Genomic DNA, 55,159 nt, shown 5'->3' with positions numbered 1-55,159 from the left:
CGCCTTCTTCACTGTTTTGTTTGTGTGTACTGACCATGTAAGATCCTCAGCCAGATGTACTCCAAGGAACCGGAAGCTGCTCACTCTCTCCACAGCAGCGCCGTTGATGGTGATGGGGGTGTGTACTTCTCTGCACCTCCGGAAGTCCACTATCAACTCCTTTGTCTTTGCGACGTTGAGGGTGAGATGGTTGTCTTGACACCAGTGGGTCAGGGCGCTGACCTCCTCCCTGTAAGCCGTCTCATCACCGTTGGTGATAAGACCCACCACTGTAGTGTCGTCCGCAAACTTCACAATGATGTTGGAGTTGTTGTGCAGTCGTAGGTGTAGAGTGAGTATAGGAGAGGGCTCAGTACACACCCCTGTGGAGCACCAGTGTTCAGTGTGATGGGGGATGAGGTGATGCTGCCCAGTCTGACCACTTGGCGTCTGTCAGACAGGAAGCTAAGGATCCAGCTGCAGAGGGAGCTGCTCAGTCCTAGATCCTGCAGTTTCCTATCCAGCTTCGAGGGAACGATGGTATAGAATGCTGAGCTGTAATCTACAAACAGCATTCTCACATACGTGTCTCTCTTCTCCAGGTGTGACAGGGCAGTATGTAGTGTCAGGGCTATGGCATCATCAGTGGACCTGTTGTGGCGGTATGCGAACTGTAGAGGGTCCAGTGAGTCGGGTAGTGCAGAGCGGATGAAGTCCCTGACCAGCTTCTCGAAGCATTTGCTCACGATGGGGGTCAGGGCTACAGGTCGCCAGTTGTTCAATGAGGAGATGGTGGAGGATTTGGGTACAGGGACGATGGTGGCCATTTTGAAGCAGGCTGGGACTACAGACAGAGAGAGGGAAAGGTTGAAGATGTGTGTGAACACTCCAGCCAGCTGAGCCGCGCATGACCTGAGGACGCGGCCGGGAATCCCGTCCGGACCAGTAGCTTTGCACGCGTTCACCTTCCTGAAGCACTTCCGCACATCCTCCTCAGACACAGTGTGCGCACCGCGGATGACGTCAGTGCGCACACTGTCCGGTCTCATGGTGTTCGCTGCGTCGAATCTAGCGTAGAATACGTTTAGATCCTCACACAGAGAGGCCGTAGTCTGATATAACAGCATCAATAACAGTATAACAGTGTTTTTTAGGTATTTACAATTGGCATTTACTGTGCCCACATCAGTGGTGCCATTGGGGAAAACAAAACAATCAGTTACATTTAGCTGTGAACAAAAGTTCATTTTTTGGTGGATCAAAGCATGTTTGGGGCCTAGTAAAATCACTTGATGAAGCACAATGATCCCAAAATTCTATTTTTAGAGTTTTGGATGATGTGTCAGAATTGGATAGAAATCACAAAGGAGATTACAGCTATAGTTAGTATATTTACTGGGGAAATGCGGATTTGATGATCAGTTTTCAGAGGTGTTTGTCAACGTCTGAGAGAGTGCCTGGTGTTTTTTCATCTCCTCCTTTTCCTTGATCCACTTGGTTTCCTGGTAACTCTTACTCAGCTGCCACTCATCAATGACATTCAACGTGCTTGCATTTAAGCCACGACTTGGTCATCTCTTCTTTGCCAGTCTATCAGGCACCTATGATGAAAACATGGCCTCAGTTTGTTGTGATTCAGTTGTTCCTGATTGTGTACTTAACTCATCTTAATGATGGTCAATTGAAGCTTTCTGAACCATTGAAGCTTTTCAACATAGTCATCTTTGGTGGCATCTGGTGGCCAAAAATATGAAGAGGAGCATGAATCTTGCATGTGAGTTGTCTGAACTGCAAGCTACGGGGATGGAAGCTGACAAGACAGCTGCAGTTAATAAAGTACAGCACAAACCAGGACGTGACACCACAGCTAGAAACAAAGGGACACCCTCATGACAGCCGAATAACCGCCGTCGAAACTGTGGAGGCAGGTATCCTCATGAGCAAGGCTGCCCAGCTAAAGGCAAAATCTGTAATGCTTGTGGCAAATTCAATCATTTTGCAAAGCAATGTTGCTCAAAGAGACACACTGTGGAAAGAAGTATAAGAAAAACTAACAGATAGCGCTGCACATGTGGAGACAGGGCACACGTCCAGCAGTGATGACGCTTATGTATATTTGGTGAACACAGCTCAACATCCTAAACTCCCACATATTGAAGTCAGAGTAATGGGCACCCAGATACCGGTGCTAATCGATTCTGGGGCCACTGCTAACTGCTTAACTGAAGCTACCTACAACAAACTGACACCACGTCCTACGTTAACATCTACAGACATCAAGATTTACCCACACCACTCATCTACGTCTCTCCCTGTGTGTGGTGCATTCAGGTGCAGTGTGGAAAAACAAGACAAAACAGTTAGGTGTTCCTTCTTTGTCATTAGAGGAGACAGTTTCAATATTTTAAGTTTTGAAACCTCAAAAGCCTTAGGACTCCTTCATATTGTCACTGCGGTCTCTTCTCAGTCTCAACGTTCTGTTGCAGACAAGCTAGTAGAACAACACCGAGAACTTTTCCAGGGAATTGGGAAAGATTTTCAAGTGAAACTGCACATAAACACAGATGTAAAATCAACCTGTCAACCACACAGACATGTTCCCTTTCATTTACGTCAGAAAGTGGAGGACGAACTTCAGAAATTAGAAGCTGATGACATTATTGAAAAGGTTACGGGACCAACACCGTGGGTTTCACTCATTGTAACACTGCCAAAACCAAAGAACCCAGAAGAAGTACGGATATGTGTGGACATGAGACAAGCAAACACTGCAATCGAACGAGAACATTTCACGCCCACGATAGATGATGTAATCCATGAGCTGAATGGATCTACAGTGTTCTCAAAACTTGATCTCAGGGCAGGATACCACCAACTTGAACTACACCCTGACAGCCGCTACATTACGACGTTCACTACTCATCTGGGACTTCGGAGATATAAAAGACTGAGCTTTGGAGTCTCTTCTGCAGCTGAAGTGTTCCAAAATGTTATTCATCAGACACTGCAAGGACTGAAGTCAAAAATCTCAGTGATGACATTATAGTCTTTGGCAGGGACCAGGCTGACCATGACAACAATCTTACAGCTCTCTTCAAACGACTATCAGAGTCAGGTCTTACTCTGAATTGAGAGAAGTGTGAATTTAATAAAACAAAACTTGAGTTTTTTGGTTTCATCTTCTCTGCAGGTGGCGTTTCAGCAGATCCTAAAAAGGTTGCAGCAGTTCAACACGCTCCCAACCCAAAAACACCTGCTGATATCAAAAGTCTCCCTGGCATGGCCAATTATTGCTCGAGGTTCATCAAGGACTTCTCATCAATCTCTGAGCCGCTGCGCAGGCTCACACACAAGGACACCCCTTGGACATGGCGTCAGGACCAGGAAACTGCGTTGCAGGCACTCAAGGTCAGTCTCACAAGCGACACAACGATGTCCTACTTCTATCCCAGCAGACAGACTGAACTGATTGTTGATGCTAGTCCAGCTGGACTGGGCGCCATTCTGAAACGGGGATGAAGCACATTATTGCATATGCAAGCAGAGCACTGAGTGATGTGGAAACGAGATACTCGCAAACTGAGAAAGAAGCACTCGCCATTCACACTGGTGACCGATCACAAGGCACTCGAAATCATCTGGAATAACCAAGGTCAAAACAACCTGCCAGAATAGAAAGATGGGGACTGAGACTTCAACCATATAGCTGAGTGGAGGGAGTATGATGTGCAATGGATTTCGTTAAATCAGCTGAAACTACTGTTTCCATAATGTGTCAAAAATCATGTATCACCCCATGTGTTTACCTATGTTCTGCGATCACTGCACATCTTACTTGATATTAACTGGGGGCTTGGTTGTGTGATGCCAAATCATCCACAAATACCCTCAGATTAGAATTAGCCAGCGATGCCTCCTGTGGGTCAGGTCTGGATGAACAGATTTCAGAAATGGCTGCAATAAAATCCTGTCGTTTACCATCTGCTGCTGTGGGAGTAGTGATGCTGGTACGTCTTTTAACTGTGACATTTGACATCATTTCAGCTGTGACAACTTCTGGTCTCTGTTGTAATGCACTCATCTCCACAATAATTTGTTCGTAGATTCATTCATCTACCTGTGGATTTTCCTGAATTAAAATGAAAGCAGAGAAGAAATCGCTTGATAAATCCCATCCTCATTGCCAAAATTGTTGTGGAAAAATAATATGAGCACCAAAGCCCAACAGATTTTCTGAGATTCATGAAAGAAGTTAAAACCTTTGCAAAGGGATCAACACAGCACGAACAGGGTTTGTACCAACATTAATAAAAGGCAGCTCCTTTATAGCCCTCGTGTGGATACGGTCTTTCTCTGTTCAGCAGTTAGCAAGAAATTCAGACTATCATGTAGGCACCAGCTCAATAATGTATTGTGTCATGACCTTGAGCAAAGCTTACGGTCAGTTGTTTTCTCATCTTCATACACTGTCTTTGTACAAAAAAGTTACAATTACATATTGATGGTGCACAGAGGTTACATGAGGTGAAGCACTAATTTTCCATCACAGAGGTAACACTAAAAGCCTGTTGTTGGCCCGGCTGAATGTCCTGTGCTGCCACCTGCTGGTGATATGCTGTCAAAGTGCTTAACTTAAGTGATGACGTTCACACAGCAGTCACTGTAACTACCTGACTAACAGTAATAACCTTATAGAAATAAGATGATGTAAACTACACACACACACACACACACACACACAAGAGAAGTGTAAAAATGAATAGGAACATGAAGACGCCTGAAAAATGTCAAGGACTCAGACACTAACTTAGAAACTAATTTTAATAAGAAAAGGCTTAAAAAGGATAGAATACGTAAAATAATCAGTTTCAGTTCAATTCATTTTTTTAATGGATGGAAAATTATTAATATTGATGTAATGTTGATAGAATATGAAGCTCAGTGATATGTTTTGTTTATGTTTGACCTATTCATGTATTATAAGTTGTAAAATATAACTTTGTTATATGGTCTACTGCTGGAGTGATTCGGTTTCAGTTTTACCCATGGTTTCAATTTAATGACTTTTTCTGCTCTATTACTAGAATCAGAGGACTTACTGAAAAGCTGTTATACTCTAAAAGACAACAATGGGACAGAGGTGTCTTTTTTCTTCAACAGTGGGCCTTTTATTACTCACAAAAAAAAATGTTTTAATAATAATGTATTTATGCCATCTGAGTCAGCCAGCAGCAGCACAGAGACAAAAAGGATAAACAGGTCTGATGTCACACATATTTCCTGCCTGTTCTTCCTGTTTTCATTCGGTTTCAATAACACCTCCAAGATTAACAAGATTTCTAAAAATGCATTACACAGGCTGCATCACATGTTTTCAATATGTGGAAAAACTAATGATTAGATATCTTACTGAAACAGTGTGATGATTAACTGTTAGCAGCAAGGCTCCAATCGTTGTAGGCATTGTTTTTAATCAACATACAGGTATGGAAGTTGACAAGACGGCTACAGTTAATAAAGTTAACTGCAAGTTAACAAAATACTCCAGCAACATAACATGGCAGCTCTGTGGAGCACTAGTGGCATCTACCATCAGCACTTTAAATTAGCAATTGGCAGTCCTTCATACCCATCTGCTGATAAACACGCCCTCCTCATAAAATGCCAGGGGTGTTTCCACACTTTCCAAAAAAGACCATTAATCGTATAAACATGTATATATTATATTTATAATTAAAACTATCATCCAAAACTGTCCATAACCCTAAATATAAACCATATAACTCTACAATGAGACTTAGAAAACCCCAAGCATCTCTCCATCTCAACTTCCTCCTTTGTCTCTCCTGGAACCTTTAAATAGTTCAGAGACCCAGGGACAAAAACTACAGTTCAATAAAGCATTTGCATTTTAACCAATGCCCCCTGGTGGCCACATTTATTAATGAACCAGCAACACTATTCCTTAAATTCAATATAACGCAGGTGAAGCAAAATTGAACATGATGCACACAGACTAAGTGACTATCAAAATAAAACTGGAAGCCACACACTGAGACGCAGACTGACAAAATACAGGAAAGAGGAGGAAGGAGACAGACATGACTAGGAAGACACAGAACAAGGGTGAGAGAGCCAGGGACCCAGAGAGCCGGGGACACAGAGAGCCGGGGACACAGAGAGCCAGGGACCCAGAGAGCCGGGGACACAGAGAGCCGGGGACACAGAGAGCCGGGGACACAGAGAGCCAGGGACCCAGAGAGCCGGTACGCAGAGAGCCGGGGACACAGAGAGCCGGGGACACAGAGAGCCGGGGACACAGAGAGCCGGGGACACAGAGAGCCGGGGATGCAGAGAGCCGGTACGCAGAGAGCCGGGGACGCAGAGAGCCGGGGACTGGGGAATTTGAAAGGTAAATAAACATGCAGACAAGACTGACTAGGGAACGCAGGAAGAGATGCAGGGAGAAGAAGATAAGAAAGCGAACTGACTAAACTAAAACAGTAGACTTTAAACTAACATTTGATACAAAAATGTGTATATATAAATTTATATCAGTTTATGGAGAACATGATTCAAGAAATCATGCACCAATGCCCATGAGTACCATTCACAGAGAGTTGGGGAATGGCTGCAATCACAGCATTGTAAGATGGTGACAGATGTACCCTTAGGCCCCCTCCTCGATTCAGAGATGATATTTCCCTTTTCACGTAAATGACCTCCTTGACTCTGCGATCAAACCAGCGTTCCTCCCTGTCTTATCCTTGAAAGAGTGTCCACTGGCCTATAGGTGTGAATAGACTTCAGTCCTGGCCTGACGAGGTAGCTCTTCTGTGTTGTGCCATCCACTTCGCCAGAGGTTGTTTGGTTTCCCCGATGTATAATAGATCATATATATAATATATCATAGAAATCCTCCTGGCACTCAACAGCACTATGGCACTATGTTATAAAATATGCAAAAACTGGTCCACCTCTAGGATCCAGTCCCCTAGATTTCATCTGAGACAGCTGCACTCACCTCCTTTAAACATGCATTATAAACAGCAAAGTGTTTTCTTTACCTCTATCACTGATACAATATCTGTTGTGCTAAAACAACCCAGCATGTGTGGAGGGGAGTAGGTGGAGCTGGATAACATGCAGTGACTGTTTTCAAATATGAACTCTGCAGGCATGGACATGCACGCTCCGGTCCGTTGATTCTTCATGTTTCCAGTGATTGGCCAAATGGAAAAAGAAAAAAATCCACCTCAGCGTAAACTGTACATTCAAGTCATTTATTTCAGTGCAACTGTAAAACTGCAAACACACACAGCATGTAATTAAATAAATAACATGTGCTGCACAGAGGTGTGCAGGACTGTATTTAGCAGCCAGCCGTCATCTCTGGTCAGACTGGATCGGCTGTTTGGAAGGCGTCATTGTTGACTTCAGTGCGGAGTAGATGACCCCTGGCTCTGGTGAAGGATCTGAACAAAAACACACAGATTAAAGAAACTTTTAAATTTCAGGTGATAAAAACTTCTGGGACACATCAAAAAAATAACTGCACACGCAACATTTTCCACAAAGAAAACATCCACTGAAGTGTAACAGAGCCGGGACACTTTTAGTCTTGTACTCACATAAATCCTCACAAAGATCAAGACAATATATTCATTTTTTCACTGACTTTGGATTTGATAAAGTAGATCAAATTAACCCTTTAAAGAGACTCAGATTCGTTAGCTTTGACTCAAATGAACTTTTTCATAGGCCCAGGCTGCTGGGGGTTTCCCATGATGAACTGAGAGTGACTTATTCACTCACTATGTGTGTATAAACCTCTCTGCACTTAATTATCAGTTATTATTAATCTCTGACTTTCTTCCACAGCGTGTCTTTTTTCCTGTCTCCCTCCCCTCTCCTCCAGGCAGTCACCAGAGGGTTGATCTGATATCCTCGTGTTGGTGTTGTTCCCAGACCATCATGAAAATGTTGTTCCAGGATCAACATTGCAAGTGACCAATCAGAATGTTATGACGTCATACTTTTGCGACTTCGGGAAAAACCGGCGTAAAACAAAAAACTGTACTTAAGCTGCGTGAAACCGCCTCTGTCCGCCGATCAACAGACCCTGACCCTAACCGTAACCCTTTAATAAACAGTAAGTAGAATTGATATTGTCCTTGCAACATTGGAATTTCATAAATGCACGAATGGCTTGGCGCGCAAAAGAATAACGTCACAACAATGTGATTGGTCACTTCCAATGTTGAACCTGGAACAACATTTTCATGATGGTCTGGGAACAACACCAACACGAGGATATCAGATCATCTGTCACCAGAGATGGTCGCCCCTGCCAAAGCCTGCTTCTCGTGGAGGTTACTTCCTGTTAAAAGGGAGTTTTTCCTCCCCACTGTCTAAAAATGCTTTTTTTTATAGAGGTTGTCTGGTTGTTGCTGTTTTCTCTGTGTTATCCTTGGGGGGTTTATATTGCAATATAAAACATCCTGAGGTGACTGTTGTTGTGATTCAGCACTATATAGGTAAAACTTAATTGAAATTACATTATAGAGCTCACAGTTGAATCTGACAGGACAGTAAACTGGTTTAAATAATGGAAGAATCTCATCACTTTGTACATTTCACGCTCTACTTTTAGAGCAGAATGTCAATAATAAACTGCTGCTTATTTCTAAGATTCATTTTCAGTCTAAGAATATAAAACTATTACAGTTACTATTACACTCTGTGTCATAAATGCAGTTATAACATCTGTACCAAATCAAGCCCTTGAAAATTCAGCGGAGCACTTTAGGGACGTGTTGGATTCACATCATCAATGTACAGCAGCTGTGTGATGCTATCATCTCTATATGGATGAGAACCTCAGAGGAATGTTGTTGAGCACCATGCTGAGTCTGTGAAGGATTAAGACAGTTCTGACGGCAATAGTGGTAGCAAGGTGTACCTAATAAAGTGGCCAGTATGTGCACAGCATAAAAATAAACGAGTCACAAAATGATATGAGCCAGTAGGTGGCAGCAGAGGAACTCAAATTTGCTCAACAAAAGCCTGTTTTTTCATCTGACCTTTGACCTTTTTCCTGACACTAATAATGAGTCTGGCCCAAGCTGGGCCCCCTTCAGCAGGCTCATGTCAGAGATTTCTGGCTCCTCAGTCTTGTTCCCTTTAGGACATTTGTTCTTGCAGGATTCTTCTCCTTTAATAAAGTCAGGCCTGGATCAGGTGACCCTGAACCCTGCCTCAGTTACGTTGGAATCAGTCTAGGCTGCTGGGGGGCTTCCCATGGTGCACTGGGGATTTCTTCTTAATCACACCTCTCTGTATTTAATCATTAGTCATTATTAATATTATTAATCTCTGGCTCTCTTCCACGATGTGTCTTTGTCCACTCTCCCTCCCCTCACAGCCAACCACTCGCAGCAGATGGCCGCCCCTCCCTGAGCCTGCTTCTGTCTGACATTACTTCCTGTTTACAAGAAGTTTATTTTTGTATTATAGTGGGATTCTGGTGATTCTGATTCAGGATTGTGTCACTTCACTGTTGACACAATCCTGTTTTTTTTTTACTATTTATTTTTGAAATGTTATTGACATATTCTTATTATCATTACAGGACAGTCTGGGTGATGTGATACCAATACATGCATTTCCTTTATTGATATGTCAGCTTGTTCATTATTAATTTACTGTGTGTAACTTTGATTTTCCTTTTTTAAATATTTATATCTTTATGAGTCGACTGTTTCTTTGAGGCAGAAAAAACATTTAACAACTTATCAAATTTGAAGTCCTTTCACTTTGATTTATTTTCCTAAGAACATGAACACTAATCATTCAGGAACTGGAGATGTGTCAGCAGCAGCTGGTGACTTTTTTCTGTTCCCCAAAAAACCCTTCAGTGATAATCTTTCACCGATCATCCGCCTGTTTGTAAATACTTGGTATCCATAGAATTTCTAAACGTCCTGTTTCACCAATCCTACCTTTATCTGAATGAAACTTATTTAATGCTGTTTTATGAAGAGACATAAGCATACCATGCACCACCCACTTGTCCCTGTTGTGTCCATGTGGGGCTCGTGCTTTAAATGCAGTAAGTGTGCGCACTTCTTATTAGAGAAATGATTTTATGCGACTAAACATGCTGCAACTGCTCCTGCTGCCTCTCTTACTGGGACATTTCACATCAGCAGTAAATTATCTGCAGTCTGTTAATGTTTATCTCTGATAGTGGAATCAGAGGAAAGCAGCTCGCTTAGCTCTGTCCAAAGTACCAAATCTACCTGCTCACACTGGCCACACTTGTTGAAAACTTGTATGAATATTTGTTTAATCTGTACAAAAACCTAAGTGCAAAAAACATTTTTGGTTTGGTTATAAAATATTCCCTCCACACACTTCCCTAACACTCGATCCAACTTAAGCTCACACAGGATAGAGCTCTACAAACTAAACAGGTCCCCAGTCCAGTGTAAAAAACTGCACACAGCCAACCAGGAGATTCAAACCCAGAGCCTGTGAGGTGTCATTAAAGGCATAATGTCTTCAGATCTACAGTACAAAGCAGGGTTAAGGGCTGAAGAGCAGGTTATGGTCAACCTAAGAGATCCGCAGGTTAAAACTGCCACCAGATCTCTGCAGGATCCCGCTGAGCTCAGAGCACAGATAACACGATGATCTAAAATCTCTGTCTTTCCCAGATGAGCATCAAGAAGTTTGTTATAAGCATCTTTATATTTTCCCTTTTCATCCTGTTGGCTGAAGGTTAAAACCATTTTATTGTTCCATAAACCTTACAACAGTGATATGATCCTACCTGCTGAGCTCATAAATAAGCCTCTGATTTATGTTTTATAAAATCAAAATGTGCTTTTTTGTGTTGTGTCCCAGCAGATGAAAGTATAAATTAATAGATTCATAGTTTATAATAATTCTATGAGAAATATTTAAATTTTCCAGTATCTTAAAAACGATTCATGATCCTGAGAGATGTGTGCTCGTACACTGTCCTCCTTTTTTCTACCTTTCTTTCTTGGCTTTAAACAAACATTAGATCTACTTTCAGTAAGTGAATAAATGATTGTGTTTTTTTAATGGTTCGTTAGGCTGTGGTTATGTTTGCTCCTCCTGAGCACTCAGAGGTGTAAGACACTCACACGTTCATATAGTATGTCATACTTACTGTGGGTCACACTCTGCTGCTTCGTCTGCAGCAGCTCTGCTACTTTCAGTATTTGTGTTAAACCTCAACATTTTCCTCATGTTACAGTTTGAGTCTCTCCTGTCTGCTTTGTGGAGCTCTACAGTGCAGATGCTGTCACTGCGTCATCATCTTTTCACAGTGTTTATCACAGTGCCAGCAGCAGGATGAATCTGACCCCATTTTTCTTCTTCTATTGCTTTTAGGCTTTGATTAGGTTTTACAGTGTGGAGGGATCAAAGTGATCCGACTTCCTCCTCCTCTGTACAAACAGCATCTGTGCACTTAAACCAGATCCTGCAGAAGATCAGCGAGTATGAAAGAGGAGCAGCTGTACCTCTGTGCCTGCTGTTTTTCCTGATGGCGATTTCTCCATAACTGACTTCGCTTGTTATGTGCATCGAAGAGTAACCTGCAGCTGGATCGCACACTGAAAAAACAAGATAGAAGTCACGTGAGGGAAAATGTGGACTTTTCATGAGTAGGGCTGCACATAAAGTCACAGCACATCCTCTCTTCAACCTGGAGTGACTTTTTTTAGCACCTCTGCTGAGTTTAGTGCTCGAAACAGGAAGCTTAATGAGTGCAGAGCTACTCACATCTGCCAAGCCCGTTTAACACTTTGCAAACTTAACGTAACCCAAATAAAACACTTTGCTAACCTGTGAAAGCTGTTTCAAAGAAAAATTGACTTTTACGGTGAGTGTAGCTGCCTCCACCGATATTCACCTCATATTGGACAGATGTGAGTTTTTGCCATGACTTCTTGGCCTCGTTTGGCCCAATTAACACTGGTCAGTCCTACAACGGAGTGAAAGTATATGCAGGGAAACTCTGAGGAAGAATGACCCAGTTTAAAAATCTGAATGAAAATACTGCTGCTTTATTATCAGTGCACAAAGTCTGAAAGCTCAAAGCCCCATGAGTCAAAAGGTTTGAACCACTTAAAGACACCTTCACCACATCAGAAGGAGTTCCTGACTTTATAGTAAAAGTGAGAACACAAAAAGAACCAAAAGTTTGTGCTCACTCCGAGAGTCCGGTGGACACACTTCTGTTTTTTTCTTGCACACAAACAAGAGGGTGAATGTGAAGGCGTCTGAATCCTGTTGTCTGCATTGAACGTGCACAACTGTGTTTGTGACCCACACCCATTTTCACACCTTGGCTCATGTGATTAGGTAGAGGATCATCAGGGGGTCCTTTTGTCCCAAAATTCCTGCAGGCTTAACACTGGAAGTCCCAGGCTTCTACCTTTCTACCTTTAAATCTGGGACTCTCCACCATTTGACTCTTAGAACTGAAGAAGCTTCTTGGATGAGAGGTGAAACGTCTTCAAGCAGCTTAAAGAAGTCCAGACACTTTTCTTTCCAAGCTCCTTAGACAACAGTGTTGTTACCATCATTAGATGGGACCAGCTTCCAAAATATCAAATTATCCAAGGTTACACTTTCAGTTCCCACCAAAGGATGCAGAAGTGGATCAGAAAGAACGTGAGCATCACCACGTGCTTATCCAGACTTTCTTCTTGTTTCTGTAGCACAGAGACGCCACAGATCTGCTTCACTCAACAGCTGTTTGTGTTACAGCTCTGTGTGAGGAGGAAAATCATCATGGACGCATTATCTGTTTTTGAAACTGGCAGCTGCACTCAAGATATAACTTGGAAGGAAAGCTCATCTTGAAGTGGATCAGTTGTGTTTTTCTTTATTTCCTGACATAGATCTTGTTCCAGCCATGGATAATCACGTTAAACATTTCTAATAATGTGGTCAGGAGGGAGAGAGAATGAACTGAGGGCCTGCACCAAGACTCCATATCAAATAAAGAAGGATTATTTTGAGATGTGAATCATGCTAAGCTACTCAAGCAGAGTCAAAAGATAAAAAATATGGACCTGGAAATGTTAAGAGTCTAAGATTCCATGTTTGGAAAGTTGGAAAGTCTCCAAGCACCTGGAAAAGTGAGGCTGATGTTCAGTGGACTGAAGATTTGAAAAGAGTTGATTTTTTTTTGTCAGCTGATTCTTGTTTAGTTTAGTTTAGTTAAAGTTCGTACCATGTTGGAGCAACTGTGGCCACATAATTCCCTCTCGGATTACTAAAGAATTCTGATTCCGATTATTAACAACCATCATAACGTAGTCGTGCACTTCAGTTTAGTGCTTAGCTTAGTTGCTGATCCAGAACACCAACATATGGAGCAGATTTCATCACAGATGCATCCGACACATGTTCAAAAACAATCAACCCCAGAAAACCTCCTGTGGAAACATCAGAACACCTTCAAAGATTTTTGAGTTTGTCGTGCCGGGAATTTTTCATACCTTTGGTCCCGTTTGCTCCGTTTTGCTCGTCTGCTGCTGCTCGTTTCACCGATGAGTAGGTGGCAGCCGTTGAGAGATCTTTTTCTGTAAAGTCAATTTGAAACGTTGGCATTTGTGTCATTTGTGTCAATTAAAATGTCAAGTGGAGGAAAGATTGTGTTTGATAAAAAGCTGGATAACTCTGACATACATTTATTCAAATAACATTTGAATAAAAAAAGTGTTTCCCCATTTTTTAAATCAGAAAAACAGGAAACTGAAGTGCAGCAGAGCTTCTTTGCTGTTGTCGCTCTTCTAGTACGCTGACGTGCAGAAACATGGATATCTGGCCGCAAACTAACGCAGGCCCAGGGCTAACAGTACTGAAATGTTGAACTGATGGAAGAAAAAAAAAATCAAGGCACCTGCAGTTACTTTCTAAAGGAAGCACCAGGCTTTCGTCTGAAACCCCAAACATGAACCTTGTGGAACTTTTTAGGAAACATCACACGTTTTAAAGCTTATCTTGCAGGAAACTCGGCGTACCTCTCGTCCTGTTTGAGGCTGTTCTTCTCACCGACGAGTAGGTTGCAGTTGCAGCTGCTGGGGGATCTTTCTCTGCATAAATCAAGTCAGATTTTCCTCTGAGAACAGATAACTGTCACTGCTGCTGCTTCAGCATTTGAAATAATGATATTATTAAATCAGCAATCAGTGGGAAGGGAAAACTGCAGTCGGGATGAATCTGATATAAAACTGTATTTCTTTCTTTCTCTGAGTCTTCCAGTGAAACAACATTTTAAAAAATGGGGGGTTTAACACAAGATAAGATACCTTTACCTAATCTGACACAGGGAGGAGTCGCCTGTTTCAACAGCACAAGAGTCAGAAGGACCCTCAGCCTCTTAGTAGGTGGGCCAAAAATAAATAAATATGGGGCAACTTGTCCGTTTCTTGTAATTGTGTTTACCAGACTTTCAGAAAACTTGACCTCTGACCTTGATTTTAAAATCAAGGTTCCTGAGATTTGAATTGATCCCAGATTTTTTAGACGTATCTATGGTATCAACTTAATATTAATCACTTTGTCAGAATCAGAATCTGACTATCCCAGCACTCTTTTAATCCCAGAGGAAATTATGTGGCTATGCTTGCTCCAAGGCAGTAAAGAACAGTAGCTAACCAAACTAAATTAAAGAAAACAACATATTACAAAGTTACAAAATATAACAAAGTAGCTCTAATTATGAATATACTGGTAAATAACACATGATTGAGTGTAATGTAATAATATATTTTTGCGTTCTTGTGTTCACACAGTTGGATGTCCACACTGCCTGCTGGTCTGACGGTGTGACAAAAGTAAAGATATATTTAAAGTAATGTATAACATATACACTTAAAGCCATGTCACAAAGATTTGTTATATGTCCAGTGCAGTGGAAATGATAGCATATATACACATGATAAAATAGTAGCATGAGGACCTGCAGTTCACCCTAAAAGTATCACCGGTGTCTGAACAAGCACATGTTGGAGATTCTCTTCAAAAAACCCCAAAACACGAAACTTGAGTAACGTTTTGAAGAAACGTTGGATCATCAAAGAATCTAGATATTATCTAACAGGAAATGTTTCCTACCACTCGTCCTGTTTGACTCATACTGCTGGTTCGATACGGTTCTTCTCACTGGTGAGTAGGTAGCAGTGGCTGCTGCAGGATCTCTTTCTGCAAAAAATGAGATGAAAAAGATTTTCCACTGATAACTGTACTGTAACTGCCGATGTTTCGATGTTTGGAGCACTAATATTCATAATCATCTAATGATGATTAAAATGCAAAGTGGAGGAAAGACTAAAGTCAGCATTACGGTGGGTGATCTTTGTGAGACCTGCGGTAAAACATGTAAAAGAAAAAAAGGTTTTATTTTCTCTTCTTTTAGTCAGAAAACAGGAAACTGGACGGCGGTGAAGCTTCTGTTCACTTCGATAGACTCTGACCACAAAATCTCAAGTGCAGCATTACGGTTCACCCAGAGCAAAACAAAAACATTTAGTGTAAACTATATTAAAAGCATGTTATTGAACATGAAATGCAGAAGCAGAAAATGTTGCACAACTGCAGTGTGTAGTTTCACTATAAATATGGTAATTTAACTGTTTAAAAACAAGTGCTCACAAAGTGCAAAAACAACATCCTGTGCATCATGTGACTGTTATTAAAGGAACAGTTCACCCCATGGTCACACCTACATGTGTGATTATGTTTATCCACTTCAGTTACTTTAGTGTGAATTTCCCACTGGGTGAGATATCAGCGTCAGTGTAACAGGACTGACTTTCACCCACTTTATACCACTCAGAGAAAAACACTGTAGATTGTGTTATTTTGTCACTTTAAGCTGATTTATATAGAAACATTGAATGTGAACAGAATGTGTGTCTCACCTTCAGGTTTCCTCCAGACACATCTTCTCACCAGTACAACCAGTACAACCAGCAGGAGCAGCCCAAATATGGAGGAAACTGACAGCACCGCGAAGAAGGAAACAGTAGAAAGAGAGGAGAGGTGGAGGGAGGCAGTCGAGGCTGATGGAGGAGGAGAGGTAGAAGAACCTGAAACTAAAGAGAAACACAAGTCTTTGTGGTCACTTTGAGTCTCTTTGGGTCTGAAATCTGTAAAAGAAACAGAAGCTTCACCTGTGACAGTGATCCAGCTGGATGGAGACTCTCCATGACCGCTGATGTCACACTTGTAGAGGCCTTCATCAGACCTGGAAACATGCTGGATGGTCATGTGACCTGTAGGCTCCTCCCTGATGAGGGAGCCATCTTTATAGAAAGCAGCTGTGAGGTTGGAGGGAGTGGTCTTTGTTTCACAGAGCAGAGTGACGTCATCTCCCTCCATCACAGGGAGGACAGGACTCTGCAGGATCACTGATCCACCTCAACACAGAGACAAACTACAGCATTTCATCCATTTACACACAGCTTCATCAACACTAACTCCACACACTCAGCTTACCAGTGACTGTCAGGTTAACCATGTTACTGATGGGACCCTCTCTGGACTCACACCAGTAAACTCCACTGTCTGATTTGTGGAAGCCAGTGATGTTACAGGAAGAACCAGCTGGTTGTCCCCACTCCTCACACTCAGCTCTGGTGTCTTTGCTCGTGTTTCTCCTCAGAGTCCATCCAGCAGAGCTGTCGTCCTCCTCACAGCTCAGAGACACAAAGTCTCCTTCAAAGAACTGAGAGCTGCTGGGACTCACAGTCAGACGAGCTGTGAGAGATTATAGATTTTTCAAATGAACAGAAAAACATCCCGATGTCTGTTGTGGTGCAGGGTCAAAGACAGATAGAACATCTGAATCCAGTTTAAGCAACATATGCTTGAGTCTAAAAGTTAATCTGAAGCTAAAACAGTGCACATTATTTTATTAAACTGTAGTGACTTATGTACTGGAACATTTCTTTATTTGAGTAATGGTATCAGTTTCAAAATCCAATTCTTAGCAAGCACGAAGAGTGTATTTCCCCAAATTTTCCTCTGTTTTTAATTGCACACATTTTCCTGACCGCTGCAGACTTTTTAATGTAAAAATTACTCAGAAAAGGAAAAATACTGATGTCAAATCTATTTTCTGTGAAGAAAAACTTGTTTTTTTACATTTAACATCTCTAGGATTCCAAATTATGAGTTCACTCACCTCCATAGGTAATGCAGCTCAGCACCGAGAAGAGAAGTAAGCCGCAATCTGAAATTTGGAAGAAAAAAAAAATTCAAATCACTCAACTTAAACTGGTGACTACCAGCTAAAATTAATCTGGACATGAAACCTGGACTGAAAATTGAATAAGTGACAATTAAATGAGTTGATATATTTAAAGGCTTGGCAGGTGCCACTCTTTGCAACATAGATACACACAGAGATAAAAACGGGGGGAGTCTTTGCTTAAAAATGCAGCTTACCAAGACCTGTGACCACAGAGCACATGTATGACTGGTAATCATCAGTAAGATTGGTAAAAAAGGACAACAATAAGATAACAGCATGATTTGCAGGAGACGGTGAAGTAGACGTTTAAACCCTGCTGTGGTTTGTCTGCAGCAAAAACCTGAAAATCTGAACTCTAAAGAGTTTAAAGAAGTAAAAGCTTGAATCTGGTGAAACCTTCAGTTAAAGAGAAGATGCAGCTGTTCCAGCTCAGTAAAGTGCACGGATTAACCACTGATATAATTAAAGTGGAATCCAGTTGTTAATCCGTTCCTCCCTGTAGCTGCAAACATCTCTGTGTCCCAGATCCACTGCACTCCAACAAGATCAACATTTACACATTTTACATTCAGTACATGAGGTACTTACAGAGCAGCCACAGAAGCGATGCGTGTCCCATTCTTCTGCACAGTGTTGTGTGATTAAGGTGTTTTTTTGTTTCATCACAGCAGTTAAACACACCTCCTTCCTCTTGACTTCAGCGGCTCTGTGGTTTCTATTCTGCAGTTCCAGGAAAAAGGCGTTCAGTGTTTTTTAGTTCTTAGTTTTATAGCTTTGGTACGAACACAAGGCCTCGGTAGATCACAGAGAGACACTGAGTGGGATTAACACCACACAAACCCTGCAGAGTAGAGAAAAACAGATCTGCGTTACTCAGGGATCTACATAGTAAAGCCTGCATGCATGTTTTTAAAATGAGGGAATGTTATCATTAACCAGGTTGGGATGAGAACTGCTTTACTGCACATATTGCATGGGATGAATAGCAGATATCAAGTAAATAGTAAAAAAACGTTTTTAAATCACACAAGATGCTTTCAAGTGTCAGAGAAATGACAAAAAAATATGAAATTCACCTGAAGTGACGTGAATGCAACATTAGAGTCGAAAGTATAAAGCAGGGCGGGTTTTGAACCGGTGGCTCATATGAAGACAAAAAAAAAAAGAACTGGGGCAAAGCGGAGGGGCGTTTAACATGAGAAGGGAGGGAGTGCAGCGGGGCAGAAAGGGTTAAATGTGGCTATGAGCTGGAGAGCACATCAGAGGAGGTGTGAGGGATGCAAAGAGGGGAAACTGTGTGTGGTGAAGTTTTAAATTAACACAGAGAAACAAGTGTGTGCAACAGCTGAATTTACTGGATTTTAGCAGCAGCAGCTGAGGGGAGAAGGAGGTGAACTATAAACTGTATGTATCTGTGGTCAGATGGTTAGTGGGACGGCTTCCTCTCATCCCTTGCAGTTAATTTTCAAATTAGAGCCTTTTACTAACACTCCGGCCAAGTAGGCGGCGGTGCGTGAAAAAGTTAGATGCCAGCTGCTGAGAAAAAAAGGAAGAAAAGGATCAACGTTGCTCTCCACTTGTCCGCATGTTGCATCTACGTCTCAGAGAGACCACTGTGGTTTGCCAATCACCGTTAATGCCCATAGAAGGAGGTGAAGAGGAGGAGGAAGAGGAGGGGCCGCGACAGTGTCAGTGTTCTGAGCTGGAGTTTTCCACGGCTGGGTGTACCCGTTTTTGGATGTATCAGTTGTTCCCCACGGGAGATGGATGTAATCAAAGGAATTTTGGATCGCCGTTTGGATTTACTGAGCACGGAGTTTCTGGATTATCTGTTCAGACAGCACCGACAGACATGGGCCGAAATACCCGGATATCTCGCTTGAAGGATCGGAATAAATTCCAGGTGCGCCGAGGGTAACAAGGGAGACCCGACAATGCCCCTAAAAACCCGTAAAAAGTGGAATTTCACAACTGTTGGTTCCTATGCGACAATGAAGCGGTGAGTAATTTAAAAGAAGAGGGGGGGGGGGGGTAATGGCATGTGTGACATGCTTATATACACGTCATTCCTGCAGGGGCAGTATCGACATTTCCGACGTATTTGGCAGCAAATATAGAAAATCGGAAGTTTCTAATATTTCTGTCAAAACCGGGGTTTCCTGGAAATAAAACAAACAAACAAACAAACAAAAAGCTGCTGCGTAAACGCATTCATTCATTTAGATAGACCGGCTGGTGTACGGAAGTGGATTTGGGGGGGTCATTCTTTTTGTTTCCCCAGAATTCTGAGGTTAATGCCAGAATTCTTTAAAAGAAACAGACGCCCCCGTTTTTTTTTTTTTTTTATTTGATTTGCTTCTTTTTATTGTCCCCAATCGTCTTCGGTAGCCTACTGGTGCCATAAGCCAAGGGCGTAGATTTGGTTTTGGCATTGGTGAGGACGGATGATTTAACCACCGAACCCTGCCCCGTTTCTTTTTTTCTCCTTTGTGCGTTTGATAACAGAGAAATATACTTGCCTACATATGCTATTCTACATGCTTTTAAACCATTTAAAATAACAATTCATAGTTTTAAATGTGATTATATAATGTTAAATTAATATTAAAACAAGTATTTTAGACTTTAGTTTAGGGGAGAGCGGGGTAAGTTGTCACACGGGTAAGTTGTCACACTGTTCATAACTCCAACACTAGAGGCTCTATCTCAAAAATGAAATAGCCACTTTGTGTGACTTCTTCTTCTATAGTCAACCTCCTGTTCACATGTGGTCAAGACTGCTCTAATCTGAGGTGAGCACATCTTTTTTATTTTTTTGACCTAAAAGGAAAAATAAATCACTTTAAATTTTCGTCAGTACAACTTTGTTAGGTATAGATGTTACAAATTATTATTTTACACAAAATAGAGGAGACATTAACGTGTCTTTTGATACTTCAGCTGATGTGCTATGTTGAGCTAACCCTGACATTTAGCCAAAATTAGCATAAATGTCAGTTTGGGGCAAGTTGTCTCATTAACTTTGGGGCAAGTCGTCACATGTGACAACTTGCCCCAGTACAAATAAATGCTCCAAAAAATTGATATTGTAATTCATTTGTATTTGTAATAAGGTTTTTGAAGAAAGGAAGGAGAGGCAGGAATTAAGGAAGGAAGGAAGAAAGTAAGATGGTTCGAAATTATCAACGAAAGACAGAGCGTGGCAGAACACCACCTGACATTATGTTAAAGGCAGTCAGGCAGGTAAAGATGCAGAACAAATCAATCAGAAGTACAGCAAAGGATTTTGACATAAATTACCGTACTCTAACTCGGTATTGTCAAAAGATTACCAGAGAAGAAATTGAAAGTCAGACAGCCATGCCAACAACAATGGTTGGTTATACAACGCCAAGGAAGATTTTTTCCCCTGATTTGGAAAAGCAGCTTGTTGAATATATTACTAGGTCAGCTGACATTTATTTTGGTCTGTCACCAAGTGAGGTCAGAAAGCTTGCCTACCAGTTTGCTGTGGCACACGAACTGAAGTTTGTGCCTTTGTGGGCAGAAAAAGAAAAGGCCAGCAAAGAGTGGTTTACAGGCTTTTTAAAGCAGCATACAACATTGTCACTGAGAAAGCCAGAAGCAACTAGCCTTGCCAGGGCAAGTAGCTTCAACAGAGAGAATGTCAATGCTTTCTTTGACAACTTAGAGAAAGTGTTATGCAAATATGAGTTTGGACCAGGAGACATTTGGAATGTTGATGAAACTGGGGTCACCACTGTACATAAACCAGACAAAGTGTTGGCCAGACGTGGATTCAAACAAGTAGGGTCATTGACCTCTGCTGAAAGGGGAACCCTTGTCACACTGGCCTGTGCTGTCTCAGCCATAGGGAATAGTTTACCTCCATACTTTATTTTCCCACGTGTCCACTTCCATGACCATTTCCTGATCAACGGGCCACCCGGCAGCAAAGGAGGGGCAAATTCCTCTGGATGGATGAAAGACACACACTTTGTTGACTTCCTGCAACATTTCAATGAACATACAAAGTGTTCAAAGGAGAAGCCCTGTTTACTCCTTTTGGACAACCACGAGTCTCATCTGTCCATTGATGGACTCAATTATGCCAAAGAAAATGGCATAATCATGCTGTCATTCCCACCGCACTGCTCACATCGGCTCCAACCATTAGACAGGTCTGTCTGCGGGCCACTAAAGAGGCACATCAACAGCACGTGTGATGCCTGGATGAGGAACAACCCTGGGAAGACAATGTCCATTTATGACATTCCTGGGATTGTGGCAATTGCATATCCTCTGGCTGCAACCCCATTGAACATTCAGGCTGGTTTTAGGGTGGCTGGGATTCAACCTTACAACAGAAATGTATTTCTGGAAGCCGAGTTTGCACCATCCTACATCACAGATCGCCCTATTCCGGACCCTGCCCTGCCAGGCTCCAGCACCAACTCTGCACTGCCAGGCCCCAGCGCCAACTCTGCACTGCCAGGCCCCAGCACCAACTCTGCACTGCTAGGCCCCAGCACCAACTCTGAACTGCCAAGCTCCAGCACCATCTCTATCACGAGCTCACCCTTACCCAGCACTGCAATTACTGACAGCGGACTACCAACTCCAGAGGACATCCGGCCATATCCAAAAGCTGGCCGCCGAAAACCATCCAGCAAAGGAAGAAAACAACGCAAATCAGCAATTCTAACCGACACGCCAGTGAAGCGGCAACTAGAAAAAGAAAAGAATAAGGCTGAATCTAGCAAAAAGCTGTTTCAAAAGAGAGGGACGCGAGGGGGGAAAACATCTGGACCTATGAAGAACAACGCAGCTAAAAGAAGAAAAATAATTCAAGAGTCATCATCAGATGATGAAGAGTGCTTCTGCCTTGTCTGTGTGGAGCCATTTTCAAACAGTTGTCCAAAAGAGACCTGGGTAAAATGCGTAAAATGCAACTAATGGGCCCATGATGCTTGCACCTCAGGCCAGGCAATTTATGTGTGCCAGAATTGTGACTCTGAAGTTGAGTCTGATTAATCAGAAATAGGGCATCTGTTTTGTTCAGAGGATAAACATGTTAAGTAAAGCAAGTTATTTGCAGCATTCCATTCAGTTATGATGGATTTATGTGCAAGCCAGAGAACATTTGAGTTTAAAGTTCAAACTAAAGTTTTCTTTCTACTTAATGTTTTGATTAAAATGTGTATTGGATTGAAATAATTGTTTTTTTCCAAATTCTCTTGGCATAATTGTTCAAATTTCCAGTTTTGGTTTGAATTTAACAATTAAAATCAATAATCACAATTAAGTATTTGTGTTCTTATTTTAAGATAATCTAGTGTGACAACTTACCTGCCGATGGGGCAAATTGTCACAAGTACACATTCTCCATTCAACAGTCTACAACTCCGTAATGAGATAAGATATGAAAATGTAATCAATACATCATATGTGCCCGAGACTTCCGTCTTTCATTTGGTGAAACATTTATTACGTTGTGATGTATGGTGCTCAGTAAGAGTTAGTCAGTGTGAAAAGTGTGACAACTTACCCCGCTCTCCCCTACTTCAGCCATATCAAATACAGTCATGAACCAACAAGTCATCATCCAGTTTCACCTGTGATCTTGTGTCACCATTACTCTCTGAGCTTTGTGTTGGTTCTTCTGTCACCTGACAAATAGGACAAACATGACAATAAGAATAAAATGTGGAGCTGCTTCAGTGTTTCTGTCAGTTTGTGGAGATCTTGACTCATCAGTAATGTTTGTGAGTGCATTTTTAAAACAATTTGTGCAAACTGCACTACGAGGTGGATATTTGCAAAATCATGACTACCTCATGATATTTTGACTCAAAAATGAACCCTATGAATATGTCAGTACCATTAGGATTAAATTATTGTGTCACCAACATTTTAACGTTAGACATATAATTTTAACAGCCTCTGTAAACTAATATCCTGGCTTACTCAAGGCTGCCATTACTGTGTAATGTAATGTGTAATGTATTTGCTTATATTGGTTTAAAAAATCCTTCTATGTAAAAAAAGGTTTATAAGGTTTAGTATATAAAATAAAGAAATGGCCAATTTTGCACGTATCTTGGTTACTGCGTTACTGTGCATTATAATCCAACCAGTCCTCTTTTCCTTTTTTAGTTACTTAAAATAACTTTATCGAAAATATTTGTCATAATTTCCGCAGCCCTCATGATCAGATCTCTCTTGAAAAACACTTTTTTTATTATGTCAGTGACACTTTTACCTGGATAAATGATGGATTTATGAAAGCAACCTTTCCAAGAGCAAACAAACAAACCAGATGTTAGATGAGCCATCACAGCTGTTTTCCGGCCAGTGTAGCATGGGTAACTGCAGGTTCACTCAGTTTATTTAAACTAAACTGCGACCTCTGATATCCCCTGACCGTGAACACCAGAGGATGTGGTGTAGCTGTGTAGCTGTACCACATTGTTTATCGAAGCTGCACCTGCATAAAGAGACGTGTCACAATGATCTCACCAAAACAGATCCAGTGAAAATCCAACATGAATTAGAACCTTACAGGTACTCTTTATATTTGTAGTTCTGTAGTACTTACCTGTCAAGATAACCCTCATCTTCCTCTCCTTTCTTCTGTCTTACATCTTAAAACAATTAATGTTTCTTTTTCCTCCCTGATAATTACAGCCTCAGTCCTGCAGACACGCTGTGATCCAACTGCACAGAAAGTATTATTCCAGCAGAGGGCGCCATACATTAAAAAAATAAAGCGTTAAACATCCCACTTTTAAAAAGAACTGTTGTACCAAATCAACTTAGCCACGAAAATGCACAGGACACCAGTTACAGAAACGACAGTCTTTATATATCATTCCTGTGCCTTCTGTTCATTTAACTGTATCGTTAGGAAATCTAACTGGAGCTGCATTAATATCTCACCTAATAATAATAATAATAATAAAACTGGATGAAGGCCTACGTGAAAGCTGTGACTATGATTTATTTTCTGGGGGATTTCTGTCATTACAGGAAGTGAAATATTGTTTTTTTTTTTTTTTTTTAAAGCGGGAACTGACTTACAGGGTTTTCGGTTTTTTTAACACATCTTCAGTTAAAATGCACATAAAATGTAACAAGTGTAAAACGCAGCAGTTTATTTGCTCCCTATATAACGCCATTCAGAAATACTGTTCGCTGCATTCTTCTTCTACATTCATATTCCTCTCACATACTTGGAATTTCTTTCGAAAATAAAACAAAAAAATTCGTAAAATGTCAGAAAATAAGTAGATGGCGCAGTCGCTTGTTGTGATGACGCAACAGGTTTGGGCAGGCGTTATTCGAAAACAAAACTCTTGGAATTCAACTCCGCCCTGTTCGTCCTTCCTCTGCTCTGGTAAACAACTTGTTGCCGTGCATAAAGCTGTCATGGATTTAACGGCAGACATGGGTTTTCTGTGGTTTTTTGCACATTTGCTGCTCTTCCATCGCGCTTTTGCGTCTGAAGGTGAGTTTTGTGCGTCTGTCGTTGTGTGTTTGTGTGCGTTACAAACAGCATATGGAAGAAATGGGAGTTGGTTTCCGTGATCCTGCTGGTCAGTAGCATTCCGTACAAAGGCTTCAGTGGCATTATCTGCCTGGTAACTGCAGGCACTGCGCTGCAGGCGGGCTGCAGGATACTTTTAAGCCTTTCTTTCTTTCTTTTTTCCTCCTGCCCTAATATGTGTTTGAATTTGCAAAATCCCAGGCTGTGGTGCAACCCATGCACTCAGTTTTCTGTGAGCTGTCAGTATTAATAAGTTAGAAGTGCCTACAGGATGTTAACGCATTTTTGTCGGAAGTCCAGCGGGCACACAAATCACCTTTGGACTTGTGTCATTGAGAACCTTTGGAAAGTCAAACAAACCCCACATTAAGCTTTAATGAGCTCCTACTGTTTTGTAGTTTCGTTCTCACTGTGCTAAATAGACCTTTGGTCAAGCTGCTGTCTGTGCATGTGTTTTATAGATAAACCTGACCATTGCATGTAATAAAAAGATAATTATAATCTTCAGTTGCCTGTGTTTGAGAATTTTTTACAGTCTGATTTTATGCAGTGTATTTTGTTCTTGGGTTTTTGTTTTTCAAACTGAGCTCGGCATTCATGTAAAAATGCAACCGAAAATGTTCTGTATGTGTTATGACTGGTATGACAGAGCTTACTGTAAACCTGTCCGTGTGTACTGAAAATGTGAAATATGTTCCAGACTAATTACAATGTCTGGGATTCAGCAGCGCCACAGAATTGTTGGGTCCAAACTGAGACCACTGATGTCAGTGTTTGTGTGAGGAGATCCAGATGTTCCTGCAGAAACTACTGTCTAATTTCTGCTGATCAGCTGCCAAACCTGCCAAAAGATAGGCTGGTAATTAAAAGTGCATATAGCTGGCTGCGGTCCAGCTGTGCAGTGCTTGAAAAAAGGTGTTGTTAGTGTTTGGAATCGAGACACTGGGAGAAATCACAGCACTGTCTCTGGGCCTGATAGCAGAGCAGCCCACGTTATCGATCAATCCAGCATGGAAATGTCATTTTTGTGATCCAGACAGAAGTGACCAGAATGTGCAGGATTAGAAACGAGTGCATCTGAGGGACCGCTCATATCCAGCAGGTTAGGAGACAAAGTTGGAGAAGTGAGGCTAAGACATTTTGGACCTCAGAGGAGGTTAATGGATGTAGTGAAGGAGGACATGCAGAGGGTTGGCGTGACGGAGGAAGATCTTGGGATGAGGTGAGAGGGAGGCAGGTGATCTGCTGTGGCGACCCATGAAAGGAGCGCCTGGAAGATCAGTCCAGTCATGACTGACTGACCGCATCATCAGACCTGTCACATGTGTTGGGTTTCTATCCCTGACATGACACAACAAGAATATTCCTAAAGAGAGAATTTGGTTAAAAAAAACCTCACAGCTTAGTCTCCACTACGCCAGGCTACATGATGCTTCTGATAACTGTAAATGTTCCTGACCCAGGTGGGCTCAGGTTTCATCATAGACTGGACTTAATCACTTGACGTCACAGATTGGTTTTGGACTCCGCATATTCAGTCAGTGTTAGAAAAGAAACTGTACAGCAGATAAATTCTTTCTTTTTTCCCCCTGAGGCAAATATTTGAACAAGAGAGTACAGTCCTCCCTTTTTCAGTTGGTGTTATCTGCGTGTGTGTGTTGCACTGATAGCTTCTAAATGCTGAATTAAATAACTGACTTAGGAAACACTCCAACTTCACTCACCAACACTGAAGCACAGACATCTTGGACAGTCTGTGAGCACATTTACGCGCACAGTAAACAAATTATTAGTCTCATAATTGCATTAAAAATGCTTCTAAAGGCTCCAGTAGGACAGATATGGTCCAGAGGCTCCAGTACAGAGACCCCAATTTATTCAAAATGAAGAAATCACCCCATGTAGAGTTCTTATAAAGAAAGAAACAATCTATTAAGGGTTAGTTGAATTATATCTGAATGTTGTTCTCTGATTTTAGACCAGTACGCAGCGACGATTGGAGAGGATGTCACTCTTCAGTGTCGGGCTCCCAGAGATGCAGTCGTCACCGTGCTGGAGTGGAGCAAACCTGACCTGAGTGTGGACGATTACGTCTTCTTCTACCGCAACGAACGCTCATACGAGAAGTACCAGCATTCGTCTTTTAGGGGTCGAGTCACGCTGCGAGAGGCCTTCATGAAGGACGGAGACGTTTCCATCGTGCTGAAGAACGTCACCGTCAGCGATGCTGGAAGATACAAGTGCAGAATTATAATGAGCAACGCAGCAAGCAGCGAGAGAGTCTTAAGTGAGGAAAGATCCCTCAGTGTCACAGAAGCAGGTGAGCTTGAGTTTGTTTTTGATGAGACTTGTTCGAAAGCTGCAGGGTTTGATTCCAGGAAGCATGTGAGTTTATAAACCCTGAGATGAAGGAAACTCAGGTTTTCTGCTCCTGGAAGAGAGCCAGCTTCAACTCTGATTCAGTTACCACGGTAACAGACTGAGCTTAAAATCCTGGCGGGATTTCTTCAACAAAGTCTGAGTGTCCCTCTCGCTTCCCCTCGTGGTTCGCCAGCCGACTAGTTTTATTTCCCCTTATTTGTTCTTATCAAAGTTCAGAGCAGTTTGTTTGTGCAGTGAAACCTATTTTGTCCCACTTGGACATCACTTTTCTATTTTTTGTGCTTTTTAAAATAGTTTTCGTGCAAATGAGTGTTTTTTCAGTCATTCACAGAATTATTATCAGCTCAAAATAAAATCTGCAGCTGTCGGCCAGTTTCTCTGCAGGGAAGGATGAGCTTCAGATACATGACAGGCTCATGTGTCGTGTTCAGCCACACTCATGGAAACATGTCTGTCACACTTGGATCTTGTAGACTACGTGAACCGGCTGTAGTCAGTCTTACAGTAATCTGATTACATTTCACGTTGAGTTTTGTTCGCATTTTCGATTGAGACATTATTCAAAGAGCATTTTTAAAGGAACAGAGTCTGAAGTTCACACTCTGTGTCAGTGACCCAGATCCACCTAAACGTATCACAGGATCTTGTGTGAATCAGTATCAGCTCCATGTTGGAGTCCGCTTACACTGCAGGATGCAAAGCAGATCATGATCATGGACAGAGACCAGATCTGACCAAAGGCCTGAGTGTCTTCTGGTCGCTTCACAGCTCATCCCGTCTGGATCTGCTTTGGATCCATTCACAGTGTCTTATTTCGTCCTGACATGATCTGTTTTCCATATTTTAATGACTCTCAAAAGTAAAATGTGACTCAGTAGAACATCCCTGCTGTAGCTGCAGGAGAGCCATCGACTATCAGTGAAGGCTGGTTAGAAATGGTTAAATTGGAAACGTTAGTATGACGGGCGCGTCAGTAAACTGTGTCCCATCTGTTTCACCAGGTTTTCAGCTTCAGTTTCAGTTAAAAAAAACAGCTGTAAAATCAGGATGCATAATGTAACTTGGGTAAATCACGGCCATCGAAAGTATAAAAAAAAAACGAATTCTGAGACCTACTAATTTCACTTTCTTTCTCACGCACGCATTTAACTCTGGGTGAACGAACTCTGAGCTGTTTGAGCAGGACACTGAGAGCTGCTGATCTCAGATAAACTCAGACTTTTTTGTTGTTTTTATCTCAGAGTTTGTTGAACAGGATTCCTGGAATAGAAACCTTTTCTGAGTGCAGCGTGTAATGTCTGATGTTTGTGATCTGCAGAGCACACGGATGAAGTCAGCGAGCCGGTCGGACGCGTCGGGAAAGCATTTCAGAGAAACGAGAGTCATCAAGGTGGACAGAGTGTCGCAGTCGGAGTTGGAGTCGGAGGATTTTGTGTCCTTGTTCTTGCTGTTGTTGGCTTATTGGTCTATAAAAGAAAACGCAAATCCCTACCGACTTACAAGTGTCCTGAACTAGACAACGAAGCCCAGAAAAATCAAAAAGGATGATTTGCTAAAAAAAAACAACGAATTAGAAAACCTGAATGTGAAACACTGAGAATCCTGTCTACGTGTATATAACAGTGTGATTCCACTTCCCAGAAAAGGGGACCATGAATATTTCTCTGCTGTGAGAAACTAAAAAAGCAGATGCAGGTCATGAGACTGTCCACAAATATGTAGCATTAAGCACTTTATTCCTGTGAAACTGACCACTAATCAATTTAACAATGACAGAGCAAGTTTTATTTTTGTGTGTTGATTGAGAACGAAACCTCTTTAAACTGTGGAGACTGGAGGTTAGACTTCCATGGGTTTGTGGGATTTTGATCACATGTCAAGTAACCATGACTACGTCACGTGAACATGAGGATTTGGGGTTTAGCGTGTCTTGTGTTTAGGTATAAGCCAGATAGATAGATAGATATATATATATATATATATATATCTCCCTTTTAATACTAATGACATGTGTAACACTGACTTTTAATAAGAGTTCTCTTGTAATGTGAACATTTTCTGTAGCTTTCTCATGTTCATGTTGATCTTTCACTTTTGTTTCTTGGCAATAGCCACAGATTTAACCCCTACGTGTACAGCATTATGTTCTGATGTTAATAAAAAACTTCAATCAGCTGGTTTGGTTTGGACGGAGTTTGTTTCATGATGATAAAAGGCGTCGGTACAACGTGAAATAACTAAAACTGGTCAGAGAATGAATGTTTTCTGCTGTGGGCGGTGCTGGGGGAGGGCAGGATCGCTGTGTGTCTGAAACAGCCACAGGAATGCAAACGGCTGCACAATAACACAGCAGGAAGTCTGTGCTGGAAGAGCTTTCGTTCTTCCTTGTGCTGTTAGTAGGAATAATGGGTAATCAGATTACTCTGCAGGTGTGGCCTGGAAACGCTGTGTTGCGGAACAAAGTCGTTGTGGCGTTGGCTTTTTTCCAACATCTGGAAACGGTGAATTCAGCTCCACAGTTTGAATATGCAAGAAGAAGAACAGCTGGAATTCCCCAAATATGTTTTCTTCTCCTGAGGATTAGTGATTTAACTCTGGCAATAAACAAAAGAAGTTATTGTGCTCATGTCAGCTGACTGTAATTGCGGGGCCAGGACCGCCACCTGGTGGCTGCTTTTAGTCACTGCTCATCACTAAGAGAAAGCTGTGTGATCCACATCAAATACATTAAAATACCTTTAAAAGTTTTAAGGTAAATGATTGAGTCATTGCAGTTTGGCTTCTCTGCACTGTGTGATTCACAGATGTGCTGTTACCTTCAGTGTATGAAAGAGGTGTGGAGAAGCAGCTGGGTTATACAAATGCACTGCCACGCCTTTAAACGGTTCTGTGTTTTTAAAGAATGAAAAACAAGACCTGAGCTCTGCAGGCTCAGACATGCAGGTGGAAGTCTTTCGATTCTGCTCAAGGCGAGAACACAACCAAATAAAAGCTGAATGGGTGCGTTCAATGACTGAGGAACTGCATTTAAGATGTTTTATTAAAGGATGTTTCCACTTGATCCTGAGCTCTGAGCGGCTTTGCAGCAATTCTTTAAATGTTGTTCTGGGTTCTTTTGTGACCTGCTGAATGAGCCGTGGATGTGTCACTCCTGTTTCCACAGGCTTCCTCCATTTGTGGACGACGGCTCTCATATTGGTCCCAAAACCTTAGAGATGCCTTTCTAACACTTTCCAGACTGATAGTTGTCAGTGATTTGGTTTCTCGGCTATTTCATTAGATCATCATCATGTCTGCAGCCTGCTTTACTTTGTCAGACGAGTTCTATTTAAATGATTTCCTGATCCAGCGGGTCTGGCAGTAGTCTGGCCTGAGTGTGGATGTAGTGAAATTAAACTCAGCTTTCCAAAATAAAATGTGGTTAATCACAGTTAATTCACAATTTAACACCAGGTTGCAGTCAGTCTCACACAGGGGCCTGTAGCGTTGGACAGCTTTCAATCCTTAATAAATGAAATCATCTGCATTCAATCTGGTTTTCTTAGTCTAATATTAAAATGTGCTTTATGGCCTGAAACATTTATGTATGATAATGTAAAAAAAAAACTAAACAAAACATAGAAGTCACCTCCTTATGACCTCACTGACTAATGTGCTGTAACTGTCTCCTGTTTTCATGTCTTTTCATTGTTTCTGCTGCTGCAGGCTGAGATCGGAGCCTTTTTCATTTGTGCATCTACAGTTCATCCATAACTGACCTCACTTGTTCTGTGCCCTGAAGAATAAACTGCAGCTGGATCGCTCCCTGCAAAATGAGACAAAGTCACGTGATGGAAAATGTGGATTTGAAAAGCGACTTCGACACCTCTGCTGACTGAGTTTAGTTTTCAAAACAGGAAAGTAAATGACCAAAGAGCTGCTCACTCACTCAAAACGTTTACACAGTGCATCACTTTCACAACAACCTGTGAAGCCAGTTTCAAAGACAACCGTTTACGTCTTGATGACATTCCCACGTTCACCCTCTAGCACAGCATCTCCACAGAGCTGGGGCCCGTTCTTCGTACGTCGCTTACTACATCCAAGATCAAATGACACATCCAAGATCAAATCATCGCGCTAACCGTGAGCTCGCTAATCCGGTTCCCCGAACACACCTGCTGTTGACGATTACTACAGCTGGATGAAGTAATGTGAGATCACTGGGTGTCGTAAAAGGGGCTACGCATCGATAGCAGAAACAGTGATCGGCAACCCTCTGATTGGTCGGCGAAAATGTCGAAGGAGCGCGCTCGGTATTTTCCGGCAGCAGAGCAAGAACTCATGAGTGCGGGATTTCAGGAGTTTCAGAGTTTAATTAAAACGCAAGGGAACACTGCAAAGGCTGCAAAAGCAAGGAGAGAGGGCTGGCAGAAAGTTGCTGACAAATCAAACTCGTAAGTAATTTAATAATAACAATAATAATGGAGTGGATTTATATAGCGCTTTTCAAGGCACCCAAAGCGCATGACAATACCATTATTCAGTCACTTTATTATTTAGCCTATTTATAGATTCATTATATTACACTATATTATCCAATATTATATTACATTATATTATATTGTTATATTATATCCCCTTTCACATTAGAGCCACAACAGGACCCACTAGAACATGGGAACAAGTAACAGTGAAATATAAGAATATTCTACAGAATGGTAATATTTATCACTTATATTGCTTTTTCTCTCTTGGAAAGAGACCCTGAAATAATCTGTTAGTTTGTTCATAACAGCAACCAAGAAAAGGGCAGAGCAAAAAAAGACAGGTGGTGGTCCTGCACCCCCTCGTCAACATGTTGGTTAAGTGAATAATACCCTCACGGGAATATCGATATCTCTCCATGTCGCGCTGAGCTAAAGGATCCTGTCTGTCCCGCAATATACGCTGGATTCTGAGGACTCTCCTTATCAATCTTGCACCTTCCGCAACGGGTGGCTCGCGTATACGGACAGGACATGGCTGCGACAGGCTTCCCAAATCCACCCTCGCTTTTATAGCCATGGTCTCTCATCTTGATTACACGAAGTAATTTACAATTGTTACTCTGAAATATGAATTACATCTGTAATAATCACATACATGTAATAGTATGTTAATAGTACATTTCCCTTTTTTAGGGAATGGCCTGTGTGTATCTGTGTGACATCAATAACAGGATCAAGTGCTGCATTATCTTTAGTTACATTGATGTTATTTATTTGTGGTGAAACGGTGGCGGAATATCGCTGTTGCTTTCGTATGATGACGCGGACATACCTGCGTGGCCGCGATCTAATCCTGTTTACATAAAGTAAACCTGCTCCCGAGCAGGGGCCCGTTCTTCGTACCTCGCTAAGTAAGTTAGCCGGATTTGATTGTTGACGATTTCGTGTGATCTTGGATCGTTCGGTTCCCCGAAGCTCATCCGGGACTTGCTGCCATAGCAACAGAGCCGTAAGCGTAAACCTGCTCGGGAGCAGGTTTACTTTATGTAAACAGGATTAGATCGCGGCCACTCAGGTATGTCCGCTTCATGTATACGAAAGCAACAGCGATATTCCACCACTGTTTCACTATAAATAAATAACATCAATGTAACTAAAGATAATGCAGCACTTGATCCTTTTATTGATGTCACACAGATACATACAGGTCATTTCCTAAAAAAGGGAAATGTACTATTAACATTCTATTACATGTATTTGATTATTTCAGATGCAATTCATATTTCAGAGTAGTAATTGTAAATTACTTCGTGTAATCAAGATGAGAGACCATGGCTATAAAAGCGAAGGTGGATTTGGGAAGCCTGTCCGTATACGCGAGCCACCCATTGCGGAAGGTGCAAGATTGATAAGGAGAGTTTTCAGAATTCAGCGTATATTGCGGGATAGACAGGATCCTTTAGCTCAGCGCGACAGTGTGCTCATTGAGAGATATCGATTTTCCCGTGAGGGTATTATTTACTTAACCAACTTGTTGACGAGGGGGTGCAGGACCACCACCTGTCTTTTGTTGCTCTGCCCTTTTCTTGGTTGCTGTTATAAACAAACAAACAAACAGATTATTTCAGGGTCTCTTTCCAAGAGACGAAAAGCAATATAAGTGATAAATATTACCATTCTGTAGAATATTCTTATATTCCACTTTTACTTGATCCCATGTTCTAGTGGGTCCTGTTGTGGCTCTAATGTGAAAGAGGATATAATATAACATATTATAATATAATATAATGTAATATAATATTGGATAATATAGTGTGATTTGATAAATCTACCCTACCGCCTACTGGTGTTGGCCAGAGGGGCCGATGGCGCGATATGGCAGCCTGGCTTCTGTCAGTCTGCCCCAGGGCAGCTGTGGCTACAACCATAGCTGCTTCCACCAGTGTGTGAATGTGAGAGTGACTGAATAGTGGCATTATCCTGCGCTTTGGGTGCCTTGAAAAGCGCTATATAAATCCACTCCATTATTATTGTTATTATTAAATTACTTACTAGTTTAATTTGTCAGCAACTTTCTGCCAGCCCTCTCTCCTTGCTTTTGCAGCCTTTGCAGTGTTCCCTTGCGTTTTAATTAAACTCTGAAACTCCTGTAATCCCTCACTCAAGAGTTCTTGCTCTGCTGCCGAAAAATACCGAGCGCGCTCCTTCGACATTTTCGCCGACCAATCAGAGGGTTGCCGATCAGTGTTTCTACTCTCGATGCGTAGCCCCTTTTACGACACCCAGTGATCTCACATTACTTCATCCAGCTGTACTAATCGTCAACAGCAGGTGTGTTCGGGGAACCGGATTAGCGAGCTCACGGTTAGCGCGATGATTTGATCTTGGATGTAGTAAGCGACGTACGAAGAACGGGCCCCAGGTTTACGCTTACGGCTCTGTTGCTATGACATCAAGTCCCGGATGAGCTTCGGGGAACCGACTGATCCAGGATCACGCGAAATCGTCAACAATCTAATCCAGCTAACTTACTTAGCGAGGTACGAAGAACGGGCCCCAGAACTGCTCTCAGGTTATTTGAGACACACAAAACAAAAAGTAAAGTGTCCTTTAAGCGAGACTTCAAGAGACTTCTGAGGGTGATGCCACTCCTTAAAATGATTCTAGGCGAGTTTCTTCTCTTTAAAGAATAAAATGAAATGATGCCTGCTGATGTGCTGCAGCTGTTTCCAGAGTCTGTGACTCTGGATTCACATGAAGAAACAATTTCCCTTTTTGAATCTGTGATTGGCTGATGTTGCACAGGTGTGTTCAATGACCAGGAAACTGCTTTGTAAGATGTTTTATTAAAGTGAAAATTAAACTTTCCATTTCATCCTGACCTCTACATTCAAACTGGTCCAGTGCAGCTGTACAACTGTAAACACACACAGAATATCATTAAATAAATAATATAGAATATAGAGAGGAGTGCAGAGATGTGTTTGGCAGCCAGCTGGACGTCACTGGTTAGACTGGTTAAGCTGTGGTGAAGGTGTGTGGCTCAGCTTCAGTGAGGAGTAGATGACCGCTGGCTCTGGTGGAAGATCTGAACACAAACACACAGATTACAGGAAGTTTAGATAAACATGACAAAAAAAACACACACTTTTTTATTACAAAGAGGATATCCACAAAACTGTTTTACACAAATATAGATAAATGAATCTCAGAATTCTAATAATTAATACTGAAATATATAAATATGTCTTAGTAGTAGTCAGATCTTTTGTTTTTGAATGACAGAACTGATGCTTTGCTGAATTATATGGCGCCCCTGTTTCCATCGCACGTCATCATCAACCTTCAGCTGGACCATCTCTGATTTGCAATAAAATAAAAAATTAAATAAGAGGCATTAACTAAAGAGCTGTTCCAGTCTTACTGACCACTCAGAGAATTTCACAGCTGTACCTCTCTGTCTGCAGTTCGTCTTGATGGGGATCTGTGCGTAGCTGATCTCAGGTGTTCTGTGCACTGAAGAGTAAACTGCCGCTGGATCGCTCTCTGCAAAACATGACAAAGTCAGGTGACTGACCCAGAACCTGTGTTTTACGGTGAGAAAAAGTTTGACATTCCAGGAACAACAGCGGCAAATGTGAGGCCACAGCCGAGCCTGTCTTTAACATGCAGCAACTTTAACACCTCTGCTCGGTTTAGCTCTCAAAACAGGAAACCTAATGACCACAGAGCCGCTCGCTTGGCACAATGATGTAAGTCTTACACAATGCATCATGTAAAGTAAACACTTTGCAAAAGTGTGAAAGTCTTTTTTTTTTCCAAATTTAACCTGACCTGACTAGCATGTGGCAGTAGTTACAGAAGTGCTGCACCAAAGATCATTATAACCTGTAAATATTCCAAACTACACGAGTGTAATCCAAAAATGACAACATGGAGCTAGAAATAAGAATAACAAGCCTGCTTTAATGTGAGAAGCACAAGACCTCACTCTTTCTGGCTCTGGTTCAACATCTTTAATACAGGAGATTTTTAATGATGGAGTGAAATCTTTGTCCCTTATGTGCGAGCAATTTACAGTCCAGACAAAGAAACTGATGAACCTGACCTGATGAAAAACCAGCCATGCACCTCACAGAGCCTCATGTCGAAACACGAGAGGATTAATGCTGTCCTTTACCTCTCATCATCTTTGACCCATTTCGATCATCTGCTGATGTTCTTCCCACTGATGAAGAGTTGGCAGCTGTTGCTCTCTCTGCAAAATCAAATGCAAAGATTTTCCATTAATAGCAGAACTGTAAATGCTGCTGATTCAGCAAGATTAATATTTGAAAGAAGGCGAAATGTGTTTAAAATGCAAAGTGAAGAAAAGACTGCGGTCAGAATAAAGTTATTTTTTTTTAAAAAGTGTTTCTGTCTTTTCTTTCAAAAAACAGGAAACTGGACTGAACCGCTCGCATCAGGTTTCTTTGACCACAACTTCTCACTTCACACACACTGGAAAAAATAACCAAACTGTGTACAGTGTACAAATGTATATATTCAAATATGACATTAATCATAAAATGCTATTGTAGAAACTGATGCACAATTTAATTAATCACGATTAATATGTATAAGGAGGCGAATGTGTTTAAAATGAAAAATGAAGAGAAGATTGCAGTCAGAATAAAGTTGGGTGAAGATGAAATATAAAAAAAATCTAAATTGTTTTATTTTCTTTTACAACAAGTCTCATGTACAATATCTAATTTCATACACACAAGAAAAAATAACCAAACTGTGTACAGTGTGCAAATGTTCATGACATTAATCATAAAATTCTATTGTAGAAATCGATGCACAAGAAGTGCCTGTAGCTTAGTCATAATAAGCCTTATTTAAGCCTCAGTTAATAATGTAAATGGTCTGTGGCTCAAACTGGTCCTCACAGAGACAGATGTGTGGAAATAACACGTGCAGCATGTTGCAGCTTTTAAAGAAAGCGATTGTGTTTGCTGTTTCCACTTAGATGATGTTAGTGTGAGCTCTGACTGTTGGAGATGTGGGCTGTAGAAGTGAGGCTCAAAGTGCCAGAAACACAAAAATGGAGATTATAATTTATTGATTTTTTTTAGGTGATTTGTTTAAAAAAAACAGTGGTTTGATGTGTCATCATAAAGCGCAGAATGTGTCTCACCTCCAGCTTTTCCCTGGATGCATCGTCTCAGCACTAGAAGCAGTATGACCAGCAGGAGCAACCCAGTTATGGAGGGAACAGACACCATCACAGAGAGAGGAGGAGAGGAAAACGAGGAGTAGAAGGAGGAAGCGGAGGCTGATGGAGGAGGAGAGGTGGGAGAACCTGCATCTACTAAGAAATACAAATCGATGTGGTCAGTTTGACTCACTTTGGGTATAGAGTCTGTAAAAGAAACTGAAGCTTCACCTGTGACAGTGATCCAGCTGGATGGAGACTCTCCATGACCGCTGATGTCACACTTGTAGAGGCCTTCATCAGACCTGGAAACATGCTGGATGGTCATGTGACCTGTAGGCTGCTTCCTGATGAGGGAGCCATCTTTATAGAAAGCAGCTGGGAGGTTGGAGGGAGTGGTCTTTGTTTTACAGAGCAGAGTGACGTCATCTCCCTCCATCACAGGGAGGACAGGACTCTGCAGGATCACTGATCCACCTCAACACAGAGACAAACTACAGCATTTCATCCATTTACACACAGCTTCATCAACACTAACTCCACACACTCAGCTTACCAGTGACTGTCAGGTTAACCATGTTACTGATGGGACCCTCTCTGGACTCACACCAGTAAACTCCACTGTCCAGTAGGACAATGTGGTTGATGATGCATAAAATACCGTCTAATCTTCCAAACTCATCTCCACACTGAGTCCTGTTTCCCTTGCTTGTGTTTCTCCTCAGAGTCCATCCAGCAGAGCTGTCGTCCTCCTCACAGCTCAGAGACACAAAGTCTCCTTTAAAGAACTGAGAGCTGCTGGGACTCACAGTCAGACGAGCTGTGAGGAGAGACGATTAAAATAAAGCAAAACGTAAGGAAAAAGCTTTTTCACAAAGAAACCAGCAGAATCTTTGTTGGTGTTTTTCAGATGAGGGCAGAAAATGATCCAGGAGTTTAGCTCATGCAAAAGATAATCTTCTAAAATCCTGCCCAGGTATCATGAAATAACTTTTTAGAGATGTCGTTCTATGATATCATACAGATACAAAAGTCTAAACATGTCAGTCTGCATTCTGAGCTTTAATCTCACAGGGATTACTTGTGCATACACTGACCTCGTGGTATCTATTATGAATATTAACCATTAAAGACAGGATATCAGGAAAAGGACAACATTTTCTCTCCAAGTTAAACAGAGATTTGCAATCTGTCTGTAGGTAAAAACTTAACAGATTAATTTACTTTTTACATTATTTATTTTCATTCCTTCCTTCGAGAAATTGAGCTGCTGGTAGCCGTGTGCTCGTCGTGTGTCACAGGACCAAGAAAGCCTCATTAAAAAGCTAACATTGATGGTCACGTTTTATATCATCCACCCTTTAGTCCTCTTATTTTTAAGTAGGTTTTTATTAGGATTTAAACATTTAAATCACTTTATGTTTAAGAATCTGTTCCTTTCTGCTCATTTTAAAATCATTAACTAGTATTTAGGGACTAGTCTACAGAGAACACTTAACTAACCCCTTCACCTCTTCCCTCTTTTTTACTGAAAAGTTATAAAGTTTGGTGAAACTCCAAAAACTCTTTTATATAAAGTCTGGAACTCTTTTGCTAGATCGATAAAACTTTATTAATCCGTCAGGTAGATTCCTCTGGGAAATTCAGTTTCCAGTGGCAGAACACCGACAGAAATTTGCATAGTAAAAATTAGAATTAGAAAATAGAATATAGAGAGAGTTTATATATATACATATATATATATATATACATATATATACATATATATACATATATATACATATATACATATACATATATACATATACATATATATACATATATATACATATATATATATACATATATATATATATATATATACATATACATATATATATATACATATATATATATATATATACATATATATATATATATATACATATATATACATATACATATATATACATATACATATACATATATATACATATATATATATATATATATATATATATATATATATATATATATATATATATATATACATATATATATATATATATACATATACATATACATATACATATATATATATATATATATATATATATATATATATATATATATATATATATATATATATATATATAAAAGACAGCTGAGATAGGCTCCAGCCCCCTGCAACCCTGAAAAAGAAGTGAATGGATGGATATATAAATATATATAAATAAGCAATGAAATATTCCCATTAATGAGATGTAGCGGCCAAATGTCTATTGCACAGTGATTTGTTCTTCTTTACTGTTGTGTTTGTGCAAACACTACCGTTTAGTTGTCCGCTCCCCTGCTGATAACACAGGGGCAGAATTTTTAATCAAACATTAATAAAGCAGGACATTTTTAAAGCATCATCACAGCTTTGTAGGCCTGTTTCATTTCTCAGAGACACACATTGAACCTGATCTGTCTCCATTGTTGTGCTACTTTTTGGTACTTTTTGGGAGTTGGTGTTTTATTGTCTTTTATTTGTCATAAAAAAAAAGTTCCCTCACCGTGGTTTGTTGCCCAGCTGAGCAGCGACATCAGGACTGAAAGGAAACCCAAGAGATAAAGAGTGAATAGATTTTCACGTGTTTTTGGTTTAAATGCTAAATATCCACTCGACCTGTGGGGCAGTGACCTCAAGCTGAATGTCAGACCGATAAACAGGATGTGCTCTGTAGGGGGAGGTGAGGATGCAGTTTAACACCGCTGTAGTTTATCTGCACCATCGACCACTAAATCTGAGTTTTTAACTAATTTAGTGACGTGAAACTGTGAAGCTGTTAAAATTTCACCTTAAACACAAAAAACCCAGCTGGATTAAAGCACCTGAAGCATCCACCTGTACTTCCTTTTATACTGTGTAACTAGATTTACTGTTACACCCTTTGCCCTTTTGTTATTAACACAGGTTTGAAGTCTTAGGTAAAAGCAAATATCTGTGGCTTCAACTCACTGGAGCCAAAATATCTTAAATATACACATCACATACTAAGGTTTCAAAAAAGAGCATGCGGTACTTACAGAGCAGCCACAACAGAGGTGTTCGTCCCATCGTGTCACACAGATCTGAGATCGTTTTGTTCCACTGCAGCCCTTGAACCCTCCTCCTTCCTCTCGGTAGTAAAGTTTGGGGGCTCTGTGGTTTCTCTGCAGCACTTCTAGGGGAAAAAAACTCCTTTGACCTTTTAGTTTTAAGATAAGATGTAAATCATGAGGTTTATTACAGTAACGAACTGAAAGTGACAGTTTTATTTAGTTTAGTTTATTTATTTATTGCATTTACATCTATCCTGCATTCTTTGAGGGTTGTATTTGCATTAAACATCATGACATGAAGGCTCTCTCTAGTTAAAATAAGATTGATAATAATAATCTTTTTTTAATACGGCTCCACGGCACAATTGTGTCACCTGCTTGTCTAAAAATATTTTAATAATAAGTTAAGCAAAGCGGAAAGAGATCCACACAGAAACACGTGTTTCTTTGCAGTAAAAACACCACATATAGGCTACACAGCTGTGAGAGCTGGAATTTTATTTCTTTCTAAAAAAAAAAACATCCTTATTTTCAGTGTTTGTTGTTTTTAACTTCCTAAGACCCGAACTCTTCCACAGCATGCATTTTAATTTATCTTTGATATTTGGGCACATTGGGGCTCGATGAATGTAAAAACAAAGAATTACTAGATTTTTTTTTTTACCTGATCTTTCGTTTCTAAGAGAAATGAGAGCCACATGTGAGGATATTCGTTTAAAATTGCGATAGAACAATAGCAACATAATGTCCTTGTAAGTGGATATGAGGCAGTTGTAGAGCAAAATTTAGTGTTTTGGTCTAAATAACCCAAAATGTGATGTCTACATATAAGGACGCCAGGTCCTGGAAGGTTAATCAAATATTTTGTTGTTGTCACAATAAATGCGACTTCCTGTCGTTTGTAGTCTGAACGAAGTCTGGATGTCTTCATCGTCATAGCCAGTAGGGGAGCTCTGTAGCAAAAGAGTCACTGAAGCGCTTTTACAGACGCACTTCTCTAAAAAAATAGTCATGTTTCGGTCATGGATCAAAGTTTGTGTTTGTTGCCACTTAAGATGGATTTTCTTCTAGGCTAGCAATAAGAAAGCATCATTTCAAAAATTAGTTATATAAAGCGTGACTGTGGTGATAAACAGGAGTTTGATCCAGGAACTAAGAGAATGTGATTAAGCTGTACAAGCTTACATAAGCGACATGTCAAAAATGAAACCAAAAGTACTTCCTTTTCAAAACAAAACAACCTTCAGCTTTCAAATTGTGCGCGCCTCTTCTCGTTTAATGTCTGCAAAAATGTCGTCAGTTGTGGTCTTCTTCTCCCTTCACGTCTTACTGGCTTCTGGATTGAAAGGTGAGTTCATGCGTTTAGAGACAGGACGAACTAGCAGTGGAGGAAATGACTCAACCTTTGATAGAGAAAGTGGGCACTGCTTGATGGTAGCAAACAATGCATGATTAATAATACCGTGCAGTGCATGCATGATGTTGTTATGTTGCAGTGTGTGCATGCACTGCACAGTTGCATCGATAAAAATGTTAGGAGCTGGTATGAGTAATTGATCTGATGCCAAAGATGGAATAAAATGTTACTTTTACTTCACGGTTTGACTGTACTGGGCGTCATCACCACAAACAGAAATGATTAGCTTATAAAGCACATTTCAGACAGACACAATTTGCAATGAAGAGGACATCAATACAGGTTAGTGGAAATCTCACAACAGTGGCATGAAAGGTGTACAAATCCAAATATCGACAATGTTGATACCAATGTTTGTACTGATATTGAGATGACACCTTAGTTTCTGTTCCTCTCCTGTATATAATGCTGCGGTTACATAGAAGAGGAGACCCCGCTGTCTGTGTAGCAGCTGCTGCTCTCACATGTCACAGCAAAACCTTTCTTTTTTCAACCGAAAATGTTATTCACTGCATCTGGTGACGTCATCTCAGCAAAATGTGTTGTAGGATACAGCATCGACGGCAGTATAAAGTCAAAGTCATGATTCAGAGGTTGTTCAGAGGGTGAGGATGATTTTAAAATGTACTGATTAAAGAGTGTGAAATCATGATTACATATTAAATCTAGAAAGCTTGAATGCAAATATTGTACTTTTCTTAACACAATTTATTTTAAAGCTTGTTTGACTTAATATTTTGCAAATTTAAAACAAAAATGATTAAATATGACTCTTTACTGTTATAGATCAAGCTGCCAAGCAGTATGTGAGTCAGTACAGTCCTCTCCCGCTGTAACATTAAAGCAATAGACACATTAATGAAACATGTATACTATTTGTTAATAATTAATAGTTTTATTACTTTAGGCACTTTAACCACATTTGGAAGCTCCCAAGTTTTGTTTTTGAAGTTGGATTGCAACTGTCACTTAAATATTTATTCAAGTATTGTTTTTGCTGCTTCATACCAGGTTACCATGATGACCTCACAAGATGACAGCCATTATTGTGACACTGTAAACTCTGCCCTTCTACTTGCTACAACTCAAGAACAGTTCAGTACTTGCTGTGATCCATAGTGCTGCTGTCAGAAGTCTCAGGTTGTGACTGTCTGCTGAAGTATAAGTGGTAGAAATGGAGTCCAGCGTGTTCTTCTGCATAATGCATGTCCATGATGTGCAATATAACATGCTATTAATGTTTTGGGGTTTTTTCTCCTCTTTCTTTTTTCTGGACACAGAGCTCCGAGTGGGGCCTGGACAAGATGCCACTCTTCAGTGTTGGGGTCCCAGAGATGCACACGTCACCCTGCTGGAGTGGAGCAGGCCGGAGCTCATCTCACAGGGTTATGTGTTCTTCTTCCAAGACCAGCGCTCGTACGAGAACTACCAGCACGAGTCCTTTAAAGGCCGAGTGCAGCTGAGAGACTCATCCATGAAGGATGGAGACGTTTCTGTGATTTTGAGGAACGTCAGGGTCAGCGATACAGGAACATATGAGTGTGAGATTACAACCAGCAGCATCAGAAATGGCGAGAGAGTCGTCAAAGAGTTCAAGCACTCCATCAACCTCACAGTCACAGACACAGGTGAGTTTGTAGAGGTTGAGCTTACTGCACAGCCGTTTTTCCATGCTCAGAGTGGTCGTCTGTGTATGGTAAAAGCAGTGCCTCATGAAATCCTTACAGCAGGCTCCAACACTGGGCTCATTTTCCTTCTGCTTGTATGTGATGCAGCAGTTTGAAAAGCTCAATCTAAAGCTGCTGAATGGTATTTTTCCATTTGTGTTAGAAACATGGTATGAAACATGAGCACCGAGATGCTACCCTACAGTTATTAACCAAACGGCTGCAGACACATTCACTACTTACTTTTCTGGCATCCAGCTCACTGCCAGCAGCTTTGACATCACCTCTACCGAATGTTACAGAGATTTCAAAATGTAAAACAAGAGCTATTTTTAGTCTGCCTGGTACCAGAGTCCTCAAACCTTTGTTTTGATTTTTCTCTGCAGGTTTCACAGAAGGACAATCCAAAGAAAGAGGACACAAGGATGGAGTAGACAAGGATATATCTTCTTTTGTTATTATGTTCATTGTGACGTGCGGACTCCTTGGTGTTATGGTTATTGTTACTGTAGCTGTAAATATCTACAGGAAAAAAAAATCAATCATCAAAAACCCAAATCATACCAACATGATAGAAAGTGAACAGCTGGCATGAAATGTGTCAGATCTGTCCCAGATCTGTTTTGAGAAAAACTAATAATTTCAGTTGTTCAGTGGTCCTTTTTAAAATTAAGGCTCCTATCCAACGTGACGTCATTTTTATCCTTTAAAACCTCAAATGAGCAATCCATGCGTTCATCTTATCTCAACTGGATTACTGTAATTCGCTTTACTTCAGTGTCGTTGTTGATGTTAATTAAACTGTGTAATTATTACTTTGTGTAGCATTTCTCTTCTCTGATCCTGTAATCACAGTTACAACTTACAGCAATGTCATGTTAGCAAGCGATGATACTAACAGCCTTGCTGTGGATATCAGAGTCACAATACTTTATTAACGCCTAAGGAATTTTCCTCTGTATGTATTATTGTAGTGTCTAACTTACAATATAAAGCACCTCGAGGTGGCTGTTGTTGTGATTTGCCGTTGTATAAATAAAATTGAATTGAACTGTTCATTCATCTCAAATGTGTTTAAAAGTGACTTGAAGCAACTGTTTGGCGATGTATAAATTCTACAGAAAAAACTGAATTAAACTGAAATGTTTTTTGAGTGTGTTGAGACACATCCGATTTCATCATAGAATGAAAATGAGTGCATGAAGGCACATCTAGATTTGAACAGGGAGGAGGTGTGTTTGGTGGTTTCCACATGAGTGATTTTCTCTGCATTTGTGGACTTCCTTCCCCTCGATCTTTATCTCAGTTCTGCAGTCTACAAATCTGTTCTGTTCATTTTCAATAGAAATGAATTTTCATGGGTGATGCTGCTAACAGAAAGTATTTGAAATATTTCCTTTAACAGTGACTGAAGTGTTCCTAAATGTCAGTTCCTAAAGTCCATCCTGTGGACAGCTTAGTTTTGCTTTGTTGTCTCCAAAACAGATCAAATCTCAGTCTGGATGAGAACACAGATTTACAGGACTACTTTAGAAATTTGTAAAGGTAAAAACTAATCGTTTTAGAGTGATAACATCTGGTTATGGTGACTTTTCCTGCTCAATTGTGATCATTTCCACCACCTATAACACTTCCTCCTCACACCCATGCTGCATAACCCAGCTACGCACTAAGAGCTCTTTGCAATCCCCACTTTTTAAAAATGTCCCTAAACATTTGTTTTATAACAGTAGCTGCTTTTTTAAGGCAGAGTGGAAGTGGGAAATTTGCAGCTCTTGTTATTCATGTTATGTCCTTTGCTTCTTAAATAAAAGCAGCTGGCAGCTCACTGTCTGGATCCGAAGACACGGCTGCAGCTCATCAACTCTTTGTGTCAACAACAAAAAGCCTTTGCTGAAACTTACAGATCAGCACATCTTTACTTGTACAGGAAGTCAGAGCTGATCATGTTTTCTTCAAATTTTACAGGGATCCCATCTCTCCTGAACCCTTCAGAGGTCGTTGTGTTGATAAAACAGAAACAAAATGAGGTTTGTATTACAACACAAACTGCAGACTTGCACAGCAGAGTGTTCTGAAACTGTTGAGTCAGCATCAGCGATACGGATATATACAAGTGTGAGATTACAACCAGCAGGACAAGCAGTGGCAAGAGAGTCGTCAGCGAGTTCAAGCACTCCATCAACCCCAAGGATTGAGGAGACAAGGATACATCTTTTCCTGTTATATTAGTTCTTTTATGCGGACTTCTTGTTGTTATTGCTACTGTAGGTGTAAATATCTACAGAAAAAAAAGAAATCAAAATGCCAACATGATGGAAAGTGTAAACACTTTAAAAATGTAAATGTCAAGTTAGCAAGCAAGGATACTAACAGAGGTGCTGTGGGTATCAGAGTCAGAATACTTTATTATTTCCTAAGGAATTTATATTAGCACTGTCCCCTCAACCCTGCAACAGGGGTTCACCACCTCCCAGCTTTCTCATCCGCATTAGTGTCTAACCTCAAATGTGGTTCTGGAAGAATGCCCAGAATTCTCATTTGTAAACCCTGATATAAACATCCATCCATCTATGATATCTTATTATGTTATGTAATTTATATGTTTAAACCTTCCCAAATTTCCTTTGTCTTCTGAAAGATAAAAGACCTTTACAGCGTGCCTTTTATCCTGTCCTGAGCCCTATTCCCGATCCTGGTTGTTGTAAAGACCCACCTTTTAGCACATCCTAGCACACCCACTCACTTCACCAGATGCACCTTGTTTAGTTCTCACCTTTGATTGGGTGTGGTGCTTGTCCTTAATTGCCATGTTAGACCCCTAATTAAAGATTGTGAATTATTATGTAGTTCTAGTTTGCATTATTCTCCTGAATTAGAAGAAGCTGATAACTATTGCATTTGTTAAACTGCTTTGCATTATATTAGACTGCTGATTTATTGTGAATGAATGATATTGTTTTATGATGCATTATACTGCTGAGTTATAAGAAATACTGTTTGCAGAAAGTCATCGCCTTATTTGTCTGATTAGAAGAGAACAGAACATGCTGGAGTTTTCTGCCCCATCTCAGCAGGAGCAGATAAACGGGGAGCCAAGGTCGTAGCTTAGGCGCTGTGTGAGAGAAAGCATGTGAATGTTTAGGCTTTTATGATAAGGTGGAGGCACCAGAGGTTATAAGAGTTTGATCAATGCTCCACCATTTTGAGATCTGATGCTGTCTGCGTACGGTGTCCAGCGTGTGATCATTAAAATCATCGTTTGACTCAACCCGGCCGGACCAGTGTTGTTATTGTGGTTTTTCCTCTTGTCTCCATCCCCAATATTTGAATCCGTAACAACTCACCTGTCACGTGTTTTATAAGGACTGCATTCACTTTTGGCTCACTCTTTCTTCACTCCCACACTGGGCGGCAGTGGAGGTGAGGTTCTGTTTGGGTTTTTGATTTCATGCGTTGTTTAAGGTAATGAGTAACTTAAATCTGTTTTCTTTCAGCGTTGGCAATTCAGTTTTTCCTTCCCACTGTTGCCACAGTGCTTGCCCACAGGGGGTTATAGGATTTTTGGGTTTTTGTATGGTCTACCTTACAATATGAAGTGCCTTGATGTGTCTGTTGTGAATTGGCGCTGTATAAATAAAATTGAAAATTTTCTGTTCTATCCTCTCAGCTACAGCCTTGGTGCTGTTAAAGGGTTTGAGAGCAGCTGTTGTGTGGATCAATACTGAAATATCGATTCTAAGAGATATTTATGTTCTAGGTCTGATTCTCATATTAAAATATCGATGTTTTAGTAACGTTGGGGTAAAGTGTTAGTTTATGATTTACGGGACACAGTGGAAAGTGTCTAAACGATTGGTAGGAACTACTTTCTTCCTCCGTCTGTCAGTAATATGCAAAATATAAACTGTATAAATGCATCGCTGCTACGTGCTCCTTCACTCAGTTCATGATAGTAAGCGGAGTCACGCGTGAAGCAAAAGTGCTGATGTTTTAAAAAAAAAAAGGAAAATCCCCGCATCCTGTAAACGACAGATTCTCATTGTTCAAACTTTACCGTGGGTCGTATGCTGGGTGTCATTAAAACATACACATACAGCAGTAAAACAGCCACTGTAGGCTTTAAAAATAAAAATACAAGTCAAAATATTTCATACATGAGACAGAGGCTAGATAACATGTATCTATAAGTGTCGATGCTGGAGGAGGGGCAACAGCGGATCTTCCGCTGTAGGCTGCTGCTACCGGTCTGAGCAGGTTGGTACTCCTCTGCAACCTGGTGAAAACGGTCTCTCGGAGGACGTTCTAGTCTTGGATCACAGCTTCTGTTTTTTGTTTTTTAAACTGAACGGATTTGTTCTTTTGTTGTTTTCCTTCTTCGGAGTTTCTTATCTGGTTGCGGAGGCGCCTGACCGGGCTACCTGGAGATGGTGTGGCATGCTGGCGCTGGTGTGATCTGGCTCCAAGGCGAGCCGGTCGACAAGGGGAAAGTTCAGCTCCACCTCGGGACAGCGGGAGATAAACTCGACAGTGGTGTGAGAACGGAGCGGAGAACTTACACCTGAAGCCCAAAAACAATGAACAGGTGAGTTTTTATTTCTTTATTCAGCGCAATGGCACCAACGCCAAATCCCCGAAAATCCCACGTTGACTTCCTGGCATTTGTATCTGCTCCAACTTCTTATAACAGCCTTCATCCTTTACCATCACACATGTGCTACACGTGTCTGTGGATGACCTTGGTGACGCTGTGGGCTCTATTCCGTGCTTCCTCTGGTAGTGGACGGACGTCGATTTGAAGAAGCAGCGGCTTCATTTTGTGAGGGAGGGTTAACGTGTTGCGCTTTTCATGTGGCTGCTGTGAACTGCGTGATGTTTCTCTCCACTTTAAACTGTGGGAGATGTGCTGTATCAGCTCAGCTGCTTCTTCTCGCGGTAATGAAGCTGAATTACAGTCGGCTTGTGCGCGTAAAGTGAACTTCTTGACTCTGGGAACACAGTTTCAGATATAATAGCGACCTTTCCTTATATTCATGTGACCATCTCATGCTGGTATCTCATAGTTTTATCGTGTAGTGTCAGTCAACATTTTATCCGTTGGGTAAAAACTGCACCCCTGGCTTTAAGAACCGATCAGCAGCAGCAGAGGGCGTCAGTGATCAGCTTTGGTTTCAAGTCAGTTGAGCTTCGCTGTTTCTTTTATATATTTGTACGCGCAGCCTGCCCACAGTTGAGAAAAAAGGAAGTACTGAAGTTACACTGTGTGCAGGTCTCTACGTGTATTCACTTGGTGGAGCAATAAACGAACAAACAGTGCATGCAGTTTTAAGTCTCGGAGCTGTAATGTGCAGCTGTCACTGTGGTCACTGTAGAAGAGCAACGAGCAGCAAATGATAAGCATGTGAGAGCGTTATGATCAGAGTACTGCTACACAAACAAACAGCATCACCTGAAGTATAGCAGATTTACACTCAGCGTCCAGTATGTTAGGATCACCAAGCTCACACTGAGTCAGTCTAACTCAGAGGTCCTGCAGCTCATTTAATCCTCACTGATAAGGGTTCAGCAGGATCGCTGCTTATTATAACTGCTGCGGTCATTTTAAAAGCCAGCGAGGATTACTCGCACCAGGGTCTGTGTCCTGATTTTAAATTATTTTGAACTTCGATCTTTAAATCCTCCGCCTGTCCCCACCCTGACAAAGAGGGTGGGGACAGGCAGATGTTGAAACAGACGCTACCAAAATTGGCCTATGTGCTTGTGTTGTAGTCACAGACTATATTAAATTTAGTTACAGAGTGAGGTAAAGAAGGAAAATAAAAACTACATAAGCTGCCCGGTTATTCTGTACTTTTTTGCTGGGGGGTCTTTGTGAGGGATTTCCTTCCTCCTCTCGCCCGTCCTCACTGAGTCACGTGACATTAGGAAAACAACAACTGGAGGAAGGAAATCCCTGCAGAGACGCATATCCTTACAGAGTTTACAGAGCAAAGTAAACCACTGATCCTGTCACATTAGTATAGATTCGCTACCAATATCGGGGTTGTATGTGCCATCTATATTTGGATCGATCCGCCCACCACTACCAAACCGCGGGGCGACCGTTGGGCGACCTGCAGAAATGTCGTCGGTTGTAGTTTTCTTCTCCCTCCCGATGTTGGTGGCTTCTGCGTTGAAAGGTGAGTTTCTTGTGTTTTGAGGTAACATGAACTGACAGGCTGCCAAAAGAAATGACTCATCCATCAAGGATGTAAACAGTGAAACTACGCACTGCAGCATTTTCACGCTTCCGGGAATGCAAACAGCTGCTGCAGCTCGTCTGATACCGTAGATGGAAGAAAATGTGAGCGAGTTCAGAAGGAATTTGGCAACAAAAAGAATGGATGTGATACTAACATGGTGCCAGGCGGTGGCGGTCCGGTTTGGCTGTGTCAGGATTTCTTAAACAACATCTAAGCCAAAAACACAAACTAGTGGTGTGTGACACTGCAAATCTTGATGAACACAGTGACAGTATTGCAAATTTACTAAAGTGTTTCTATATTTTCGTTTTCCAAACTACTCCACTCTATATTAGATGTAATTTGTTCTCGATATCATTTATTTTAAAATGTCAATTTAAAATTGTGCAGGTTTTAAAAAACAAATCTAATGTATATCATTATACTTTAAGCTACCAAGCAGTATGCAAGTGAGTACATTTTCTCCAGCTGCAACATTAAAGGAATGAACTCATTAACAACACGGTGTACATTTACATGTACATTTCTCCTGCTTTGCAGTAAAAGCCCTCTGCTTAACGTCAGAGTTTAATTACTGACAAACACACTTGCAGCAGGTCGTGAAGAGGATTCCTCTCTGGTCTTGAGGTTTGTCAGTGCAGATTCACTGCTGGGGTTTGTTGCAACACTCATAACTGAAGAACAGTTCACAGAGTAAAATGCAAGTTCGTTTATAGAGACATGAGTATCATGTCGGAGAGCTGCAGGTATCCATTACTTTGTGTTTTAGACTTCCTCTGCTCAGTACTTCCTCGCTGTCCACAGATTTCCAACACGTGCAGTATAACATGCTATTAATGTTTGGGTTTTTTCTCCTCTTTGTTTTTCATTCATACAGAGGTTTGTGTGAGGCCTGGACAAGCTGCCACTCTTCAGTGTTGGGGTCCCAGAGATGCACACGTCACCCTGCTGGAGTGGAGCAGACCGGAGCTCATCTCACAGGGTTATGTGTTCTTCTTCCAAGACCAGCGCTCGTACGAGAACTACCAGCACGAGTCCTTCAAAGGCCGAGTGCAGCTGAGAGACTCATCCATGAAAGACGGAGATGTTACTGTGATTCTGAGAAACGTCAGCATCAGCGATACAGGAACATACGATTGTCAGATTACAACCAGCAGCACCAGAAATGGCGAGAGAGTCGTCAAAGAGTTCAAACACTCCATCAACCTCACAGTCACAGAGTCTGGTGAGTCTGCAGAGGCTCAGCTTACTGCTGAAGCTCTGCACCATGTTTACAGCATGAGTGTTTATGAAAGAGTGCTATGGATATCTGAAGTGTGCCATTTCATTCCAGCTCAGATGAGTCTCTGGAGGCAGTTTTATCAATCCTTGTTTGGTGAAGGAGAGTTTTGTTTTTGTGTAACTGGAAACTTAAAAACACTGCAGAAGATTTTAAATGTTTTCCCTTTGGTTTGAGGCATGAGTCTTTATACAGAAAATAAATATGATTAATTAAATAAGACATTCGCTCAGACTTTAGTTTGGCTCATAAAATCTTCATTACATGTTTGTACAGAGGCACTCTGCTTGTTTTCTATCTGATGTGTTAATATTTTGATCAAATGAGACACTTCCTGTTTTGGTGGGTGTTGACATGTTCGATACGGACTTCCTCGCAGTTATATTTATTGGTGGTTTTTTTTTTTTTTTTTTTTTTTTGCATGCTATGGTTTGTGAGTTGTCTTTGCATGTTTATTTTCATGCTGACAAACAGCTGTAGTTGTGCGTCTGCCTCACTGAGCTCAAACAAAGGCAAAGCATGCAGCAGTTATTATTGGCCGAGAGAGAGAGCTCAAAATACTCAGTCAAGCAGCTACACTGCTCTGAGCTCTTATTGCTTATCAGTTTTTGCACGGTGAAACCAGCTGAGTGCATTTCACAAGTCCATGTGCAAGGGAACAAGAACCAGTCAGGAGAAACTTAGGCTTCATTTTTCAGGCAGTGACACTGTGACCTGCTCTGCCCTCTTTGGATAGGCTCCACTTGTTTCTGTTACGTTATTGTATTATTTCTTAGTTCCGCTGTTTGTGTTACACTTTTAATGTGAAGCACTATTGCAGCTTTTGTTTTGAAAGGGTCATTACTTAATAAGCATATCGCAGTTTGGGAAAGAAAGTAAGTGCTGTGTGCAGTCAGTGTGACCTGACCCAGCTGAATGGTGGGCTTTTTTCTGCTTCTGTTAGCAGCTAAAGCTGATGTGAATCTTGACCACAATGATGCTAGTCAGTACTTATTAACCAAATCCTTGCAGATAGTTTCATTACTTTTCTGACAACCAGCTCAATGCCAGCAGCTGCGACCTCTGCTGACTGTTAACGATGTTTTAAAGTTAAAAAAACAAAAAAAGAAATATTCTCAACATTTCTGTTGCCTTTGGATCAACTACAGCCAATCAGCAACCTTCCTGCTACCTCTTCCTCCATTAGACTAAGATAAATCATGGCATGAATAATAGAATGTTAATATGTATATATCTATATCTATCTATAAGGTTGAGGAAAGTTGAAAAGTGGGCTACTAGAACAAGAAGGCATCGGTGGGCAAGAGACGAGAACAGGGTGTTGTTGGAATGCTACTACGCAAGTAACCCCGGCGGAAGGGGCTACTTAGGATGAGGGACCTATGGATTCTTCGATACCCAACATCCACAATGACGGCGAAACAACTAGTAGCTCAGTGTTCCAACATTCGAAAGAAGGGACTGCTCTCACAGCTAGAGATTGACGAGGCACAACACAAATGCTACGGCAAGGAGGAGTCAGGACGCCAGGTCAGGGGGGAGATATCATCACCCCCACCCGAGATTGGGTACATAGCCCCAAGTGCGATAGGAGAAGGATCGTTGAGTGCGAGAGGAACTGACCTGAAAAATAGGATCATGGCCAAGCTTGAAACATGGATCCCCCGTAGCCGGTTACCAAGATTACGTGAAGTACCCTCAGAAGGTCTGCTAGATGATGTTAATGCAGCACTACGGACAATACCTACGAAGACGGCCGTAGTGATCGATGTAGCATGACAGCAATATCAGGAAGAAGGAACACGAGAAGCTGGAGAAATACCAGAGAAGAGCTCGGTGAAGGTAACTGTGGTCCCCGTGGTAATCGGCGCACTAGGTGCGGTGACTCCTAAGCTAGGCGAGTGGCTCCAGCAGATCCCGGGAACAACATCGGAGATCTCTGTCCAGAAGAGCGCAGTCCTGGGAACAGCTAAGATACTGCGCAGGACCCTCAAGCTCCCAGGCCTCTGGTAGAGGACCCGAGCTTGAAGGATAAACCGCCCGCAGGGGCGTGCTGGGTGTTTTTATATATATATATACTCCTCTATCTGCCGGTGGTACATACCGTGCAGGGGCCTGTCCTTCCATGATGGTTCCTCGTCTCCCTCCTCTTTCTTGGGTTTCTGCTGCCTGAGGTATTCACTGAGCACTCGGTCAGTTGGGGCCATCTTCCTAATGTATTCTTGGATGTTCGTTGTCTCATCCTGGACTGTGGTGCTGACACTCACCAGTCCCCGGCCCCCTTCCTTCCGCTTAGCGTACAGCCTCAGGGTGCTGGATTTGGGGTGAAACCCTCCATGCATGGTAAGGAGCTTTCTTGTCTTTATGTCAGTGGCTTCTATCTCCTCCTTTGGCCAGCCTATTACCCCAGCAGGGTACCTGATCACGGGCAGGGCGTACGTGTTGATGGCCCGGATCTTGTTCTTACCATTCAGCTGACTCCTCAGGACTTGCCTGACCCTCTGCAGGTACTTGGTGGTTGCAGCTTTTCTAGCGGCCTCTTCATGGTTCCCATTCGCCTGTGGGATCCCCAAGTACTTGTAACTGTCCTCTATGTCTGCAATGTTGCCTTCTGGTAGTTCAATCCCCTCAGTTCTGACTACCTTCCCTCTCTTTGTTACCATCCGACTACACTTCTCCAGTCCGAACGACATTCCAATGTCATTGCTGTATAGCCTGGTAGTGTGGATCAGTGAATCGATGTCTCGTTCACTCTTGGCATACAGCTTGATGTCATCCATGTACAGGAGGTGGCTGACAAGTGTGTGTGTGTATATATATATATATATATATATATATATATAAAATAGAGATATTTATGAAAATGGTATATATCTGTAAGTATCAGTGATTTCAGTTCAGCTGATCTCACATTAATGGTCATTAAACTCTGGATTGTTTTCACTGCAGTTGCTGTTTTTAGATCTCAGCAAACATCCTGTTGTGTCCACAGGAAGTCGTTCCTGTATGATGGTGCACGATCTTCTCTAGTGAGTAGACAAAGTGACATCTGGCAAACAGAGTTGGTGCAGATTGTACAGGGATTTCTCTAAAACATGTGTTGATCCTAATTTTTGATAGTTGAGTATATAAGAAAATAACCTTGTTTAGAATCGTCCAACAATTTTGCGCCTCGTTGTTTCAGAGTGGCGTTATCAACATGTGGCTATGACAAAAGTATTTGTCACTGTGGAGGTCGATTTGAGATTTATGTGAAACTTTATTATAATTCTGGCATAAGTACAAAAAGCCTCAGCTGGCCATCCCATCACTCCTGTCGCCTTGTTTTTCTTCCTGAGCTCCTTGGTTTGCATCTCTAGTGGGAGTAAGAGGAAAGTGTTCAGGGGGAGAAATCTGTATTTGTAGCTCTTCGTGGTGATCAATGCTGCAGAAATGAATGATTGCACTTTGTTTTTGACCGCTCTATTTCCTCTTTCAGTTCAGATAAACATCACAGCTGGACAGAACGTCATTCTGCCATGTCGAGCTCCAAACATCGACAGCAATTCCAAGGCAGTTGTAGAGTGGAGCAGAGCTGACCTTGGAAAAGATTATGTTCTTTTGTATCGGGATGAGCAGCCTGATCCAGAAGAGCAGCATCCATCTTTTAAGAACCGGGTGGATCTGCAGGACAGAGAGATGAAGGATGGAGACGTGTCTCTGATTCTGAAGGGTGTCACGACTGCTGATAGAGGAACATACGAGTGTCGTGTCTTCAGGAGAAGAACAAACCGCAGGAAGAGAGCTCATCTGGAGACTGACCCTATCAGTGTCATCAGCCTGAGAGTTGTTGATCCTCCAGGTGAGTGAGTAGAGTTGAGTGTGTGTGTGATCAGAGGTGAAGCTGCTTCCTGGTTGTTGATGTTTGTTTCTAAAGATGTTGTTGATGAGACTTTGTAGAAAGCAGCTGGTCTGAGTGATGTGATCAGAGTGCAGTAGATAATGTCTGACAGCAGTTTGATTCTGTTCTGTTCTTCACTCATCACCTACCTGACAGCTGACACCTCACACCTGTTTCTCACCTGCAGGTCACACAGGAGTCAGCAGAGGACATGCTGGACTGGTGGCGGCTTTGTCACTCTTTGCTGTGATTGCTGCTTTGGCGATCTTTATAAAACTAAAACCTCCTCAGCCAGTTTGAAGCAAAACAGTTTGTATGTCTTTTTTTTCTGTCTGCAGATAAACCACAGTTGGCTCATTCTGACATTAACCTCCTAAGGACCGAACTCTTCCATGCATGCATTTTTAATTTCTCTTTGATATTTGGGCTGATTGGGACCTGATGCATATTTAAAAACTATTTAAAAAAGTTACCAGATGTTTTTTTTGTTTGTTTTTTTTAACCTGATTTTTGTTTCAGAGAAAAATGAGATCCACATGAGGACATTCGTTTTAAATTTCAATAGAGCAGTGGCATAATGTCCTCGTAAGTGGACATCACACCCTTGTAGGGCAAAGTTTAGTCTTTTGATCTGAATCATTTGTGCAAAAACCTTTTGCATCCCTTTAAAGAAATCATCAGGTTTTTTTTCTCAATCTTCCTTACTTTGGAAAAGTTGCGCAAAAAT

At 41.3% G+C, this 55,159-nt stretch overlaps 5 protein-coding genes across 7 annotated transcripts in view; 3 read left to right on the top strand and 2 right to left on the bottom strand.

The window, feature by feature from the left end:
• Positions 1–7,246: 7,246 nt before the first annotated feature.
• LOC146578836 (uncharacterized) lies at positions 7,247–18,021 on the bottom strand. The gene is made up of 10 exons (XM_085268876.1): positions 17,873–18,021; positions 17,216–17,263; positions 16,528–16,788; positions 16,203–16,448; positions 15,951–16,124; positions 15,145–15,231; positions 14,049–14,120; positions 13,524–13,607; positions 11,535–11,627; positions 7,247–7,454 (listed from the first exon to the last, which is right to left on the bottom strand). Exons 1-10 carry the CDS (start codon positions 17,901–17,903, stop codon positions 7,366–7,368), a joined length of 1,185 nt encoding a protein of 394 aa, XP_085125002.1. The 5' UTR covers positions 17,904–18,021; the 3' UTR covers positions 7,247–7,365.
• A 6,612-nt stretch (positions 18,022–24,633) lies between these two features.
• On the top strand, positions 24,634–29,386 carry LOC146578835 (uncharacterized). Its single transcript, XM_085268966.1, has 3 exons — positions 24,634–24,791; positions 26,809–27,150; positions 28,531–29,386. Exons 1-3 carry the CDS (start codon positions 24,713–24,715, stop codon positions 28,758–28,760), a joined length of 651 nt encoding a protein of 216 aa, XP_085125092.1. The 5' UTR covers positions 24,634–24,712; the 3' UTR covers positions 28,761–29,386.
• A 5,140-nt stretch (positions 29,387–34,526) lies between these two features.
• On the bottom strand, positions 34,527–40,044 carry LOC146578834 (low affinity immunoglobulin gamma Fc region receptor II-like). 3 transcript variants are annotated; one of them, XM_085268896.1, is made up of 8 exons: positions 39,933–40,044; positions 39,419–39,454; positions 37,438–37,701; positions 37,113–37,358; positions 36,864–37,037; positions 35,862–35,939; positions 35,135–35,227; positions 34,527–34,769 (listed from the first exon to the last, which is right to left on the bottom strand). In XM_085268896.1, exons 1-8 carry the CDS (start codon positions 39,961–39,963, stop codon positions 34,684–34,686), a joined length of 1,008 nt encoding a protein of 335 aa, XP_085125022.1. In that variant the 5' UTR covers positions 39,964–40,044; the 3' UTR covers positions 34,527–34,683. The 3 variants fall into 3 exon arrangements, with proteins under 3 accessions (XP_085125022.1, XP_085125023.1, XP_085125024.1); XM_085268897.1 differs by having other exon boundaries at positions 36,864–37,034; XM_085268898.1 differs by having other exon boundaries at positions 36,864–37,001.
• A 1,007-nt stretch (positions 40,045–41,051) lies between these two features.
• Positions 41,052–44,087, top strand: LOC146578833 (uncharacterized). The gene is made up of 3 exons (XM_085268996.1): positions 41,052–41,295; positions 42,645–42,992; positions 43,418–44,087. The coding sequence occupies exons 1-3, from the start codon at positions 41,142–41,144 to the stop codon at positions 43,624–43,626; spliced, it is 711 nt and encodes a 236-aa protein (XP_085125122.1). The 5' UTR covers positions 41,052–41,141; the 3' UTR covers positions 43,627–44,087.
• Positions 44,088–48,938: 4,851 nt separating this feature from the next.
• Positions 48,939–55,159, top strand: part of LOC146578832 (uncharacterized) — an 8,702-nt gene continuing 2,481 nt past the window's right edge. The window contains exons 1-4 of the mRNA XM_085268935.1: positions 48,939–49,210; positions 50,151–50,498; positions 54,031–54,393; positions 54,620–55,159. The exon at positions 54,620–55,159 is cut by the window's right edge and continues 2,481 nt beyond it. Of these exons, the coding sequence (XP_085125061.1) occupies positions 49,153–49,210; positions 50,151–50,498; positions 54,031–54,393; positions 54,620–54,732 (882 nt within the window). The 5' untranslated portion in view covers positions 48,939–49,152 and the 3' untranslated portion in view covers positions 54,733–55,159. The remainder of the gene's footprint in view (positions 49,211–50,150; positions 50,499–54,030; positions 54,394–54,619) is intronic.

Source organism: Mchenga conophoros, linkage group LG3 (genome assembly GCF_057382185.1).
Source record: "Mchenga conophoros isolate Kocher_MC1m ecotype Shallow Benthic linkage group LG3, M_conophoros_male_GT1.1, whole genome shotgun sequence".
Classification (NCBI taxonomy): Eukaryota; Metazoa; Chordata; class Actinopteri; order Cichliformes; family Cichlidae; genus Mchenga; species Mchenga conophoros.
This window is presented reverse-complemented; position numbering and strand designations above follow the sequence as displayed.

Bases quoted from the DNA above. Each gene is read 5' to 3' on its own strand.
- LOC146578834 (XM_085268896.1), bottom strand. From the start codon at position 39,963: ATGGGACGAACACCTCTGTTGTGGCTGCTCT. The intron at 37,359-37,437 runs GTAAGCTGAGTG...CTCTGTGTTGAG, and splicing joins GGTTAACCTGACAGTCACTG to GTGGATCAGTGATCCTGCAG. The intron at 37,038-37,112 runs GTGAAGCTTCAG...TGTATTTCTTAG, and splicing joins CAGCTGGATCACTGTCACAG to TAGATGCAGGTTCTCCCACC.
- LOC146578835 (XM_085268966.1), top strand. From the start codon at position 24,713: ATGGATTTAACGGCAGACATGGGTTTTCTGTGGTTTTTTGCACATTTG. The intron at 24,792-26,808 runs GTGAGTTTTGTG...CTCTGATTTTAG, and splicing joins TCGCGCTTTTGCGTCTGAAG to ACCAGTACGCAGCGACGATT. The intron at 27,151-28,530 runs GTGAGCTTGAGT...TGTGATCTGCAG, and splicing joins CCTCAGTGTCACAGAAGCAG to AGCACACGGATGAAGTCAGC.
- LOC146578836 (XM_085268876.1), bottom strand. From the start codon at position 17,903: ATGGGACACGCATCGCTTCTGTGGCTGCTCT. The intron at 16,125-16,202 runs GTGAAGCTTCTG...GTTTCTCTTTAG, and splicing joins CAGCTGGATCACTGTCACAG to TTTCAGGTTCTTCTACCTCT. The intron at 14,121-15,144 runs GTAGGAAACATT...TGATTTATGCAG, and splicing joins TGAGTCAAACAGGACGAGTG to AGAAAGATCCCCCAGCAGCT.
- LOC146578833 (XM_085268996.1), top strand. From the start codon at position 41,142: ATGTCAAAAATGAAACCAAAAGTACTTCCTTTTCAAAACAAAACAACC. The intron at 41,296-42,644 runs GTGAGTTCATGC...TTCTGGACACAG, and splicing joins ACTGGCTTCTGGATTGAAAG to AGCTCCGAGTGGGGCCTGGA. The intron at 42,993-43,417 runs GTGAGTTTGTAG...TTTTCTCTGCAG, and splicing joins CCTCACAGTCACAGACACAG to GTTTCACAGAAGGACAATCC.